The 72,089-nt window shown below is 41.2% G+C and overlaps 2 protein-coding genes across 7 annotated transcripts; one reads left to right on the top strand and one right to left on the bottom strand.

Moving 5' to 3' along the window:
• Positions 1-534: 534 nt before the first annotated feature.
• smpx (small muscle protein X-linked) lies at positions 535-6,319 on the bottom strand. 2 transcript variants are annotated; one of them, XM_080203991.1, is made up of 4 exons: positions 6,094-6,319; positions 4,900-4,961; positions 4,638-4,724; positions 535-1,188 (listed from the first exon to the last, which is right to left on the bottom strand). In XM_080203991.1, exons 2-4 carry the CDS (start codon positions 4,933-4,935, stop codon positions 1,060-1,062), a joined length of 252 nt encoding a protein of 83 aa, XP_080060117.1. In that variant the 5' UTR covers positions 4,936-4,961; positions 6,094-6,319; the 3' UTR covers positions 535-1,059. The 2 variants fall into 2 exon arrangements, with proteins under 2 accessions (XP_080060117.1, XP_080060118.1); XM_080203992.1 differs by lacking the exon at positions 6,094-6,319 and adding an exon at positions 5,507-5,530.
• Positions 6,320-19,473: 13,154 nt separating this feature from the next.
• gtpbp8 (GTP binding protein 8) lies at positions 19,474-53,203 on the top strand. 5 transcript variants are annotated; one of them, XM_080203295.1, is made up of 8 exons: positions 19,474-19,551; positions 25,468-25,628; positions 27,291-27,655; positions 29,278-29,376; positions 33,105-33,235; positions 38,269-38,368; positions 45,031-45,149; positions 52,249-53,203. In XM_080203295.1, the coding sequence occupies exons 2-8, from the start codon at positions 25,571-25,573 to the stop codon at positions 52,370-52,372; spliced, it is 996 nt and encodes a 331-aa protein (XP_080059421.1). In that variant the 5' UTR covers positions 19,474-19,551; positions 25,468-25,570; the 3' UTR covers positions 52,373-53,203. The 5 variants fall into 5 exon arrangements, with proteins under 5 accessions (XP_080059421.1, XP_080059422.1, XP_080059425.1 ...); XM_080203296.1 differs by having other exon boundaries at positions 19,491-19,588; XM_080203299.1 differs by having other exon boundaries at positions 19,491-19,588; positions 27,270-27,655.
• Positions 53,204-72,089: the final 18,886 nt, after the last annotated feature.

The raw sequence follows: 72,089 nt of genomic DNA, 5'->3' as shown, positions 1-72,089 counted from the left end.
GGCTTCACAGAAATATTTTTTCACTTACCTTTTATTGAGCCACTCTCTCTTAAGCTGGTACAATTCAGTAGAACATGCACAACCCACACTCTGCCTTGTTGTCCATCAAAGTTGCATCAGGATCCTATGTACTTCCAGGATTTGTATAGTTATGAGGGTCCTGACTGCTCCGAGCCAGCATTAGGATCATCTAGGGAAGGTCCCAGTAAATAGTGAGGCAGAGTGGAACAGGGAAGTATCACCTGTGCAATTCTAACTCAGCTTGTGCGTAGTTTCTGCATGGGAGGCCATGTTAAAATCAGCCTCTAATCTCTAACAGAGTTCGGAAAGCTCCTAGTTCTCTAACACTAATGACCTGTGGTGTGGGATGGTTATTTTATGATTACTAGAACAGTTCATGTCCTTAAATAGATGTCACAGTCATGATATGAAATAATCCCAATAATCACACTGGTGATGATGTGTTTAGGATGTCTCGTAACATGAACTGCGTCCACACTCACCACATTGAATAAATGGAAATGTAAGTAGGAGTTGGGCTTTGAGCACAGTGTTTATTGCTGTGCCATATTCATTAGGTTTGCTTCCAAGAAATAAATTTTGGATGAGAACTCAGTCCATAACTGACAACTTTTTCTGAAACTACATTTTATAACAGCATAGGAAGACAGTGCAATGTTTTAACATCCTTAATTAAAACATTCAGTTATTTAATGCCCACACATTTTAATAATATATGATTTATCAAACAGTAAAGTTTTCAGTTTAACAAGACTTCTAGTTTAATAAATTGTAATTATTTTATAATATAATATTTTATAATTACATTCTTAAGAAAACAGTATGAGTGGCAGGCAAAAACTGATATTACAGTACTGGAGATTAACAGTAGCAAAGGAAATGTTTTGTACAAATCATTGGTTCATCCTATCAAAGCTGGAAAATCTGTATAAAATGTTGGGCTATGTGAGTTGCCCATTGCCATTCTGCATAAGCCGTATTGGCTCAAACTGAAAGTCAATTGTAATAGACATTTCTGAAGCTGAGACCATATCTCTCTTACTCAACCTTGGGGACAAATTTAAGGTCACTCTTGGCATCCTGAAGTTGCTTGAGGTTGACTGCCGGTCCTGGTAACTTCACTGCTCCAGGCAATTCTTTCTTTTCCTCTGATTTACTGCAAGCCCCCTGTATCAAATGAAACCATTACCAAACTTCAAAAAAGAATACAGTGTTACCTTACCCCACATCCTGTTTCGTTCTGGTTTAAATGTCAATCCACAAACAATGCTTACATTCCAGCTTTGCTGCATTGATAGTGCCCTCATCACTGAAGATTGTGAATTCAAGGCTTTGCATCCTGGAATAGTGTGAGGCTCAGTGGAAGAATTCCCACCCTCTGTCCCAGCAAGTGCCACTCCAGATATAAAAAATCTGAACACAAAATCTAACCTGATAATCCGAAGCAGAAGTGAGAGAGTTGTGAACTACCAGAGATGCATTTTTTGGATGAGGTGAGTTCTTCTAGCACTGTTTCAAAGAAGAAATGGGGACTATTTCCCAGGGGGTAATATTCATCCCTCAACTCACATCACTAAAGATGGTTTAGCCCATTCACCACCAGATCTGGTTGATCCACATAAAGTATTATCAAGTCACACACTCACTTGCCAAAACTGCTCAGTATTGCGGACTATCCTGGAATGCAAAAATAAGCCTGGATTGCTTTGCCATACTGTTTTCTTAAACTTCTTTCGCCTGTTCCATTCTCACCTTGAACAATGAGTACTATGAGTTTGTGGATTTCTTGGTCACTAAAATTGAGACCAGCCAATCAGTTGTCTCTGCCACCTCCCTACCTTTCCACTGGGGTAAACATCTCCAAGGTTTCATCTTCTCCTAGCCCTGATCTTGCTCCTTTATCTAGTGTCACCTTTCATGACCTCTCTGAGACCATCTTGTTCATGAGATTGACATTCTTATCCTTTGACCATACACTCACTAAACTGACGACCATCCAATTTCTCATCCTGCTCCTGTCCTTCCAGGCTACTATGTTAGCATGTTAGACATTATTAACAATTTCTTCTCCTCAGGTACTGATTCCCTCTCATGAAAATCTGTAGTCATCAACTTAGGTTTTCCTGACAACCCCCTCTGGCACTGCAAACTTTGACTTCCCGTTCCTCTCCAAAGTCCTTCAACTTTCAAATCCACAGGCATCATTCCTGGAGTTAATTTCCTCCAATCAGATTCTTGCTGTGCCACAATGTCAAGATGGCTCTTATTAAAGGCACAAAAAATATTTTATGCGGCTGAGATAAAGATAACCTATCCTTCCTTATCTGTCTGCAGCTTTTGAAATGGTTGACCACTTCATCATCCTGCTTGAATGATTCCTCACTGTTGTTCAGCTAGATGGGACTACACTTGCCTGCTTCTAATCTTATCTGTCTAATCCTAGTCAGAGAATCACCCACTTTGGCTATTCTTCCCACTCCCACACAATTATATCTGATGACCACCAAGAATCATTCCTTATCCCTCTCTGATCTCCCATTCATGAACTGCTCCTTGGCAACATCATTCAAAAACACAATGTCAAGCATGTACACTGATGACACACAATTCTAGCTCACGACCACCTCGCTTGACCTTTCCACTGTCCACATAATCAGATTGCTTATCCTAAATCCAGTATTGGATGACCATAAATTTCCTCCAACTATCTATATTCTCACCACAAACTTTACTTCAGCCAATGGCTCTATCATTTCCCTGTCAACTGGCTGAAGATCGACCAGACTGTTCACAACCCCTTGGTGTCATAATTGACCCCAAGATGAGCATCCAACCACATAGCCACACCATCACTGACTACCTATTTTCATCTCTTTCACAGTGCTCAACTCTGTCCTGCCTCAGCCCATCTGCTGTTGAAACCCTCATCATGCCTTTGTTGCCTCTACAGTTTGATTGTCCCAGTGCACTCCTGGCTGACCACACCCTGCCATCACCGCCCCCCCCCCAACCTCAATGTTCTGCTCTCCATAAACACAAAGTCATTCAATATGTTGCTGCCCATGACTTAATTTGTATCAAGTCCTGTTATCCATCACTGGTGTTTGCTGACCTACATTGGCTCCCAGTTGAATAATGTCTCAACTTTAAAAGTCTCATACTTGTTTTCAAATCCCGCCATGGCTTTTCCCTGCCGCAATCTGTAATCTCCTCCAGCCCCACAACCCTCGAAGATATCTGCTCTCTTAGTTAAGTTTGACCTCTTGAACATTCCTAATTTTGATTGCTCCGCCATTGGTGGCCATTCCTTCAACGGCCAAGGTTCTACTGGAATCCCTGCCCTAAAGATTACTGCCTCTCTACCTCCCTTTCCTCGTTAAAAATGTTCCTGAAAACTTATATCATTAACCAAGCTATTGATAATCTGCTATAATATCTCTTCATGTGGCGTATTGTTAACTTTTATGATAGTCTTGTGAAACAAATTGGGACATTTTATTACATTAAAGATAATATATAATACAAGCTTTTGGTAAAACAGACTGTCTGATCGCTGTTTGTGAGAACTTGCAATCAGCAAATTGCCTGCCATGTTTCCTGTGTTATAGTAATGATAATTCTTTAAAAGTATCTCACAGGCTGGAAAGCAGTTTGAGCCATTCTAAGGCCATGAACTGCACTTTATAAATGCATGTCTTTCTTTCCTGTACTGGTGCACAAGTTCTCTGAAAGGATGTTTCATTCTGTAAACTGTAGCAACTTCTTTTCTGAACGTATACAGGACAGTATTTTGCAAAGGGATGAGGTTTTCCTGACAACAGCCCAGTGAGGTTACACACATTAAAATTGTTGATTAAAAAGAAGGCTTTGTTCAATCCAGGTGTGCATAGTTCCATGTTCTCTCACACTAGTGAATAATAGTGAGGTCAAATCTTCTATTATATTTTATTTCTTGGCATTGTTTTAGCAGTTCTGGGTAATTCTGAAACACACCATCTTTTACCACTTTTTAGCTATTGGTATAGTTCCACAGTAGTCATCAGTATTGCTCACTTATAGCATACTTACCTCTTAGTTGTGGGTTTTGAATTTTGAGCACAAAATGTAGGCTGACAAAATGGAGCTGCATTGAGGGTGTCCTGCACTGTCAGAGATTCTGTCATTTGGTTGGTATGGGGGTCCTGTCTCACCTCTCAGTTGGATGTTAAAGATCTCATAGACCCATAGGAGGAAGACTATGGAATTCTTCCCCAGTGTTCTAGCTCATTATTATCCATGAACCATTATCAATAAAAACAGATTATCTGATCATTGTCACATTGCTGCTTGTGGGACCTTGCTGCTTGCAAAATGGCTATAGTGTTTGCTACATTACAATAGTACAACACTTCAAAAAGGAATACTTATTTAGCTGTAAAGTGTGTTGGGGAGTCCTGAACTCATGGAAGGAGTTAAAGAAATATACAAGCTAACAAAGCTTTACAGTTTGCACTCATCAGGACATATTCAAAGAATACCAACTGTAAAGGGAACAACAGTTTATACTGCATAAGAAGGGAGTAATGATTAATTGGCAAGTAGACTTTTTGTTTTATTTTCTTCACTTTCTCACTCACCACATCAGGTTCTGAGACACACTCTTTTCTTTTACTGGGATGTCCAGCTCCAGGCAGAAAGGCTCCCATGGGGATGTTTATGTTAGCCTGCAATTGGATCAGATAAAACAACCTGTTAACATCCAGTGGCAATTGTGCCAGTCAATGATGACCCCGGATGAGACAGCAAAAGATAGGGTAGTCATAATGCCATCTCCCTCCTCTGGACACAGAACACCTAACAATATACCAACTTCCAAGTTCTAAGTAATATTCTTCTCACCTGAATAGATTTGACATTGGAGCTTCGTTTGGACATTGTGTAGAGGGAAGCTTGATTTCCCGCTAGAAACGAGAAAAGGCAATTAAATCCAAACATCCAGAATATGGAAGAAGTACAGTACAGAGCCGAAATGAACTCTTATCTATCGCTTTAGCATCGTTAATGGCCGCTCTCAGGATAATCTTTCAGTGTCCATTTCAATGTTGCCTAGATACCTCTTACAGGGACACAGAACATAAACATTTGAGCCTCTCTCCGTTTGCTCAGATCTGAGTGAATCTTTAATAGACACTAAAATGATATTCTTAGTACTGTCTGAAAACATTTGAAAAACATGTTTTCCCTTATATAAACCTGATATCCAACGAACTAAAGCTAGACATATTAGATATTCCTGCTGCAAGGATTACGTGTTATTTCAAAATATAACTTATAAGAGAGAGGGAACAAATTCTATGGCAGTTCACAACCAGCGAATATGGTGTACCACTAAAATCTCAACCAGATGAGGTGGGATAATATTATCCTTTGGATGGCATTTATTGAAATATAGGAATGTACAATGCAAAAGAAAACTGCTGTAGACATCCCCACAGTTAACTCTCACTGAATACTGAATCCCAGTATTCACGATCCTCGTGTTAACATCCTGGGACACTGTGCACAGGGCCAGGGGCTGCTTGATGCTCACGGTATTAACAACAGGGGAATCATCTCCTAAGAATAAGCATTGGAGGCTGGAGCGGATTGCATGTGGGTGAGTCACGACACCAATGTTTGTAAATTGCGGCAGCCTGGCAGGCTGTTCCAGAAAGAGAGAGAGGGTCAGTGCTGCTGAAAGGTCAATATGGCTTTCTTAGGACAGTCACGTCACAGTCACCGGACTGAACCTGGCTCTTTCACTATCTCCGAGCCCTTGTCCAACTCCGAGAAGTAAATCAGGCCAACAAAGCCAGAGCTACAAAGGGTCACCTTTCTAATTGCAGCTCTCCAAATGGAGTGGGCCTTTGGAACAGTGTCATATCACTTTCTCCTTGAGCTGTGTGAGACTCCTCATTTCACTCCCACCTCCACCACCAAACACACACATACCCAAGCGGGACAATAATCCGCTCGGTTTGTTCAACTCCTCAAACATGCCACTGGATTCCCGACCATAGCACTAGACAACAGCAAAACTTTTAAGATTCTTACCTGTAACTGGCGGATGCTCTTGTTTTTAAAGACTGCTGCAGGCTTTTATTTTCTGTTTATTATCCCAAGCCAACAGGTGGGATGTTGGATGTTATTTCTCGGCCTTGGCGGAGTTAGAGGTTGAAATGATTGAGGTGTTTTTTGGGGACAGGGCAGAAGTCGATCGAAGGAGATAGTTGGGACTGTGCATCAGTTTAGTTTGGAGACAGCTTGTGAAAAGATTCCTGACGTGGCTGACAGTTGTTCCAACTAAAAATAGCGCCTGATAGGCACAGGCTGATTTTTTCCATGTTAGCATTTGCCCTTTTAACTGGGAGGGTCAAATGTGCATGGGTCAAACACCAATAAGGTAGGTCACACCAGGAGGTCATCGTATCATCAAACCTTGCCTATTTAAAACGAGTTTTTCTATAAAGAGTTCCTAACATTGAAATCCAACTCGGTCCAAGATTGCCCTTTTTCATACCGGGAACTGCCAGGAATGCTTTGAACAATTATAGCTACCCACACAGAATACAGGATTTCTGCTTAATTATTTCTGTTGTTTCATTATAAATATATAGCTCTGTTTTCAGTCTGGGGTGAGATTGAAAAATAATAGAATTAGGATAACGACTTGTGAAAGTGATCCTGTCAGTAAGAAATATAGGCAATATATACTTGAATGTTTCAAATAGTCCTCAGCAGATATTGCAACACGCGATTGTTCTGACCTACTGTCAAGGTTATTGGCACCTGTGTTAGAGGGAAGCTTTAAAGAGACCATGGACGCTTGGTGTGCTGTGCCAGTCATATACTGTTCTCCCTTGACACATCCACTCACAAAGTTCATAACAGCTGTTACATTGTATTGTTTTACATTAGCAGAGAATTTCTTGTTGCTCCATAAGGAGTATGAATATTATAGCTTTGTCTTCTTATCGCACGCCTTATCAGCGACATGCCCATTCCTTGTTATTTCTTGTTCAGACTGGCCCCTGTGCTCATTAACTTAAAAGACTGGAAAGAATATGAAGAACATCAAAGGATGACAAAAAGATCGGTAGGAAGGGAAAAACTAAAGTATGGGGGAAAAGTACTAGCCAGTAATATAAAGACAAGACACCATGGGTATCTATGGATATTTAAATAAGAGTTAACAAAGTGCATATTGGTCCTATAAAAAGCATGTATAGGGAATAGGTAATGGAAAGTAGGAACAAAATAACACTGATGGCATTCTTGGACGCATGCATCTCTTTCAAGGACAGTCACCTCAGCATCTCACGGCCCACAGATAACCTCACGATGCTCCACTTCTCCAGCTTCCACCCTAAACACATTAAAGAAGCCATCCCCTACGGACAAACCCTGCATATACACAGGATCTGCTCAGATGAGGAGGATCGTGACAGACACCTCCAGGTGCTGAAAGATGCCCTCATAAGAACAGGATATGGCGCTCAACTCATTGATCAACAGTTCTGACGCACCACAGCGAAAAACCGCACCGACCTCCTCAGAAGACAAACACGGGACATGGTGGACAGAGTACCCTTCGTCATCCAGTACTTCCCCGGAGCGGACATCTTCTCCGGAGTCTTCGACACATCATTGATGAAGACGAATATCTCGCCAGGGCCATCCCCACACCCCCACTTCTTGCCTTCAAACAACCGCACAACCTCAAACAGACCGTTGTTCGCAGCAAACTACCCAGCCTTCAGGAGAATGGTGACCACAACACCACACAACCCTGCCACAGCAACCTCTGCAAGACATGCCGGATCATCGACATGGATGACATCATCTCACATGTGAACACCATCCACCAGGTACACAGCACATACTCTTGCAACTCGGCCAACATTGTCTACCTAATACACTGCAGGAAAGGATGTCCCAAAGCATGGTACATTGGGGAGACCATGTAGATGCTACGACAATGGATGAATGAACATCGCTCAACAATCACCAGACAAGACTGTTCCCTCCCTGTTGGCGAAGACTTCAGTGGTCACTGGCATTCGGTCTCTGATCTTTGGGTAAGCATTCTTCAAGGCAGCCTTCACGACACATGACAGCGCAGAGTCGCTGAGCAGAGACTGATAGCCAAGTTCCGCACACGTAAGGACGGCCTCAACCGGGATCTGGGGTTCATGTCGCACTATCTGTAACCCCCATGACTTGCCTGGGTTTGTAAAATCTCACTAACTGTCCTGTCTGGAGACAATACACATCTCTTTAACCTATGCTAATGCTATCTCCACTCACATTGTCTGCATCTTTAAGACTTGAATAGCAGGTTAGCTGCAAAGACTTGCATTCTAATCAGTATTCTGTAAACTATGTGTGTCTTTATATGTCTTTCTCTGATCAGAATCTTCCACACACGAAGAAACACCGTTTCTGAAAGCTTACGGGATTACTATCAAATAAACTGGTTGGACTTAAACCTGGTGTTGTGAGACTTCTTACTGTGTTTACGACCTTTCCAGAATCCAGGGAATTTTGGAATATCATAACTAATGCATCCGCTATCGCTGCTGCCAGCTCCTTTAATAGTCTAGAGTGCAGGCCATCAGGCCCCAGGGATTTATCTGTCTTTAATCCTATCAGTTTACTTAATATCGTTTCCTTAGTTACAGTAATTTCATCAAGTTTCTCTGTATTAACTGCAGTTTTGGGGAAAATTATTAACTTCCGCTATGAAACCAGAGACAAAACATTGGTTTAGTGCCTCTGCCATTTCTAAATTTCCCATTATTATCTCACCATTATTATCCTCTAAAGGGCCGATGTTTACTTTCACTATTCTTTTTCTTTTTATATACTTACAAAAGCTTTCAGTATCAGTGCTTATGTTTTCTGCTAGTTTTCTTTTGTAGTTCATCTTATCTCTTTAATTTTGCTTTTCGTAACCTTTGCTGATGTTTAAAGTTGTATCAATCCTCCAGAATGCCATTAACATTTGCAGTGTGATATGTCCTAATTTTTTGCATTTGTGTTGTCCTTGATTTCCTTGTTAAGCTATGGATGATTTTTCATCTTTTTACAAATTATCTTCCTCTCAGGAATATATATACTTTTTAATATGTTTATTGAAAATTTTCTTATATTTTACATAGCAAACAAACACGGATACAGATCCATCAGGAATATATTTTAATTGAGAATTATTTAGTATCTCTCTAAACATTTGCCACTGTTCTGTCCTTTAATATGTTTTGCCTAGTACACCAGGGCCAACTCCTTCCTCAGGCCAGTAAAATTATCTTTGGTTAACACTAAAACTCTAGTATGTGACTCTGAAACTCTAGCATGCTGTGATCATTTCTTCCTTAACTACAATTCTATTTATCAATCCTTCCTCATTACATAATATTAAATCTAAGGTAGCCAGTTGTCTGGTTGGTTCCATGATATGTTGCTCTAAGAAAAAATCCTCATACACTCTATGAACCTTCCTGTGAAGCTACCCTTACAAAGTTGGTTAATCCAGTCAATATGCATGTTCAAATCACCCATAATTACCATTGCACCCTACTCACAAATCCTCATTATATCCTGGTTTGTGCTATGCCCTGGTTCGGAAGTACTTCCAGTAAATTACTCCTACTAAGGGCTTTCTTTCCTTGCTTTTTATTTCCACCCAGACTGATTTAATATTTTGGTCCCAAGTGCTCATATCATTTCTTAATACAGCTTTGATATCATCCTTAACCAATAAAGCAACTCCACCTCCCACTACTTCTTATGTATCCTTTCAGAATACTGAGTACCCTTGGACAACTTTATAAGACCCTTGTCAGACCCCACTTGGAGTATTGTGCGCAGTTCTGGTCGCCTCACTACAGGAAGGACATGGAAGCTATTGAAAGGGTGCAGAGGAGATTTACAAGGATGTTGCCTGGATTGGGAGGCATGCCTTATGAAGATAGGTTGAGGGAGCTGGGACTCTTCTCCCTGGAGAGACGAAGGTTGAGAGGCGACCTGATAGAGGTTTATAAGATGTTGAGAGGAATAGATAGGGTGGATTCTCAGAGGCTATTTCCCTGGGCTGAAATGGTCGCTACGAGAGGACACAGATTTAAGGTGCAGGGAAGCAAGTACAGAGGAGATGTTAGGGGTAAGTTTTTCACCCAGAGGGTGGTGAGTGAATGGAATCGGCTGCTGTCGGTGGTGGTAGAGGCGAACTCGCTGGGGTCTTTTAAAAGACTTCTGGATGAGTATATGGGATCTAATGGGATTGGGGGTTATAGATAGGTCTATGGCTTAGTAGGTATAGATGTGATCGGCGCAACTTGTGGGCCAAAGGGGCTGTTTGTGCTGTAGTGTTCTATGTTCTATGACATTTAACTCCCAGTTCTGGTCCTCCTGTAACCACTTTTCAGTAATCCACACCAGGTCACATTCTATTTGTCTTTGTGCCGTCAACTCATCAACTTTATTCCAGATACTGCGCACATTTAGGTGTAAGGTTTTTAAATAAGACCTACTGAATTGTCTTTGTCTTCTAATATTTTCTTGTGCACAACACTTTCCACACTCTCCATCCTTATTTATTAATCCCTGTTAACATGGAGCCAGATCTCCGTCATTTATTCCAATTTTCAACTCACATTTTATCTTCTATGTTTCCTTAGCTCACCATAGCCATTGAACTGGCCCTCTCTGTTTATCCAATTAACTTCTAACTTCTGCTCATATGCTGACCTGTTGCTTTGGTTCCCACTGCCCTGCCTTATTAGTTTAAATCCACCAGCATTGCACTAGTAAACCTCCCCACCAGAATGTCGGTGCCCTCCAGTTGACATGCAACCCATTCTTTTTGTACAGGTCCCACCTGCCTTGGAAGAAATCCCAATGATCCAAAAATCTGAAATCCTCCACATCACACCAGCTCTTTAGCCATGCACTAAGCTGTACTATCTTCCTATTCCTTGCCTCACTACCACGTGGCATGGGGAGTAATCCCAAGATTACAACCCTGGAGATTCTGTTTTTCAACTTTTGGCCTAGCTCTCTAAACTCTCCATGCAAGACATCATGCTTCCTGTCTATGCCATTGGTGCCAAACTATGACCACAGGCTGTTTACCTTTGCCCTTCAGTATGTCCCAAGCATGCTCAGAGATATTCTTGATCCTGGCACCAGGGAGGCAACACACCATCGTGGGGTCTCATTTGTGGCCACAGAAGCACCTGTCTGTGCCTCCAACTATGGAGTCACTGATTACCATTGCTTGCCTGCTGTACAACAGAGACAGTTGTGGTACCAGTGTTCTAGTTACTGCTGTTGTCATCCCGTGATAGGCCTGAAAGTAAGGCAAAGCAAATTAATTAAACAGATATTTTGCATCTATCTTCATTAATAACATAAAATCATCGTAGTCCCAGCTGACTATAGGCTGCTCTCCCCTTTGAGGCGGAGAATCTTGGCACTGGCTTCCTGGCAGCCATCCATCCAAGCCGATCCGGAATGTTTGCAGGACAGTGCTGGGGAGGCATTTATATGGAGCGCTCCTTTGATTGCAAAGATTAAATCGCCCCAGAACAAGTGAATCAGCAGCAGGCTGCCATGAGTGTGGTGTGATTCACATCATAGAGTCATAGAGATTTATAGTATGGAAACAGGCCCTTCAGCCTAACTTGACCATGCCACCCTTTTTTAACCCCGAAGCTAGTCCCAATTGCTCGCATTTGGCCCATATCCCTCTATACCCACCTTACCCATGTAACTGACTAAAAGCTTTTTAAAAGACAAAATTGTACCTGCCTCTACTACTACCTGTGGTAGCTTTTTCCAGACACTGACCACCTTCTGTGTGAAAAAATCACCCTGTGAGATTTAACCTTATGTAACAACCTACCATGTAGTACCTTGTCAAAGGCCTCGCTGAAGTCCATGTAGGCAACATCAACTGCACTGCCCTCATCTACCTTTTTGGTTACCCTTTCAAAAAACTCAATCAAATTTATGAGATATGGATTCCCACTCACAAAGCCATGCTGACTATTCCTAATCAGTCCTTGTATCTCTAAATGCCTGTAGATCCTGTCTCTCAAAATACTTTCTAACAATTTATCCACAACAGATGTGAGGCTCACCAACCTGTAACTCCCAGGCTTTTCCCTGCAGCCCTTCTTAAATAAAGGCACAACATTTGGCACCCTCCAATCTGAAGGCACATCACCTGTGATTATCGATAATTCAAATATCTTTGCTGGGGGACCTGCAATTTCCTCTCTAGCCTCCCACACTGTCATGGATACACTTCATCAGGTCCTGGGAATTTATTTATTTTAATGCGCTTTAATACTTCTAACACCTTCATCACTGAATACTGATGAGGAATATTCATTTAGGATCTCACTATCTCTTATGGATCCACACATAGATGATCTTGTTGATCCTTAAGAGGCCCTACTTACTCTTTTGTCCTTTATATATTTGTAGAAGCTCTTTGGATTCTCCTTTGCCTTATCTGCCAAAACAATCTTGTGTCCCCTTTTTGATCTCCTGATGGGATAAAAAAATTCTTCAAGTGGGTCAAGATTCTGTGAAATTTCTCAGCACCAGCAGGATTTTCACTGGTTTTCTCACTGGAATGTGAGAATATGGTAAGATTCCACCCATTTAATGTAAATGAAATACTGTCTAATTGAAACCAGAACTAGAATCTCACCTACAATTTGAAAAATTATTTAATGTACCACATTATTTGAGGCAGGTATATTGGACCCTCAGTTATGCAGCTGTAACTTAGACATACTTAATAAAATCCAGCCCTGTCCTGCAACAAAGAACCAGCCCATCAGAATCAAAAGTGAAACGAATTTGTAAATATATCCATCTGCATTATTATTTCTAAAAATTACTATTTGCAGTTGACAAGTAATTACTTTTGATGAATAGAATTGGATTGTGAATCCACAAATTAAAGGATTGGAAACTTAAAGTTGAGAGTATCTATAATTCCCAATCAGTAAAAATGCAAATCTGTACTTTTGATTTATTCATTAAACATAAATATTTATCATCTCCAAACTGCTGTTTGAGAATTTGTAGAAATTAGATCAATTTAGTTAGTATTTTACTCAGATAATTGACAAGTTCCTGCCAGAATGCTTCCAAGTTAAAATGGTCCAACAATATACAATGTTGACCAGGATCAATGGTTAGTTACCTCCTCAAAGAATTCAATCAAATTTGTGAGGCAGGACTTACCCCTCATGAAACCATGCTGACTATCCCAGATTAAACTGCATCTTTCCAAATGGTCATAAATCCTATCTCTCAGGACCCTTTCCATTAACTTACCGACCACTGAAGTAAGACTTACTGGCCTATAATTACCAGGGTCATTCCTATTTCCTGTCTTGAAGAGAGGAACAATATTTGCCACTCTCCAGTCCTCTGGCACAATCCCCGTGATGTGGAGATGCTGGCGTTGGACTGGGGTAAACACAGTAAGAAGTCTGACAATGCCAGGTTTAAGTCCAATCGATTTATTTGATAGTAAACTCACAAGCTTTCGAGGTTTCCCTCTTCGTCAGGTGAATGAAGAGTTCTGGCCTCAGACAGAGCATATAACAGCACAGACAGTTTACGATTACTGATTACAATGTGAATCTTTACACCTAATCTGCTTTTCAAGTCTTAAAGTGGCTGACAATGTGAGTGGAAGGAGCACTGAGCACAGGTTAAAGAGATGTGTATTGTCTCCAGACAGTACAGTAAGTGAGGTTTTGCAAACCCAGGCAAGTCATGGGGGTTACAGATAGTGCGACATGAACCCAAGATCCCTGTTCAGACCGTCCTCATGTGTGCGGAACCCGCCCAAGGTCAATGAGCCTTTACATGGTCTGCCCCTCACCCGCTATGATTCCCACGGCAGACAGAACAGGAAAATTTCCCTCACAGTCTCTAGAGCTGGAATTCTGCCTTAGAAGTTCAAAGGGGTTTGATGTATTTCTCTGGAATTCAATTGCCAGCAGTCACAGAGAGCATTAGCACCTCCTTATAGGTATTGGTTCTCTGATGGTTTGAAATTCCTCTCCTATGAATCATAGTAAATCATGGAAAGACTTGTCCATTAAGAAAAATATATAATTTTTACAGGGTAGTCTGGATGACGTAGATATGTATTTATTCTCTGTCCTGTTTCAGCTTGGATGCCATGTTTTATCAAATATAAAATGGGCTGGTGTGAATTGACAAAAACAAATATGTGGTGCCCTTTAGCAATGCCAAGAGATCCATGCAAACTACACAAACCATTTGTTCCCAAGACAGTGGCGGAATTTTCTGGTCTGACCACATCAGAGCTCGCCATAGGGGATGCAGTGGCCCAGCTAGAAATCCATTGACTTTCAGCAGGGCTGGACGATCCTTTGGTAGGAAAATCCTGCCCAGTGTATCAGGAAGCTTTCTTCCTGATGTCAATTCCACAATGGAACAAGCTGCCAGAGGAAATAGTCACAGCCTCATCACTTGAAATCTTCAAGAACCAATTTTGGTAATTTCATTACCAGGACTACCATTTTAGCAGATCATGCCTAATTCAATTAGCACCACCAGTACAATTGTTGCTGGAATATGGATATTAAAGTAGAAACAGATGCAAATACAAATGATGTCAGATAATTTCCAAATCATGAGATAAAACATCCACCATACTTAATTAATTATTTAACTAAGCAAACTATTTTCAATTGGTGAACAAATGTTTTGTGTCACTGTATATAACTGAATGCATTGTTAAAGTAATACAAAGGTATGATATGTAATAGTGTTACTGGTGGAATTGAATATTCAAGGTTTGCTTAAATTTATTGCTTACACTTTTGAAAAAAAACCACTGAAACACTATGCTTTTAAGAAGTGGAAGGATGTTATGTATTGAAAATTTGAATTGGGCATTTTGTCCGTTTAAGGCCACCACCAGAGGGAGTCTGGAAGGACTCTTCTGAACAGAAACCAAACTCTCACAATCATCCTGCTTGGCTGTTAACACTAAACATTTCACCCTGCTGCTCCACAGCCAAAATTTATTTGTTTCGGTAGCTCAAATAGCAGTTGTTCCTTTTTGTGAGATACTGTGAAAACTGTTAAAGCTGTAACAACGTTCACCTACCCCCCCTCCCCCCACATGTCCTCACAATGGCCTTCTGTTTGAGTTCCTCGTCCCACCACAACTCATTCATACAGGCACATCTTTGAGCTAAGATATTTATCCAGAATTTCCTATTTTTATCTTGAATCAAAGGCACATTTTAAAACATAACTGTCTCGTAAAATTTAGTGTCTATGACATCAGAAACGTAAGCATGTCCATCAGCTTTAATGTTTTACTCTAACATTTATTTCTTTCTCCAGGCTTAATAATTTCACAATTTTCATCTTTCCTTTTATCCATTTTGCCTAAAACACCATTTTTGACTAACATTCCACTCTGTTGCCTTTTTCTTGTTTTGTTAAAATATTGAAATTGTTTGTAGTTGAACTATTCTTCACATTATTAATTATTATTAATAATTGTTACAGAAAATAATGAATGGGAAATTCCATGGAGGCAGTATACATAGACTTTAGGAAAGCCTTTAACAAAGTACCAAGTGGGAGATTATGAAAGAAAATTAGAGTGCATGGCATCAATGGGAGGATTCAAAACCCATATTAAAATTATTTAGAAGGAAAAAGTAGTGAGTAGGAATTTTAAGAGTAGTTTTTCCAGAGGTTTTGGAAGTGGATTATAGTAACAAAAAACAAAGATAATTACAATACAGGAACAGGCCCTTTGGTCCTCCAAACCTGCACCGACCAAGCTGTCAGACTTAACTAAAACCCCTTACCCTTCTGAGAACCATATCCCTCCATTCCCATTCTATTCATGTATTTATCAAGATGCCTCTTAAAAGTCACTATCGTATCCGCTTCTACTGCCTACCCCAGCAGCGAATTCCAGGAACCCACCATCCTCTCTGTAAAAAACTTGCCTTGTACATCTTCTTTAAACCTTGCCCCTCATACTTTAAACCTATGTCCCCTAATTCTTCCACCCTGGGAAAAAACTTCTGACTATCCACTCTGTCCATGCTTCTCATAATCTTATAGACTTCTGTCAGGTCGCCCCTCAACCTCTGTCGTTCCAGTGAGAACAAACCAAGTTTCTCCAACCTCTCCTCATAGCTAATACCCTCTTTACCAGGCAACATCCTGGTATATCTTTTCTGTACCCTCTCCAAAGCCTCCACATCCTTCTGGTAATGTGGTGACCAGAATTGAACACTATATTCAAAGCATGGCCTAACTAAGGTTCTAAAAAGCTGCATCATGACTTGCCAATTTTTAAACTCAATGCACCAGCTGATGAAGGTAAACATGCTGTATGTCTTCCTGACTATCTTCTCCACTTGCATTGCCACTTTCAGTGACCTGTGCACCTGTACACGCAGATCCCTCTGCCTGTCAATACTCTTAAGGGTTCTGCCATTTGCTGTATATTTCCTATCTTTATTAGATCTTCCAAAATGCATTACCTCACATTTGTCCGGATTAAACTCCATCTGCCATCTCTCCGCCCAAGTCTCCAACCGATTTCTATCTTGCTATATCATCTGATGATCCTCATCACTATTTGCAAATCCACACCTTTGTGTCATCCATGACTTACTAAGCAAACTAGTTACATTTTCCTCCAAATCATTTATATATATTACAAACAGCAAAGGTCCCAGCACTGACCCTTGAGGAGCATCAATTATCACAGCCCTCCATTCAGAAACATACCCTTCCGTGCTACCCTCTGTCTTCATAAACCAAGCCAGTTTTGTATCCATGTTTCCAGCTCATCTCTGATCCCATGCAACTTCACCTTCTGCACCAGTCTGCCATGAGGGACCTTGTCAAAGGCCTTACTGAAATCCATGTAGACAACATCCACTGCCCTACCCTCATCAATCATTTATGTCACTTCCTCGAAAAATTCGATCAAGTTAGTGAGAATCAACCTCCCCTTCACAAAACCATGTTGCCTCTCGCTAATATGTCCACTTATTTCCAATGGGAATAAATCCTGTCTCGAAGAATCCTCTCCAATAATTTGTTTTGAGCCACTCTATTCACTCTGTATCAATACACAGACCATGGTAGTGAAATTTCTTCTTCGGCCATGTTAGTTCTGCAAAATTTCTTGAATGGACATTCATGGTTGGTGCTCAAAAGCAACAAAATGTCAAGTGAAAGAGGCCCTGGAAATTTCAATCTATTCTTTTCCAAGGAATTTACATCTCAGAAACCAACTGTAACAATGACAAAGCAGCAATGTTAGCATGCTCATTAGTTTATGTTATTTCATGAATACTGACACAGTGAGCTGTATTCCTTTGTCTTTTTTTTAATTTACTAACCCTTTTTTAAAAAAATGTAAAGATACCAGATGCATAAATGTTTAAACATTCCAAGATGAAATCTAATTATTGGGAATTCACCACTCCATTCTGTTATCCATGCCAACATTTTCTCTGAATACAATGATTCTTTATTATGGCTCATTCAAGCATGAGGACACTTACAAATTGTCTTACAATTTAAAAGTTCTGGCCAAATCCACAATTATGTAGATGATTTTTGACATATCTATTCAACTGATGATCTTGTTGCTTATGCTATGCCTCAGTGGAAATTTGCTCTTGAATACTTTGGTGAAATATCTGACATTACCCTAGATTTTGTAAACTTTGGCAGGTTCCGGTTCAAGTTAGTCCTGGTAGGGTCGCCCATCTAATCTATCTTCATGGATAGGTTTTTGAAAATTACTTCTACTGTGCTGTAGTAATCAATAACATCTTTCACTTATCACCAAAACTAAGTCTTGTTTGTTGATAGTTCCATTCTATGTGCATTATCATCTTGCTAAATTGCACACTCGGGCTGCTCCCACCGTCTAGACTTTTTGCAGTGCCATGCATGATTAATGGCATTTTGAACTCCTCCATGCCCTTCAATGATGCAATGTGTTTTAAATTCACATTCAAAAACACAATAGGACAGACCTTAAAATTGTCTTTAATTTTAGATAGTTTTATGCCTCAACACATCCTTCTCATTAAAAGGATTCCCTGAAGATAATCTCATTTTTTGCATTTTGTAAATTACAATCTGGATTATTTTCATAATTGTAGGAGGTTTCCAAAATATAGTTTTGCTGAAAATGGTCAGGTGTAGTACACGACCCTGATGAACTTCTGCATGATGTCTGAGTGAGATGATTGATATCCATCAACCAAACTATCTTGCTTTGTGTTAGGTGTGACTCCAACCAGTTTCCCCACCACCCCCCCAACCTCGATTCCCATTGACTTCTGTTTTGCTAGGAATCCTTGATGCCACACTCAGTCAAATGCTACCTTGACATCAAAGGCAGTCACTCTCATCTCATGATATGGAAATGCCAGCATTGGACTGGGGTGGGCACGGTGAGAAGTTTCACAACACCAGGTTAAAGTCCAACAGGTTTATTTGGAATCACGAGCTTTTGGAGCACTACTCCTTCATCAGGTGAGTGGAATTCTCACCTCATGTTTGGAATTCAGCTCTTTTATTCATGTTTGGACCAAGGCTGTAATGAGGTCAGGAGCTGAGTGACCTTGACAGACCCCCAAACTGAGCATTAGTGAGCAGGTTATTGCTGAGGAACTGTTGCTTGATAGCACTGAGATGACATTTTCCATCACTTCACTGATGATCAAGAGTACACTGATGGGGAGTTAAATGGTCAGGCTGGTTTTGTACTGCTTTTTGTGGATAGGAGGCACCTGGGTAATTTTCCACACTGCTGGGTAGATGCCAGTGTTATAGTTATCGAACAGCTGGTGAAGCCTACACTACCACAACTCTGCCGTCTTCCTCAAAAGCCACCTCCGCTGTGTCACACCAAGCAATGTTAACACAGAGAAAACCACCAAGGCACAAACTACTATCTCACAATTAATTGGAAGACTGCTAGAGATTCATTCTCCTACTGGAGTTGGTGCATGTGTGAAAAAGGAAGAAGAAAATAAAGAACAATTTCGACCTTGCTCTAAGGATCAATGTGATTATTCTAACTTCAGCATATATTTTTTCAAACTTGCATTTAAGGTTTTACATATAAATTAGATGGAGAGTAAAACCAATTTTGTTGAAGACCATATTAAGAGTCTGACAGAGGAATTTACTGCAAATAAATTTGAAAACTGACAAAGTCCACCTCCTATTCTCACATATTTAGAGCGAGCAGCCGTTCCCTCCCTTCTTTTGGGTCGGAACCAAGAGCTCTTTGTGTTTCTCCGGCCCTTTTGCTCTCGCTCCTTGCTTCCTGGGGGGAGGACAGTGAGAGGCGGGACATTGAGGAGCAGTTACTCGGGGTAACGGGGGCTGTTCCGGCAGCGCTGCACCGCCCGCTACTCCTGCAGAGCCCGGGTCCGGGAGGAGGTCAGTGTGGCACTGAGGCGCGGGCGGCCCGAGGGAGGTAATGAGAGGCTGGGGACCCGGGCGGTGACTCCGCTGCTGCCCCTTCGGCTGGAACTGGGACTGGGACTGGGGCGGGGGGCTGGAAGTTGGGTTGCCAACTCTCCAGGATGGGCCTGGAGTCTCCAGGAATTGGAGAGCAATCCGTTGTGCTGCAACCCTGGAGAAAAATCATAGGGATATAAAATAGATTGGTAATTTTTCTTTGAACATTTCTCTTTACCAGTTTATAAACATCATCCAGTTGGGCATTGCGTCTAATTGCTTTCCAGTTGGTACTGGAAGGCAACTTATTTGGCCGAATAATGGCTGTGGGGGGTGGGCAATCATGAAACCAACGTTTACTCTCAGTTGGCAATCCTCCGGGGGGTGGTGGGGGACAGAACCAGTGCTGTGGGCATCATGTGGAGAGGTGCATAATGGGAGTCTGGAAAATTGCCAGTTCAGCCTGCACACATCTGGGGCAAAGTGCCTGCTAAGGTGAGACCTTACTTTTTATTAATACGTGGGACATGGGCATTGCTGGCTGGCAAGCATTTAGTGCCCATTGCTAGTTGCCTTTGAGAAGATGGTAGTGAGCTGCTGCCTTGAATCGCTGGAGTCCATGTTCTGTGGGTTGACCCCAATGCCGCTAGGAAGGGAATTCCAGGATTTTGACCCAGCGACTGTGATGTATTTCTAAGTCAGGACGGTGAGTGGCTTGGAGGGAATTTGCAGGTGCTGATGTTCCCATTTTTCTGCTGCCCTTCTCCTTATAGTTGGAAGTGGTCATGGATTTGGAAGGTGCTGTCTAAGGATCTTAAGTGAATTGCTGCAGTGCATCTTGTAGCTAGTACACACTGCTGCTACTGAGTGTCAGTGGTGGAGAGATTGGCACCACATCTACAAACATTCAATCAAGTGGGCTGCTTTGTCCTGGATGGTGTCAAGCTTCTTGAGTGTTGTTGGAGCTGCACCCATCCAGGCAACTGGGGAGTAACTCTGACTTGTGTCTTTTAGATGGTGGATGAGCTTTGGGGAATTCAGGAGGCGAGTTACTTGTCACAGTATTCCTAGCCTCTGACCTGCTCTTGTAGCCACTGTGTTTATGTGGGGAGTCCAGTTCAGTTTCTGGTCAATGCCCCAAAGATGTTGACAGTGGGAGATTCAGTGATGGTTACACCATTGAATGTCATGGGGCAGTGGTTAGAGTGTCTCTTATTGGTGATGGTCATTGCCTGCCATTTGTGTGGCATAAATGTTACTTGCCACTTGTCAGCCCAAGCCTGAATATTGTCCAGAGCTTATTGCATTTGAGCATGGACTTCAGTATCTGAGGAGTCGTAAATGGTGCTGAATATTCTGCAATCATTGGCTAACATCCCCATTTCTGACCTTATGACAGAGGGAAGGTCATGGATGAAGCGGCTGAAAATTTTTGGATCTACGACATTACTCGAAGGGACACCTGCAGAGATGTTCTGGAGCTGAGATGACTGACCCTCCATAACCACAACCATCTTCCTATGCACTAGGTATACCAACCAGTGGAGAGTTTGCCTCTGATACCCATTGATTCCAGTTTCGCTAGGGCCCCTTGATGCTATACTGGGTCGAATGCAGCCTTAATGTCAAGGGCTCTTACCTCACCTCTGGAATTCAGCTCTTTTGTCCATGTTTGAACTAAGACTGTAATGAGTTCAGGAACTGAGTGACCCTGGCAAAACTCAAACTGGGTGTCATTGAGCAGGTTATTGCTGAGCAGGGCTGCTTGATAGCACTGTTGATAACCCCATCCGTCATTTTACTGATGATCAAGAGTAGACTGGTGGTAATTGGCTGGATTGAATTTGTCCTAATTTTTGTATACAGGACATACCTGGGCAATTTTCCACGTTGTTGGGTAGATGCCAGTATTGTATCTGTATTGGAAGAGCTTGGCTAGGGGAGCGACAAGTTCTGGAGCACAAGTCTTCAGTACTATTGCCGGAATGCCTTTGCAGTATGGAGTGCCTCCGGCTGTTTCTTGCTATCGTGAGTAGTGAATTGAATTGACTAGAGACTGGCATCTGGGATGTTGGGGACCAGTGGAGGAGGCCGAGATTCATCGTCCGCTTGGCACTTCTAGCTGAAGGTGGCTGTGAATATTTCAGCCTTTTGCACTGATGTGCTGGGTTCCTCCATCATCGTCAAGGATGGGGATATTTATGGAGCCTCTTCTTCCAGTGAGTTGTTTAATTGTCCACCACCATTGTCGATTGGATGTGGAAGACTGTAGAGCTTAGACCTGATCTATTGGTTGTGGGATCGCTTAGCTGTGTCTATCACTTGCTGTTTTTGTCATTTGGCATGCAAATAGCCCTGTTTGGTAGCTTCACCAGGTTAACATCCCATTTTTAGGTATGTCTGACGCTACTCCTGGCATACCCTCCTGCACTCTCCGTTGAACCAGGATTGATCCCCTGACTTGATAGTAATGGTTGAGTGGGGGATACACTGGACTATGAGATTGCAGATTGTGCTGGAGTACAATTCTGCTGCTGTTGATGGCCCGCAGCGCCTCATGGGTGCCCAGTCCTGAGTTGCTAGATCTGTTTGAAGTCTGTCCCATTTTGTATGGTGATCATGCCACACAACACGATGGAGGTTATTCTCAATGTGAAGGCAGGACTTCATCTCCTCAAGGACGGTGTGGTTGCCACTTTACCGATTTATTGTCAGCTGGTAGATTGGTAGGGGTGAGATCAAGTATGTTATTTCCTCTTGTTGGTTCTTTCACCACCTGTTGCAGACCCAGTCTAGCAGTTATATCCTTTAGAACCCAACCAGTCCGATCAGTAATGCTTCTACCGAGCCACTCTTGGCGGTGGGCATTAAAATCGCCCATACATTTTGTGCCCTTGACACCCTCAGTGCTTCTTCCAAGTGTTGCTCAATATGGAGGAATACTGAGTCATCTGTCAAAGAGGGATGGTATGTGGTAACCAGCAAGAGATTTCCTTGCCCATGTTTAACCTGAAGCTATGAGCTTTCATGGGGTCTGGAATTGATGTTGAGGATCCCCAGGGTAACTCCCTTCTGACTGTATACCACTGTGCCGCCACCTCTGCTGGTGGGACAGGACATATCCAGGGATGGTAATGGTCGTATTTGGGGTGTTACCTGTCAGGTATGATTCTGTGAGAATGACTTTGTCAGGCTGTTGCTTGGCTACTCTGTGAGACAGCTCTCCTAATTTTGGCACTAGCCGCCATATATTAGTAAGGAGGACTTTGCAGGGCTGTTTGTTTTGCCGTTGTCTTTTCTGGTGTCTAGATCAATGCCAAGTGGTTGTCCAGTTTCATTTCTTCGTTGAGACTTTGTAGCGATTGTTAGAACTGAGTGGCTTGCTGGGCTATTTCAAAGGCGGCTGAAGGTCAACCATATTGCTGTGGCTCTGGACTCGCATATAGACCAGATCAGGTAAGGATACGAGTGAACCCAGATCGGTTTTTACAATAAATGACAATGGTTTCATCGTCATCAGTAGACTTTTAATTCCAGAATTTTTTTTTATTGAATTCAAATTCTACCATCTGCCTTGGCAAGATTCGAACCCAGATCCCCAGAACATTATCTGGGTTTCTGGATTAATAGTCGAGTGATAATACCACTAGGCCGTTGTAGGGAAAAGGGTGTGAGTGCAGCTGGGCCATCTGACCTGGGAGGAAGTGCAGAGGCAGCCACTGGGGCTGCTCGGTGCTGAGGTGGATGACTTAAGAGGTCCATCTCAATGTCGTGGGACTTCATTCCAGTGGCAAAAAATAACACACAGGCCCTCCAACCCCTACCCTTGTCACTCTCTGAATGTTTCCCATGCTCCATCCATCCCACTACATGCCCTCTGTGCCAATCTCTGCTCTCCCATCCACCCACTATGCTCCATGCCTGGCTCTGTCCTTCTAACCACCTCCTAAGTCCCTTTAAAAAGTTACCTTTTTAAAGTTCCCCTCATGCACACTATGATTCACGGATAAGCTCTATGACCCATGAATTTTCAGAGTCTTGGCTTGACTCCATGAAAATTGCAGAAGAGTGAATGGAGCCAACCAGGTTGGGAGTACAAGATGCAAGTTTCTGATAAGAAACAGTCTGCACACTTTAAAGGGACTCCCAAAAATCACACAACCTGGGAATCCCAGAATTTTTAAAGGGCTGCCAAGTCAAACTGGCATGGTGAAAATCCGGGCCAAAACCCTAGCGCTTGTAAACCTACTAGACAGAATCATCCTTTTGTATCTCTCTAAACTAACAAGGGAAACTCAGTTGAAAACTCACTAAGCTGAACAAAAAAGGATAATGTCCAGATAGAACTAAGGGAGTTTATCAGTGACAAGTCCCAGCATATGATTGTGTGATCATGATCAAAGGCAGGATTTCTAAGACTGCGCATGAGGCTACTATCATCAGAGAGGTGCCTGTCGGTACTGATAGCAATGTAAACATTATGCTCAAGAGACTAGTGAAGTAAATTGCCTCATAACATGCTCAGACGTAATCTTTGTTACCTTGTCTCCAAAGCAAGTCTTAAGGTTATTCATGCCCAAGAAATACTTCCAAGAGGTGTTGGGAATTGCGATGGTGTCTGCCTTTAGCATCTGCAGACACCACAGTCAGCAGGAACAAAAAGTCTAACGGGCGCAATTGCATTCCCCCTCCCTCACCAGTCTAGCAAAAGCAATGGAAATGCTCATGGCATCAGCTGAAATGTTGACCGTGGAAAGGAACTACCTCTGCCAGGTTAGAGAGGATTTGGCTAATGATATGGCCATATATCAAGCAAATTACACAATTTATGTCCCAATCCCAATGAAATCCAGAAGGATTTGTCAAATGTCACTGGTGTGCTTCTGAATGAGATCCAGAACCAATTCATGCACCATTTCACCTTTACCTTCTGTCTCAAAGGAGGACCTCAGGCACCATACAAACATTGGTAGACCTACTGGAAAACTAAGCATTCAGCTATCTGATGATATCTTATAATAGGCATGTAAAATTGTTAACGTGCTGGAAAAGGATTAGGAAACATAGAACATTACAGCACAGTATAGGCCCTTCGACCCTCAGTGTTGTGCCAAGCTATGTGCAATCCCAAGATCAAGCTATCCCCTCCCTATATATGTTCTTATGTTCTTATAATTCTGGAGTGCTCCATGTGCCTATCCAATAACCGCTTGAAAGTTCCTAAGGTGTCCAACTCCACAATCACAGCAGGCAGTCTATTCCACACCCCAACCACTCTGAGTGAAGAATCTACCTCGGACATCCCTCCTATGTCTCCTACCATGAACCTTATAGTTATGCCTTATAGGTAGGAGATGTATTGATTTGCTGGTGACAATGGGAGGGAGGTGAAGCAACTCATTCAACCCAACAACCTCGAACCACAAATGTGGAAACCAGCTAGGGTACCAAGCATCAGGAAAGATAAAATGGTGTCACTGGCTAGGGATGACTATTAAATATTATGTTAATATGGTATATTAAGTATTATCAGTTACTATCAGAAATCCGTATGGTTTGCTGGCCAAAGCAGGGATGTAGCTTCACCCCAGGATGGGATCTCTGTGTCTTCAAATTAAGATGTGGAGATGCAGGTGTTGGACTAGGGTAAACACAGTAAGAAGTCTCTCAACACCAGGCTGAAGTCCAACAGGTTTATTTGGTAGCAAAATCCACTAGTGCTCGGAAAGCTAGTGGATTTTGATACCAAATAAACTTGTTGGATTTTAACCTGATGTTATGAGGATTCTCACTGTCTTCAAGTTAACACATAATTCTCACCTTTGACCAGAAGGCTTCAACTATACCTTGAGTTCTAGGGCATGATTGTTTTGTTTGTTTCAATGTTTCATGCAGGAAACACAGCAACGAGGGCAAGGTGATACTTAAGCTTTGCAAGGTGTTTGGTATTGTCAAGAATTGCTGACCCCAACCATCCAGAGGATAATTGACCACACAGATGATTCAATCGTGTCCGTCATTGACAGATTGCACACCCTGTGTTACCAGCTGGAAAGGTAAAATATCAAAAAGCAGAGAGCTTGTTCTTGGCTTTGAAATGGTGCCAGTATGCCTGGGAGCCATTGTCCTGACTTTGTTTGAAATATGTTATTCATACGGTTTTGCAGAATCAAGGAAAAATTTGGAATTAAAACTTAGTTAATTTGAGTTTCTACCTGGGAACAAGCCATTTGTGTCACATTGCCTTGGTGATGGGTGGAGCTTAGTGAAATTCTTCATTTTGAGTTTATCTCTGTGGTTTTAGTTAGTGCTTAGCTAATGAAGTAGAAAATTAGAATCCTAGAATCACTACAGTGCAGAAGGAGACCACTCTGTGTCAACTGATATCTCACCAAGCTCAACCCCCACCCTATCCCTGTAACCCTGTGCATTTACCGTGGCTAATCCACCTAACCTACACATCTCTGGACACTTAAGGGGCAATTTAGCGTTGCTAATCCACCTAAGCTACACATCTTTGGATTGTGGAGGAAACCAGAGCACCCGGAGGAAACCCACGCAGACACCAGAGGGAGCGTGCAAACTCCATACAGATGGTCATTCAAGGCCGGAATCAAATCCGGGTCCCTGGAGCTGTGAGGCAGCAGGAAAACCAGTTGAAGTTTGGAGAGCAGCCTTCGAGACTGTCAGCTCTGGGTCTTTTGTAGTTTGTAGCTCTTTGGAAGGAAGTCAAGAGATAAAGCTTATACTTGAACTAGAGTAAATGTTAGACCTATCGTCCAAGACACATCCTGCCTCTGGGAGCTGGTATTCAGTATAAGGGAGAAGATGGCTGGAAGATTTGTTTAACTGGAATTTAAAGGAAAAATCCTACAATAATCCTCTCAGTGAAAGACAGTTAACCTTGTTGCAGTTAGGGTTCTAGATGTAATTAGCTTGGCTGCTGTTTGAAACCATAACAGCAGGCTATTGAAAACCAAGGGTATTTCCTGATGTTTTAAGCTACTGTAGTGGAGTTGCAGGGAGGCCTGTACTTGAGTTGTAGAATTCAGAGTCACGAAAGAAAAGTTGAAGGATCACTTAGCCAAAAGCTAATAAAAGGATTTCTGAAATCTGAGTGAATTCCAAAGAACTGTGATAGACCTTTTGAGTGGGTCCCAGAAAATGTGAATGAACCTTCAAGATTTTGATGAGGGAACTCTTGGAAAGTATAATGTTGAACTGCATTATAGCATATGTCTTGTAAGTCATAATGTTAAGGTAGTGCTGCTTGCTTTGTTTAATTTCATTTTACTTACAATTCTTTATTTAAAAATGTGAAATCTGACAGCAAATTGCTGAGTGTTTAAGTTCCTTATTTAAACTTTGACAGTTCCTATTTAGGTCGTAATACTTCAAAGGAAAGAGAACAGTTGAGCAGAATTTAATAACGACCGTAAGTTAAGAGAAAAGGGAGGAAGGAAATGCATAGATTTGCTATTATACACACACCAAGAGCACACATTTACCTGACTATTCTGTTTTTCATGAACTTGGAATTCTAAGTGATGAATCATAGATCTTAAAGAAAATGTAATATTTTCAGAATTAGCTTCTGATGAGCACTGAGTTTGAGGTAAAAAAGTTAAATAAATACACTGTGAATCTAGCCAGTAAATGTTTAATGCTGTCTTGTTTTATTGTCATTTACATTTCAGGTTTATTTTGCATTTAAATAGAGATTGGAAGAATGTTCACAATGCGAGCACGTTTACATGGCTTATCACAAGCATTAAAAGCAAACATGGTGCGAGAAAAAGTCATTTCAGTATGTTTGGTCTGTAGGAACAGTCACAAATTAGCTTCTATCCAGGCTATCTCCAAACTTAACGAGAAGAAGCAAAACAGTATTATTTTTCCATTCAAAGACTTGGAAAGATACTTGGTCAAAAATGTGAACAAAATGAACTTTCAAATGTTTGCTCCAAGCTATGAGGACATTGGAAATGCAGAACGATTCTTCACACCTTCAAATAAACACTTCATAGATTATTTCACCTCTGCTGTCAGGATTGATCACGCACCAGCAACAGCTCAACCAGAGGTTAGTGTCACTGTTTTCCATAGATAATCAGAAATCATAAATAAGTTAACAGTCATTTAGGCAGCAACAATTTCTATTTATATCACACTTTTAACACAATGAAAAGCCCTAACGCGTTTCGCAGGAGCATTATAAAAATAAAGTCCGACACTGAACCAAATAAGGAGGTATTGGGTGAGGTGACAAAAAGCTTGATTAAAGAATCATGCTCTAAGAAGTGTCTAGGAGGAAAGTGAGGTAGACAGACAGGGAGGGAATTCCAGAGCTTAGGATCTAGGCAACTGATGGCAGGGCCACCAGTGATGGATTGGTTATAGTTGGGAATGCACAAAGGGCCAGCATTAGAGGATTGCAGCTAACTTAGAGGGTTGTTTTTCAAATAACTGTTTTTCACTAATAGTCGAAAACAGCATTTAGGTTAGTAAGTACAGAGATTGACAAATCTAAGTATCAAGTTAATTTTGTGATATCAGAGGACTGGTGTGTGGAATGTGACTGCCTGCATAGATAGTTTCTTAAAAAGGTTGTACAGAATTCTGGCTGGAACTGATTATTGTGCACTAATTACAAGTGAGCAGCAGTTCAAATGTATGCAATACAAAAAGCAACTCACTGGTCATTAATATTAACAACTTTCATGTATATAGTACATTTTAATATGGTGAAATAACCTGTGGGGGTTGGGGGGCAAACAGGATGGAGAGCAGTGGGGTACGGGGAGAAGAATTGGACACAAGTAAGTTTCCCTAATTTGACTCCCAAATCTTAACTCGAGCATGGTTTAACTGGTAGATTTGAAGGAGGCTTTTGATGTTGGAATGGGAAGTGAAATGGACTAGAAAATAACTGAGGAGTGCAGTGTTGTGATTCGTGGAGGTTCTGCAGCCATTTGGCAGGAGAGGGGAAGGTGGACATACCAGACTCGTGGTAAGTGTGAGCTTCATCGGGGTTGGAAGAATTTTTAGGTAATCAAATCAAATAATGCTGGGGCATAAGTTCTAAAGGTAATGTGGATTTGAAATCAATATTCTGGATAACCAAAAATCAGTGGAAGGTGACTGGTGACAAAGACTTCTGAGATCTGGAGCAGAATCCAACAAATAATAAGAATCAACACTTATGGATCAGAGCTGGCTCAATGTAAGGTGAAAACTGATAGTGGAGGAGCAGAAGGCAGGTGCAGGAATAGAGACAATCCAGTAAAGAGCACACTGTTAGTTGAAAGCAAGTGACAAAAATGGGAGTTATAATCAAGCACAGAAGTCAGCAAGTGGAATTTATCCAGGAGAAAATAGAAGCATCCTGTTCCTGGTTGTGGCTGCTACTGGGAGTGCTGGTTCATCAAATTACTCCTTATAAACTGGTGTTGGAATGAGTGCCAACTGCATCAACTTTCAGAATAGCTTCATGTAACTGATTGTTGATGGGGGGGTGGGGGGGGGGGGGGGGGGGGGCACGGTGAGATTAATTTTGGCTCTAATCATGAAAGTGATTGTGTAGTGGATATAGTGAGCCCTGTGTAGGCAGATTGAAACCACAAGTTCTGATCTGCACTACCCTGTACCCTACCAAAATATCAGAAATTTGAAATGTTTGACATGAGCATTTTTTTCCCCTTCCAGGTGTGTTTTATAGGCAGAAGTAACGTGGGAAAGTCCTCATTGATAAAATCCTTGTTTTCCCTGGTTCCTGGTATTGAAGTTAGAGTTTCAAAAAATCCTGTGAGTATCTGTGTGTTTTGGAATTTGGGCATCATACATTTGTTTTATCTTGGATAATTACTGCATATATGTCATTATTTATTGCTATTATCTGTGAGGAGCTCTTTAAAATCCTGACTCCAAAATCAGAGGTGCTTCAGATACCTCCTCCTCCCCCCTCAATTCCTCTCCAAAGCTAAACTTACCTTACATTCTTGCTAAACTTACCTTGATCCCCAAGTCTGTACCTTTTCACTCATCTTCACTACCCTCATGTCTTTCAAAAGTTTCACCTCCTGTTAACATAATGCCCCCAAGGATAATTCTTTGCCAAGGATTATGACTTCCAAATGGCTTCTACATATTATTCTTTTTAATACTGCTGTCATGACTGCTCTTCAAAAAGTACTTTGTCAACCATGCTTTTCAGTAAATACTGTTACAAATGTGAGGTTTTATAAGATGATTATGTTTTGGACTATATATTATTTTGAGGTAACATGAACTAATAAAGAGAATCATGTGAGTTCTGTCCAACAACAAGCCTGTATAGCTAGATAATCATGGAGATGTAGGGCCCAGGTCAAATTATATTTAAATACATGTGCCAGGTTCAACATCTAGAAACATAGACAGAAGCGGGTGTTCTTGTGTTTTATATTCTTTCATCAATGTGGTTGTTACTGGCTAGGCCAATATTTATTGCCCATTCATTTTTGCCCTGGAACTCAGTAGCTTGCTAGGCCATTTCAGAAGGCAGTTTAGAATCAACCACAATGCTGTGGGTCTGGAGTGACATGTAGGCCAGATCAGGTAAGAAAGGCAGATTTCTTTCCCTGAAGGACATTAATGAACCATATGGGGTTTTACGACAATTGATAGTTTCATGCTCACAGTTACTCGCTTTTTAATTCTAGAGTTTATTAACAGCTACTGTGGTGTGGTTTGAACTCATGTCCTAAGAGCATTAGCCTGGGCCTTTGGGTGGCCTCTCTTTCATCATCTGGCCTGCTGCTCCTATAGTGACATTGCCATTATTGAATCATCTGTCTCAGAGTCTTTGAACAAAGAGAAAGATAGAGATAAAGAACAGCAGTTGTTGTGTCTGTAGGGAGAAAAGACTGTTTTTGCTGCCAGCTACTAGGCAGAATGCTGGGGGGAGCTGCTCCATTGGTCAAAAGAAAGGGATCTACAGTGATTTAAAGACACTGAAAGGATTGCCCCAGTGAAGTGAGGAGAAGAAATTACTGGATTGGGCTTTATTGTTGAAAGTTGATTTGGAAATTTTCAGGGGACTGAGGGGAAGGATCTTCGACAGTTGTCAGACATTATGATCAATGAAATGGGGAGAAGTGAACCCACTGAAAGCTGTGAGTTACTGCAGACTGTTTCCTGAAAAGAAAACTCTTCTGACAAAGCATGCTGCGAAGTATATACATGTTTTTATTACATGGGCATGGTGTTATTAGTCATATTAAGACATTAAATAAAGGCTGTCTTTTCTGTAGTTTAGGATATTAGTTGCCTACTATGTAATATTTAGTCAATGTTGCTTTTAGTTTGTTAGAGCAAAAGTCTTAACTTGAAATCTTGTCATGCAATTCCTTTTAAATCAATTGCTTTGATTTCAAATGACTTTTTAAAATATATTGATCTCCATGGGGATTGTAACAAATGGGGGCTTTGGCTGAATACAAATCAATAGTCTGGGATGAATACACTGGAATTTGTCAGAGTTTAAGCAAACAAGATTGCAAAGTTATGTTTGCTGTGTTCAGTAAAAAGCTATAATTAGCTACTTCAATTACTGAAGTGTTTCTTGAAAGGGAGGACCTGTCTGTGAGTGCCTAACTTTAGTTAACAAAGATTAATAATAAGAATTAGAAATACATTTAAAAGTAGGTGCTACATAGGCAGAGTTGGCACAATACCCTGAACCTTGGGAAAGAAAGAAGTAAGCCATAGAGCATTCAGGTTGAAGTGACTAAGATTCAGTTGCAAATAAAACAAATGAAATTGGGAGAAAATAAATTGTGAATTTGAAAAAGAAACCAAAACATGAAAACTTGAACCTGAATTCCAAAGAACAGGAACCGGAATGTTCAGTAGAGAGAAATAGAAAAATTAGGAAGAGAAATCTTGAATTTCAGAGAGAAAAAGTAGCAAAGATCTGAGCAAGTAAAACAAATGTTAAGGACATTTTATTTATTCAGTGGTGAACTGTTCAATGGTTTCCACACGTTAGTTCTAATTTTAGTGCACATAATTTTCTGGGAAAGTAATGGCTTCTGCCACAAACTTGACCTTATTAGAGCATACAAAATCAAATAATCTTTAGCGTGAGAGAATTGTATATCACCCTGAATTGTTGAATGATTTGTGGCACTCTGCCTTTAGCCTCAGAAAAATTGGAATTCACCATCAGTTTTCCTCATGAATTTCAAGAATTTGCTGAATTTGTCTTATAAAAGCACAAAGTTGGAGCTAACACTTAAAAAGTATAATCACCCTTTTAATTATGAGATTTACGTTCCTACAATGCCACTTAGTTTTGCAGGCTCAGGAAGATAACAATTGAAACTGAAGTTTCAATTTACGGATGGTAAATTGTTTCTTCTCGTGTTATTTGCCAAAAGGTAAATTTGACCCACAGTGCAGCGATCTTTACTACATGTAGGAAAAGGAGGCAGGTCCCAAATCTACCCCACTCTGGATGGGAATTGAATTCTCTGTTGTTGGCATCAATCTGGTTCACCCCAGCAGCCCAGAGTTTACTTACATGTTGTAGCCTGGAATAATGGACAGTAATGGTAGAAGCTCCAATTTCTTTCCATCACGTGGCTGAGTGAGATTCTCTCCCACTCTTGCCATCTGCCATTCACGGAAAGATTTGCAAATTGACACTCAACCTATTTGACCACATTATGAACAGACCTTCCTTGACCATCAAATCCCAGAGTCAGACTTGAACACGGAGCTCAAAGACAGGGAAGCTACCATTACCCCTCGAAATTACCTGTAATTTTTTTCTTAAAGTTTTTAAAAATTAAAATTGTTTCAAATTTTTAAAATTTTCCTCCTTGGTCTTTTTTTGTCTTTTGAGAAAATAGTTTTGCTCTTCTCATTCTGTTTATAACTTGACTCTAACAGACCCTGATTTTCTTCTCTATTTTCCTCTATTTCTTCCTCTATTCTTAAATGTAATTGGTTAAGGAGTTGGACTGTTAGTCCCATCACTCAGCAGGGTCCAAAGTACTCTGTTGACCTCTGCATTATTATCAACTTGTACTGCAAAATGCTAGAACTTTGACTGGAACAGTAGAGATAAATGTTCAAATCACAGAGCATGCTGCGGGATGCCCCACTCCATTAAATTCTGGCCTGATAACATTTTCATTTCCGCTGCTGATGGGCTTCGGATTCATTCCGGTGACAAATGCCTTCATATGCTTTGTGATCAATTATTGAAACATCCAATTTATTTGATAGGTAACTTACAATTTGGCACAACATTTATTTATGTTTTTTTTTATTGTTTGAAGGAACTAGAAATGATTTTTCTTTTTGCTAATTAGAACAACACCATGAAGCAGAATGATAATATTTAAAAACAAATAGAACTTGTTGCTGACTCTTGACTACATTTGTAATCTGTAAGAAAAACAATGAGCCCCAAATAATGCATCACTGCAGTAACGGAGCTTCCATCGATTCATGAATTAGCTTCTCTCCGTATTATCTTATTTTAGGGACACACAAAGAAGATGAATTTCTTTAAAGTAGGTAAAGCATTTACTGTCGTTGACATGCCTGGTTATGGATACAGAGCACCTTCTGATTTTGTGGAAATGGTAGAGAGCTATCTCCAGGCAAGGCAGAAGTAAGTGCCAAATAGTCTCAGTTTTACAAATTTTCTTTTCCTCTAAATTTTGTACAATTGTTCAATATTTCAGTAATTACAAATTGTAAGCCAGGTTCCAAATAATGTGTAGATAATGGGTCCCTCAGATGTGTTCATGTTGTCAGATGTAACAGATCCTTTATTTCTTGAAATAAAACAGTAAGTGTAGAAAACACTTAGCATGTCAGGGAGAATTTGTGAGGCTGGAATTTTCTGCCCCATTTCTGGGAGTTGAGAACAGCGAAGAGGGTGGAGAATCAAGTGGGAATCCTAAAAAGGATTTTACAGTGGTGAGATTTTCCCATTGGACTTTCCCAGCTTCCTCACCAGTGACATAATAGGAAAAGTTCGGATCGCTATTCACATCAATTTGAATCTCATTATCAGGCCTTTATGCCTGGTTGCCCCCCCGCCGCCAAACCATGTTGGAATGTCAATTCACGTCAGCGTGAGAACATGCTGACATGGCATCGTAACAGATTACCCCACCACCTCCCACCTGGCAAACAGAACCCGCTCGAGTCACACAGGTGTGTACCATCCCCAGTGGTGAGAGGGCCATACCTGGCACAGTCCCTGGAGTGACAAGGGGAGGTGTTTGGTGAGGGGGTTCCATGTCTGTGGGGTTGGGGGGGGCAGGGAGGAAGGAAGGGGGCTCCCATGATTGTGGTGTGGGGGATATTAATGTGGGAGAGTTTTAAAAAATCAAAGCCCCCTTCCTGATGGGGGCAGGCTCATCTGGCACCTTACTCTTTCATTTTTTTGAAGTGTTTGAAAATTAGGTGGGAAAACCCGACAGGGCAACCTGCGGTCTGTCCCTGTCCTGTTTTCCCCCCCCCCCTGCCGAGACAACACAATTCCAAATGGAATTTTTATATCAGAATAGAAATTGGTGATAAAAATTCTAACCAATTATAGAGCGAAGAGAAAGGTTGGGTGGGACAGGTGTCAGAATAGAGGAAAAAATTGAAAATATAAACCTACGATTGGGTAAAAGGCACAAGAGATTAAATGGTAAACAAGATGATGGTGGAGGCAAAGGAGGATGGGGTGATGGGACAAGTAAAAAACAAAGTTAGTCCAAAAGGGTGTAAATAGGAATTGCATTGCTGACAATTCCTGTCTGAACAAAATGGTAGTCATGATGTGGAGATGCCAGCGTTGGACTGGGGTAAACACAGTAAGAAATCTCACAACATCAGGTTAAAGTCCAACAGCTTTATTTGGTAGTACACGCCACTAGCTTTTGGAACACTGTTCCTTCATCAGGTGAGTGGGGAGTTCCGATCCCAAACAGGGCATATAAAGACACACGCAGTTTACAGAATACTGATTAGAATGCGAGTCTTTAAGACTTGAATAGCAGATTAGCTGTAAAGATTGCATTCTAATCAGTATTCTGTAAACTGTGTGTGTGCCTTTAAATGCCCTGTTTGGGATCAGAACTCTCCACACACCTGACGAAGAAACAATGTTCCGAAAGCTAGTGGTGTTTACTACCAAATAAACCTTTTGGACTGCAACCTGGTGTTGTGAGACTTCTTACTGAACAAAATGGGAACGGTGATTAACAGTGATCTAACATTTTTGAAGTTAGTGTTGAGTTCAGAAGGCAGTGAAGCACCAGATTGATGAATGAGGTGCTGTTCCACACGGTTATGCTGAACTTCATTAGAGTGCAAACAACAAAGAAAATTACAGCACAGGAACAGGCCCTTTGGCCCTCCAAGCCTGCACCGACCAAGCTGCCAGACTTAACTAAAACCTCCTACGCTTCCAGGGACCATATCCCTCTATTCCCATCTCATTCTTGTACTTGTCAAGACGTCCCTTAAAACTCACTACTGTATCCGCTTCCACTACCTCCCCCAGCAACGAGTTCCAGGCACCCACCACTCTCCATGTAAAAAATCTGCCTCGTATTTTTCTTTTAAAACTTGCCCCTCGCACCTTAAACCTATGCCTCCTAGTAATTGACTCTTCCACCCTGGGAAAAGCTTCTGACTATCCACTCAGTCCATGCTTCTCATAATCTTATAGACTTCTATCAGGTCTCCCATCAACCTCCGTCGCTCCAGTGAGAACAAACCAAGTTTCTCCAGCCTCTCCTCATAGCTAATGCCCTTCATACCAGGCAACATTCTGGTAAATCTTTTCTATACCTTCTCCAAGGCCTCCACATTCTTCTGGTAGTGTGGCATCCAGAATGGAACACTATATTCGAAGTGTGGCCTCACAAAGGTTCTATAAAGCGTCAACATGACTTGTCAATTTTTAAACTCAGTACCCTGGCTGATGAAGGCAAGCCTGCCCTATGCCTTCTTGACCATCTTCTCCACCTGCATTGCCACTTTCAGTGACCTGTGTACCTGTACACCCAGATCCCTTTGCCTATCAATACTCCTAAGGGTTCTGTCATTTACTGTATATTTCCTATCTGTATTAAACCTTCCAAAATGCATTACCTCACATTTGTCCGGATTAAACTCCATCTGCCATCTCTCTGCCCAAGTTCCCAACTGATCTATATCCGGCTGTGTCCTCTGATGGTCCTGATCGCTATCCGCAAATCCACCAACCTTTGTGTCATCTGCAAACTTACTAATCAATCCAGTTACATTTTCCTCCAATCGTTTATATATATTTCAAACAGCAAAGGTCCCAGCACTGATCCCTGTGGAGCACCACTTGTAAGAGGTCTCACAACACCTGGTTAAAGTCCAACCAATTTATTTGACAGTAAACTCACAAGCTTTTGGGGTTTGCCCCTTCGTCAGGTGAATGCAGAATTTACCCCAGTCCAACATCGGCATCTCCACATCATGAGCACCACTTGTCACAGCCCTCCTTTCAGAAACGCATCTTTCCACTGCTACCGTCTGTCTTCTTTGACAGAGCCAGTTTTGTATCCACCTTGCTAGTTCACCTCTGATCCCATGTGACTTCACTTTCTGACCAGTCTGCCATGAGGGACCTTGTCAAAGTCCATGTGGACAATATCCACTGCCCTACCCTCATCAATCATCTTCATCACTTCCTCGAAAAACTCTATCAAGTTTGTGAGATATGACCTCCTTCACAAAACCATGTTGCCTCTCACTAATATGTCCATTTCTTTCCAGGTGGGAATAAATGCTGTCTCAAAGAATCCTCTCCAATAATTTACCTACCACTGATGTAAGGCTCACCAGCCTGTAATTACCTGGAATATTCTTGCTATCCTTCTTAAACAAAGGAACAACATTGACTATTCTCCAATTCTCTGGGACCTCCCCTGTAGCCAGTGAGGATACAAAGATTTCTCTTGAGGCCCCAGCAATTTCCTCCTTTGCCTCTGTGTTCTGGGGTATATTCCATCAGGCCCTTGAGACTTGCCTACTTCGATGTTTCTCAAGACCCCCAGTACATTCTTTTTGATCTCAACATGACTCAAGCTATCTATACATCCTTTCCCAGACTCATCATCCACCAAGTCCTTCTCTGGTGAATACTGACGCAAAGTACTCATTTACTACCATGTCCATTTCCTCTGGCTCCACACATAGATTCCCTCCCTTGTTCTCGAGTGGGCCACCCCTCTCCCTGGCTACCCTCTTGCTTGTTATATATGTGTAAAAAGCCTTGGGATTTTCCTTAATCCTGCTGGCCAATGCTTTTTCATGACCTCTTTCAGCTCTTCTTACTACTTGCTTAAGTTTCTTTCTACTTTCCTTGTATTGCCCACTTGCTTTGTGTTTTCCCAGCCTCCTAGTTTTGACAAATGCTTCCTTTTTCTCTTTGACTTGGCTCATAATATGTCTTGTTATCCAATGTTCCCAAACCTTGCCATACATATCCTTCATCTTTACAGGAATGTGCCGGTTCTGAATCCCTATCAACTTGCACGTGAAAGCCTCCCGCATGCCAAATGTTGATTTGCCCTCAAGCATCTGCGTCCAATCTACATTCTTCAGTTCCTGCCTAATATTGTTGTAATTAGCCTTCCCCCAATTTAGCATCTTAATTTGAAGGCTACACTTATCTTTATCCATCAGTAGTGCAGGAGTGGGGCAGACAATTAAAATGACTATCAACTAGAATCTCTGGATTACACTTGATTATATGGAGGTATTCCACCAAGTGATCATTTAGTTTGCATTTCATCTCACTAACGTAAAGGCTACCACATTGTGAGCAGTCAATACATGATACCAAATTGAAAGGAGTAAATTGTTATTTCATCTGGAAGGAGTGTTTAAGACTATGGATGATGGGAAGGGAAGAGCTGAAAGGGCTGGCATTGCATCTCCTACCTTTGCATTGGACTGTCCCATAGGATAGGGAGGAAATATTAGTGGTGATTCAAGAGTGGATGAGAATTTTGCAATGGAAATGGTCCCTTTAGAAATCTGAAAGGGGAGGGGAAGATGTGTTTTGTGATCGCACTGCAATGGAGGTGACACCAATGAAGGTTAACCCTCTGAATGTGGAGGCTGGTGGTGTGGATGGTGAGGATAAGGGGAACCTTGTCATGGTTACAGGAGGGAGGGTAAGGGGTAACATGATAGGCTAGTCAATCGCAGTGAAGAAGAACAGATGTGATCAAAGAAGATGAACTGGGAGAATGGAATAGAATTTGAAGGGAGAATGCTCCCAATGAGTAAAGGCTGATACCCATGAGTAAGAAATTGGTTGGAAGGTAGGAAGTATTGAACTTTTTTAACCAAAGGGTGATCAATATCATTCATACCCATGCAATAAATAACTGCTTAGTGTTTTTGGAAGTAAACCCATGAATTGACTGAGAAACAATCAGTTGGTGCGGTGCAGAGCTAGTAAAATCTCTTTGGTTGGATGAATTAAATTAGGCTGGCGTTTCTTATCTTGTGTTCTTGTTAGTTTTACTCTTCAGCTACCTAAGATGAGGAAATGTTTGTTTTTAACAGAAGTGGAAAAGAATGTTCCATGTTCCAGCATCTAAAATAAATTATTGAAGTGTGAAAAATTGAATAGATTATTTGTTTCTTCCATAGTTTAAAGAGAACTTTTTTACTATTGGATGCTTCAGTAGGAATCCAAGAAGCAGATCAAATAGCAATTGAGATGTGTGAGGAGTTTGGCATTCCTTATGTTGTAAGTAACATATCCCTGTTGTCTAATTATACTGATTGTTTTTCTCACTTCTCTCCCCATTGAATTTCATCACATGGCATTTACTTAACGCAAGAACAGATCAGTTTGAAATGGCTACTAGTTGATTACAAGTGCTGCAAGTTGGCTTTCCCTCCGCAATTAAACCCTTCCTTTTATTGTTAAACCTCCATTCTTAATCTCCTGAAATGGATTTGGCATGCCTGACAATTATTGGGAAATGTTACTCAATTGGGTGTCTCAATAACTTAGTAGGTTGTCATGTCACCTTTGGAACTCAAATCCAACCTGGACTGATGTTTTATCAAGTGTCTGTCCCTTCCTTGGGAGGAGGGAGTGCAATGGAATCTCACTATGCAGGGCTGTTGAGATGCCAAAAACATTTATCTCAATTTAATGTGAAGTTCAACCCTACGTATTTACATGTGTTTGATACAAAATTCATTCATTTCATATTTTCAAACAGCCAGCCACAATGCTACAGCAGTGGATATGCACCACATCTATATGTCTTGGTTCATTAACATGATCCAAGGGTTATGCCATAAGCATTCTCATCCTGAGGGAGTTCCAGATGCAACCCAATGTCAGCTTTTTTGGGATACCTGTGTATCTTGACGTACCATGGCCATGCTACAATCATAATTTTAGAAAGCAGTATCAAGAGACAACTTCCCTGTGTTAGTTAAATCTGAGCGATGGGTTTGAGCCCATATTAGTTGCAAATTTGACTGTGTTTATTGTGGCAGCCTTGGAAAACCATGCCTACAATGCATGATACAATGGGTCTCCATTGCCTTATTTACAATTTGGAAACCAGTGCTCTCATATCATGTCACCATCACATCATAGAATCCCTACAGTGCAGAAGGAGTTCATTCAGCCCATTCTAGTCTGCACCAACTCTCTGACAGAGTATCATACCCAGGCCTTCTCCAGCACCCTATTCCCATAAGCCAACACATTTACCATGGATAATCCATCTAATCTAGACATCTTTGGAAACAAAAGGACAATTTAGCATGGCCAATCCACCTAACATGCGCATCTTTGAACTGTGGAGGAAATTGGAGCATCCGGTGGAAACCACACAAACATGAGACAATGTGCAAACTGCACACAAACAGTCACCCAAAGCTGAAATTGAACCCAGGTCCCTGGTACTGTGAGGCAGCAGTGTTAACCATTGTGCCACCATGCCGTTCAATGCAAAAAGCAGGAGAATAAAATTCTGTGGGTGAAACCTTACCAAAAATCGGCAGAGTGTTTCTGGCGGGAAAATTGCGTGTTTGTCTCCAGATCTTACGACACTCTGCCAAAAAAAAATCAAGGGGGCTTGTTCCATACCATCTTACAGGAGTGGGCCTCAACACACTGACAAAATTTTGCTGCTCCATTTTTAAAGGGTGCCCCAATCAGAACTTGAAAAAACCTCACCAGCACCCAAGCACACTATGGAGGACTCAGGGGCTTCCCTCCCCATCCCGCTGGGAGTCAGCATTTCTCTAGTCTCCCCTTCTCCACTCCCTCTCCATCAACAGTCCACCCCCCGACCATCACCACATCTAAATGAATCTTTCCCCCATGAGGCACCTATCCTAAGGAGACTCTCATGACAGGTTCACATCCGGGTGGACTGTTGTAAATGGACCTGGCGTGATGGCATGCCAGCACCTTCTGACTATCCCATGAAGAGAAAGTGCTGGAGAGAATGCTTGCTAATGTATTAAAATGAGCTTCCTGCGGTCTCGCAGCATGTTCATGTCACTCCACCAGTGAGGGGCGGTAACATTGGAATTCAAAAACTCGCTGACACAAATCGCGCTCTCTGGATTGTAAGCATGTGCTGCCATTCCCACAGACGGAGAGTGTTGGGTCAAAATCATCCCTTACATTTTTTTTGGTTATAAAAGATTTCATTACAAACAAACATTATTGCAATAAAATTTTCAGTGATCCAAAAAGTATTTTAAAATTACAAAAATACTCATTCAATCAGGAGCAAAACAAATGTTTTTAAATTAAAATAGTGCTGAAAATAGCTTAATAAGTGAATTAGTCATTGCCTGTTCAGATGCCAACTATGTTTAAATAATTGATTCCTAGCAAGGTCTCTACGAATTGGTTAAAGGCAAATGGTTTTTGACTGACTAGATTGAGTTTTTTGATAAGGTAATGGAGAGGGTTGATATGAATTTCGAGAAGGTGTTTGTTGAAGTGGAACATGGGAGAATTGCCAACACAGTTCAAGGCCATGGAAGAAAAAGGATAGTGGCAATATGGATACAAAGTTGTCTGACTGACAGAAAAAGAAGTGGCTAATTGTTTTTTTTGGACTGGAAGGAGGTATATATTGGTGTTCCCCAGGTGCTGGTACTAGGACCAGTGCTTTTCTTGATGTATATGATCACCTCGATTCACACGGATCAATGTCAAAATTTACAAATAACACAAAACTTGGAAACATTGTGAACCTTAAGGAAGATAGTGATAGACTTCAAGAGGATGTTGACAGGCTTGTGGAATGGGCACACATGTGGAAGATAAAATTCAATGTAAACAATTGTGGAATAATACATTTGATAGGAAGAACAAAAGCAATATGAAAGGTACAATTCAAGGGGTTTCAGAACAGCGAGACCTGGGGATATTTGCAAAAACCATTGAAAGTGATAGGGCAGGTTGCGAGAAGTGGTTAAAAAAGCTGAGGGGTCCGGGCTTTATAGAAGGGACATAGAGGCCTATTTTCCCAATCTGCTCACCATGGGAATTGTAGAGGGCAAAGGGCGGACCATGGAAAGGTCGGATGACCTTGGGCAGAATTTTCTGGTTTCGTGGCTGGAAAATCCCACCCAGAAAGTACAAAAACACAGGTTTTGTAAGACCATAAGAATTAGGACACTCAGCCCAACGAGTCTGCTCTGCCATTCAATTATGGCAGCAGGGTATTTCATTGTCATCCTCCAACAATCCAATTACTTCAGATTCTTCCTTGAAGAAATTAGGACAAAAGGTTTCATAGCAATTTTGGCATCAGTAGCATTAACTTATCTCAATGTCACAACCACCTACATTTATAAGACCATAAGATATAGGAGCAGAATTAGGCCATCCAGTCCATTGAGTCTGCTCCACCACTCAATCATGACTGATACTTTTCTCATCCCCATTCTCCTGCCTTTTCCCCAGAACTCCAGATTCCCTCATTAATCAAGAACCTATCTATCTCTGTCTTAAAGACACTCAATGACCTGGCCTCCACAGTCTTCTACAGCCAAGATTCATCACACTCTGGCTGAAGAAATTCCTCCTCATTACTGTTTTAAAGGATTGTGCTCTCTCGTTGTAGTTTTTTCTACCAGTAGAAACATCCTCTCCACGTTCACTGTGTCCAGGCCTCACAGTATCCTGTGAGGTTCAATAAGATCCCCCTCATCCTTCTAAACTCCAGCAAGTACCAATCTAGAGTCCTCAATTATCCCTCATACAACAAGCTCTTCATTCCAGGGATCATTCTTATGAACCTCCTGTGGACCCTTTCCAAGGCCAGCACATCCTTCCTTAGATATGGGGTCCAAAACTGCTCACAGTACTCCAAATGGGATCTGACCAGAGCCTTATACAACCTCAGAAATACATCCGTACTCTTGTATTCTAGTCCTCTCAACATGAATGCTCATGCTGCATTTGCCTTCCTAACTGCTGACTGAACCTGCATGTTAACCTGAAGAGAATCTTGAACAATGACTTCCAAGTCCCTTTGTGTTTCTGATTTCCTGAACATTTTCCCATGTAGAAAATAGTCTATGTCTCAATTCCTTCTTCTAAAGTGCAAAACCTCACACTTTTCCACATTGTATTCCATTTGCCACTTCTTTGCCCACTCTCCTAACCTGTACAAGTCCTTCTGCAGCCCCTCTGCTTCCTCAATACCACCTGTCCCTCTACATATCTTTGTATCATCTGCAAACTTGGCAATAGTATCTTCCTCCAAATCGTTAACGTATATTGTGAAAAGTTGTGATCCGAGCACTGACCCCTGAGGTACACGACTAGTCACTGGCTGCCATCCTGAGAGACCCTTTTTTCCCCACTCCGTATCTTCTGCCAGTCAACCAATCCTCTATCCATGCCAGAATCTTACCTTTAACACTATGGGCACTTAAGTTATTTAACAGTCTCCTATGCAGCACCTTGTCACAGGCCTCTAGAAATTTAAATAAATCATGTCCGCTGCTTCTCCTTTATCTGACTTCCTTGTTATCTCCTCAAAGAACTCTAACAGGTTTGCCAGACATGACCTTCCCTTGACAAAGCCGTGCTGACTCAGTCCTATTTTATCATGCACTTGCAAGTATTCTGTGATCTGATTTTTTTAAATAATGGACTCTAAAATCTTGCCAATGACCGAAGTCAGGCTAACCGGCCTATAATTTCCCGTCTGCTGCCTCCCTCCCATCTCAAATAGCAGAGTTACATTTGCTATTTTCCAGTCCTCTGGTACCCTCCCTGCCGTAAAAAGTCTGACAACACCAGGTTTTAGTCCAACCTATTTATTTGATAATATACTCACATATAATATATTGGTGAGTATATTATCAAATAAATAGGTTGGACTAAAACCTGGTGTTGTCAGACTTTTTACTGTGTTTACGCCAGTCCAACGCCGGCATACCCACATCATGACCCTCCCTGCCTCCAGTGATTCCTGAAAGATCACTGCCAATGCCTCCACAATTTCCTCAGCTATCTCTTTTAGAACCTGGGATGTAGTTCATCCAGTCCAGGTGATTTATCCACTTTCAGACCTTTTCAGTTTCTCCAGAACCTTCTCCTTAGTGATAGCCACTACACTTGCCTGTGCCCCCTGACTATCCTAGAGCTCTGGCATCCTATTGGTGTCTTCCACTGTAAGACTGATGCACAGTAACTATTCAGTTCCTCAGCCATTGCTTTGTTTCCTATTATTACTTCCCCAGTCTCATTTTCCTCTGGTTCAATGGCTAGTTTTGCCCCTCTCTTATCGTTTATATATTGAAATAAACTCTTCGTATCTTCTTTTATATTACTAGCTAGCTTAGACTCATACTTCATCTTCTTCCCTGCCCCGCCCATTGCTTTTTTAGTTGTCTCTGCTTGCTTTTAAAGGCTTCCCAATCCTCTGGTTCCCACTAATCCTTGCCACTTTGTATGCTTTTTCTTTTGCTTTTATGCTGTCCTTAACTTCCTTTGTCAGCCATGGATGCCTTGCCCTCCTCTTAGCATCTTACCTCCTTCTTGGGATGAGTTTCTGTTGTGCCTCCTGAATAACTCTCAAAAACTCCTGCCATTGCTGTTCCACTGTCTTCCCTGCTAGGCTCCCTTTCCAATCAACCCTGGCCAGCTCTCCCCTCATGTCTTTATAGTTACCTTTATTTAATTGTAATACCATTACATCTGACTCTCAAACTGAGGTTTTGCCTGAACTTCAGTATTATGTCCAAATCAGAGCACTGGACTTTGGGAAGGTTGTAAAGGCTTTACAGAGGTTGCAAAAAAGATTTACAAGATGATGCAAGATATGGGGGATTTGCAGTTACGTGGATAGTTTGGTGAAGATGGGACCTAGAGATGAGAAGGTTCAGACAAGATCTGAAATTTTTTGTTCAACGTCATGAGGTGTCTAGACAAAGTAGATAGAAATAAATTGTTCCCGCTGATAGAATGGTCTAGAACCCGATGACACAGATTTAAGATGAATGGCAAAAGAGCCAAAGCTGACATGAGGAAAAACATTTTGATGCAACAAGTAGTTAGGATCTGGAGTGCAATGCCTGAGTGTGGTGGAGACAACTGAAGAGGAAAAAAATTGCAGTGCTATTGAGAAAGGGCAAGAGAGTGAGATTAGCTAAATTGCTCTTGAAAGCCAGCATGGATGCTAGAGGCTTAGCAGCTTCCTCTGTGCTGTAACCATGCTGTGATTCTAGTTAGGCCCTTTTAGATGTTCTGATGTTGCTAACAAATATTTATACTGTCATCACACCTATGCATAGGGTTAAATTTTAATCAATAGCCATAATCCTTGCTCTGAGCTTTTGTTAAGATCTCTGGTTATGAAGACCACTGTTGATTTGCATAATCTATTGAAACCAAATAGATTCTAAACTTTGAAACTCAATTTAGTTTTGAATCATTGTCTGAATTCTTTACACATAAGTCAAATCATGTATAAAGACATACAAGTGAATGAATTGTTTAAAAAGAAAAGCTAATTAAAAATGAATAAAATTTAAGTACAGCTTCTTATTGCTCTGCAGTTCAATTAAGAGTTCCATTGTCACTGTTAAGGGCCATTGAAGATAGGAAATTGAACAGTCAATATGTCTCAATGACATTGTTTGTGGATGAAGTCTGAACATGTAAACACCAGCTGTCAATATGCTTTCTGAATTTGACAAGCAACATAAAAATGCAGATTTGTTTTTACTTGTGCTATAAAATTGCAGACTTGTTTTGCAGGAAGTCATTAAAATAGACAAATTGGCAGACTGATGGGCACTTCAAGAAATCATTTTGCACATCATGTGAAATAATAATGATAGAGCTGGTAAAATTGCATCCTCAGAGTAATCAGTAATTGCCTACCTCTATTATGTTATCTACAGCTTGTATTAACAAAGATTGACAGATCTCAGCAGGGCAATCTGCTGAAGATAATTCTTGAGGTTCAAGAAGTGATAGAAAAACAGACTTCAGGCTGCTTTCCTCAGCCCTTCCTTGTGAGGTAAGTTATCTTTTCAAACTCCATGGGAAAGTTGCTAAGATCTTTTGGAGGGAAGAAATTGGGGTACAGAAATAAACAAAAAGTCTTACAACACCAGATTAAAGTCCAACAGGTTTATTTGGAATCCTGAGCATTTGGAGTGCTGTTCCTTCATCAGGTGAGTGGAGAAGTGGGTTCACAAGCAAGGCATTTATAGCTAGAGACTCAACCACTCAGCGACATCTCAAAGTTTCTATAACAAGTTTCTATATTGTGTGCTGTACCTTATTACTGTCTTCCTCAACCCTTCCATTGTCTCTAACTTGTCAGACTGCTTATCTCATCACTGAGGAGCAAAAATTTCCTCCAACTCAATATTAAGAAGACTGAAGGCATTGTCTTCAGTTGTGACCACAGCATCTGTTCCTTAACCAGTGACTCCATCCCTCTCCCTGACAAACTAAAGCTGAAACAGACTATTTGCAACCTTCGCTGTTATATTTGACCCCACACACATTCAAGCCACCGTGACAAATGTCTATTTCCATCTCCATGGCATTTCCCAACTCTACTCCTGGCCTGGCTTTTCTACTCATTTTTGCCATTGTTACCTCTGGGCTGAATTATTCTGATTTATCCCTGTCCGACTTATGTTTTACCTGCTGTAAACATAAATCATCTAAATCTCTGCTGCTCATGATTTATTGTGCACTCAGTCCTGTTCACCTATCACCCTGTGCTTGCTGACCTACATTGGCTCCAGCTTAAGCAATGTCTCAACTTTAAAATTTCCATCTTACTTTCAAATCTAACCTTATCATTTTGCTTCCTATCTCTGCAATCTATTCCAATTTCTAGATGCTTCCAGTATACTTGCGCTCCTTCAATTCTGGTCCCTTGGGCATCCTTTATATTAATTAGTTCAATGCTGATGGCCTTTTCTTCAGCTACTATGACTTGAGGTTCTGGAATTTTCCCTCCCTATCCTTCTCCACTTCTTCTTCCAAAGGATGATCCTTAAAATCAAAATCATTGGCCAAGCTTTTGGTCATCTGCCATTATATTGCCTTACATGGCTGTGTATCAGATTTTGTTTGATGTCCCTGTGAAGCACTTTGGAACGTTCTACTTTGTTAAAGGAGCTAAATAACTACAAGTTGTTGCTGAGGCTGAGATGAGGGATTGAGCTCTGTGGCTTATAGGAGAAATGTATTCGTATGAATAAAATACCAAGAATCACCATTCTTTGCTCATTGAAACCAACTTGGATCAATTGGATAGAGACCACTGGGGCTGTTAAATTTAGTGAAAGTCTAAACTTTGACTTGTTTGCCTCTGAGAAGTGCACTTTATTCTGTTAAACTTCCGAACGTAAAATTCAAAACATTGATTACGTGAATTTTCTATGCTGTTGACCAGGGATAGATCAAACAGATGTGTTTATAATATTCTTTAATTGATAAATTATGAGAACTAGCATGTAATTTTGGACTAAATATTTAATTTACAGATGGTTTCATTACACTCATTGACAGTTGGGGAGGAAGTATAGAATTTGGCTTAAAAAGATAATTAAGCTCTTCAGTTATTCATTCTTTAAAATAAACTTATCAAGGTCTCTGGAATCTTAAATATAGGTGTTAAAGTTGGAGAATGATGAACCATTTCTCTTCTGCCATTTTCAAAAGCAATACAGGGTCAAAAGTGGGGCATCTCATGGTGTACACTGCAGTTAGACTTTTCCTGAATCTTCCTACTTGAATATAATTTTCACCAGAACTTGCTGGAAGTGCAAGCTGAAATGACATGGAGGACAAGAGAGCACCTCAGGCCTTGACAAATAATTGAACCAACAGTGTGTCCCCTTATTCAATCATAAGAACATAAGAAATAGGAGCAGGAGTAGGCCATCTAGCCCTTCGAGCCTGCCCCGCCATTCAATAAGATCATGGCTGATCTGTTGTGGCTCAGTTCCACTTTCCCGCCCTCTCCCAATAACCCTTAATCCCCTCTCTTATCAAGAACCCATCAACCTGCTTCTTAAAAATATTTAGCGAGGCAGCCTCCACCACTTCAACGGGCAGAGAATTCCAGAGATTCACCACCCTTTGAGTGAAGAAGTTCCTCCTCAACTCCGTTCTAAACCGCCTCCCCTTTATCTTGAGGCTGTGCCCCCTAGTCCTACTGTCTTTTTTGAGCGGGAAGAGTCTCTCCACCTCTATCCTATCCATCCCATTCATCATCTTATACGTCTCAATGAGATCTCCCCTCATTCTTCTAAACTCTAACGAGTACAAGCCTAGTTTATTCAGCCTCTCCTCATAGCTCAATCCCCTCAACTCCGGTATCAGCCTAGTAAACCTCCTCTGCACTCCCTCCAGGGCCAAAATATCCTTGCGCAGGTGCGGCGCCCAAAACTGCACACAGTACTCCAGCTGCGGCCTCACCAATGCCCTATACAGCTGCAGCAAGACCTCCCTACTTTTATATTCAATCCCCCTCGCTATGAAGGCCAGCATCCCATTCGCCTTCCTGACCACCTGCTGCACCTGCAAGCTGGGTTTTTGCGACTCATGCACAAGGACCCCGAGGTCCCTCTGCACCGTCGCCTGCTGCAGTTTTTCGCCACGTAAGTAATAGTCCTTCCTACCATTCTTCCTACCAAAGTGGACCACCTCACACTTGCCAACATTAAATTCCATTTGCCATTTCCTGGCCCATTCGCCCAGCCTATCTAGATCCTTCTGCAGACTCTCCACACCCTCCGCACAATTTGCCTTTCCCCCAATCTTGGTGTCATCAGCAAATTTCGACACCCTGCACTCGGTTCCCTCCTCCAGATCATCTATATAAATGGTAAATAGCTGAGGCCCCAGCACCGACCCCTGGGGCACCCCACTAGTCACCAACCGCCAATCCGAATAGCACCCATTGACCCCCACTCTCTGCCTCCTATTTGACAACCAATCCTCTATCCACGCTAACACCCTACCCCCAACTCCATGTCCCCTGACCTTCTGCAATAACCTCTTGTGAGGTACCTTGTCAAACGCCTTCTGAAAATCCAGAAAGACCACATCCACCGGCTCTCCTCTATCCACTGCCCTAGACACATCCTCATAGAACTCCAGTAAATTTGTCAGACACGACTTCCCTTTAATGAAACCGTGTTGCGTCCGCCCTATCAAGCAATTCCCTTCAAGATGCCTCGCAATTTCCTCCTTAATGACGGATTCTAACATTTTACCTACCACAGACGTTAAACTAACCGGCCTATAATTCCCCGCCTTTTGCCTGGCACCCTTCTTAAACAACGGCGTAACATTAGCCGTTTTCCAATCTTCCGGCACTTTCCCGGAATCCAGCGACGTCTGGAAAATAACCACCAAGGCATCCACTATAACCTCCGCCATTTCTTTCAGAACCCTCGGATGCATTCCATCCGGTCCTGGGGACTTGTCCACAATCAGCCCCTCCAGTCTGTCGAGCACCACCTCTCTAGTGACAGTAATGTCATTAAGACCCTCCATTCCTACCACCTTTCCATCGCTAACACCCGGCAAATTATTCACGTCCTCCTCCGTGAAGACAGAAACAAAAAAGTTATTCAAGACCTTAGCCATATCCCCATCCCCTACCACTAGCTCCCCTTTCTCATCCTCTAAAGGACCAACGTTCACCCTAGCCAGCCTCTTCCTTTTTATATATTTATAAAAACTCTTGCTATCCTTTTTTATATTAAGTGCTAGCCCAGCCTCATAGCTTCTCCTACCCTCCTTTATCAACTTCTTTGTCAATCTTTGTTGACATTTAAACCTTTCCCAATCCTCTTCTCGCCCACTGCTCTTAGCTACTCTAAATTCCTCCGCTTTTAATTTAACACTTTCCTTCACCTCCTTCGTTATCCACGGCTTATTACCTCTCTTCCTACTGTCCTTTTTAACCATCGGAATAAATTTCTGCTGAGCACCAAGAAAGATCTCCTTAAAGATCCTCCACTGTTCCTCAGCAGACCTACCTTCCAATGCACTCCCCCAGTCCACATTTGCCAATTCTTCTCTCATCCTACCATACTCCCCTCTATTCAAACAAAGGACGCGTGTCCGGGAACCCACTTTCTCGTCCTCCATCTGCACCTGAAACTCCACCATACAATGATCACTCTCTCCAAGAGGATCCTTCACCGCAAGGTCCCTAATTCTACCCGCCTCATTACATAGCACCAGATCCAAGATAGCTCGCTCCCTTGTCGGCTCCAACACACACTGTTCAAGGAAATTATCCCGGCAGCATTCCAAGAACTCCTCCTCGAGCCCACCTCGTCCAACATGGGTCGACCAATCAATATGCAGATTGAAATCTCCCATAACTACTGCCGTCCCATTCCTGCACGCCGCACTTATTTGCGTGTTAACAGCCCGCCCCACCTCCAGATCATTATTCGGGGGCCTATAGACGACACCCACCAGCGTCTTCCTCCCTTTGCTGTTCCTAATCTCCACCCACAACGATTCCACGTTCTGCTCTTTGGCTCCGATATCATCCCTTGCTACCACCTTGATACTATCCTTAATCAGCAGAGCTACGCCACCCCCTCTTTCCTCCTGCCTATCAGATTTAAGAATTGGGGAAGAACCAGATGAACAGAAAGGCAGGTAAATTATAGTTGGTGAATAAGAAACAAATCAGGTTTAAAAGAATGAAGGAAAGATTGGATTAAGTGAGAGAAAAAATATCAAAGGAAAAGTAGGAAAACATAAGAACATAAGAAATAGGAGCAGGAGTGGGCCAACTAGCCCTTCGAGCCTGCCCCGCCATTCAATAAGATCATGGCTGATCTGTCGTGGCTCAGTTCCACATTCCCGCCCTCTCCCAATAACCCTTAATCCCCTCTCTCATCAAAAACCCATCAACCCGCGTCTTAAAAATATTTAGCGAGGCAGCCTCTACCACTTCAACGGGCAGAGAATTCCAGAGATTCACCACCCTTTGAGTGAAGAAGTTCCTCCTCAACTCTGTTCTAAACCGCCGCCCCTTTATCTTGATGCTATGCCCCCTAGTCCTACTATCCTTTCTGAGCGGGAAGAGTCTCTCCACCTCTATCCTATCCATCCCATTCATCATCTTATACGTCTCAATGAGATCTCCCCTCATTCTTCTAAACTCCAACGAGTACAAGCCCAATCTATTCAGCCTCTCCTCATAGCTCAACCCCCTCAACTCCGGCATCAGCCTAGTAAACCTCCTCTGCACTCCCTCCAAGGCTAAAATATCCTTGCGTAAGTACAGCGCCCAAAACTGCACACAGTACTCCAGCTGCGGCCTCACCAACGCCCTATACAGCCGCAGCAAGACCTCCCTACTTTTATATTCAATCTCCCTCGCGATGAAGGCCAGCATCCCAAACCAAACATCCCAAAACAAACTGAACTTAAGTATTTAAAACCTCAAGTTATTAAATTCAGAAATAAATTCCAACAACTTAAAATGTTTCCTTTTTGTGCTGGACAGTTGATTGGAATTATAATAACAGTTATATTATTAACTATGTGCCATAACTACCTGTGGTAAGTTTAAAGCATAATTAATATGTAAATCCAGCAATTTCTTATAATACAGAAGCTCGAGTGAGACCTATTTGTATTACCCAAATGGCATAAATCAATCAGCATGTTCTGGATATACACAATTCACAGCATATCTCTTCATTAAGGAACTTAACTTTGCTGATTTATAAATTAATAATGGTGTACAGTGTTAGTGCACCATTATTTTTATAGAAAGATTTGCCACAATGTCTTCACTATTCATATGAGTTAGATTCCTTTAAAAGATCAGGATAATATTCACATACAGATTACGTAAGAACACAAATTCTTTGGAGTGACAAACTACTTTGGTTATCATATATCTGCACTGCTGCAGGTTTTCTAGGTTTTGTTATGACTATTAGACAGCAGATCTTGCTCCAAACATGAATTAAAAAACGGAGGTGAAATGAAAGTGCCTGCCGTTGACCTTGGGAGTTCTATCAAAATTAAGGTCAATGGGAATTGGGAGGAAAACTCTCCCCTGGCCAAGTCACACCTAACACAAAGGGAAATACTTCTTTTTGTTCAAGATTAGCCTCAGCCTCGAGATGTCATCGAGAAACCAATTCAACCTGAATAGTTGGTATCAGGATCAAAGCCGTGGTGAAGAGGCACAGAAACCCAGATGATAACATCCAGTCAGCCACTGCTGTGTGTAGTGTCCTGTTCCTTCCACATCGACACTATAGTTAAGTGAGCCCACCAACGCCTGTACTTTCTTAGGGGGCTAAGAAAATTCACATGTCCATTACGACTCACACGAGTTTTTACAGATGCATCATAGAAAGCATCCTTTCAGATGTGACACAGCTTCATGTGGCTTCTGCTCTGACCAAGACCACAAGAAACTACAAAGGGCTGTGAATGTAGCCCAGTCCATCAAGCAAACCAGCCTTCCACCCATTTATTCAGTCTACATTTCCCGCTGGCTTGGAAAAAGTCAGCATAATCAATGTCCCCGGACATACTGTCTCTCACCTTCTTTTGTCGGGACAAAGACAACAAAAGTCTGAGAACGTGTACCAGCTGACTCAAGAACAGCTTCTTCCCTGCTGCCATCAGACTTTTGAATGGACCTATCGTCATATATTAAACTAATCTTTCTCTACCCTATCTGTAACTGCAAGACTATATTCTCCTTTCTGTCCTAACCTCCTTTCTGTCTCTTCAATGTACTCTATGAATGGTATGTTTTGTCTGTAACAGCTAGCAAGAAAAAATACTTTAATAAATCAAATCATATCAGTGGGAAATTATCTGGTCATTAATCAGTTCCTCCCCACGGAGAGTGGTTTGGATTTGGGAGTTTGGTATGTGGCTAAAAACATACCAAAGATCATTGGAGCATTAGTGATTTGGCTGGTTAGTGTGTCATCCATATATAGCTAATGTAAACTGCAGGTTTGAAACCCATAATATCAAGCTTCAGTCTAAAACCTTCAGAACTTGTCTTATGCAGATTTCTCTGGCAGCTTACAAAATTTAAGGAAATAATATTTAAAATAATGCTGTGTTATTTGTCCCTACAGTTCTTTGAACTATTCTGGGATTCACCTTCTGAGATGCTTCATAGCTCACACAACTGGGAGTCTTCAGATTAATGAGCATAATTCCAGTTCTTTAAGATCAATGGGAAATTCTACAAAGACATGAAAATCAATTTCAGGACAGCACTTTGAGTCTACAATATCAAATGCTGATTTTTATTGTACTGATTCATGGATGGAGACTACATGGAAATTAAAAGGCCATATGAAGTTTGACCTAATTATTGCTTATTCATGAGATATAATAGAATCTCTTTTTGTGTAATATCTGTGCAGACTGAATACATTCTGTTTAGAAAATAGGTCTAGTTTTGATTGATATTTAGGTAACATCAGTTGGTATTGTCCCTAAATTGACTTACAAGAACCTCATTCTGTTATAATTATTCAAACTCCTTTGTGGCATATTTTTGTAAAATACTTTTAAAGAATTCAAACAGCTGAAATGTTGAAAGCTTTTTTCCCAACAAATTGCCTTTTAATATGCATCAAGTAAGTGTGTTCACACAGAGAAAGACATGTACTTCCAGTGGCAGAATTTTTTTTAATGCACTCAATACATTCAAATGTAAAATAAGGTTATTCAAATGCTGAATATGGTAAAGCATCTTTGCAACTAATAGTTTTTTTTATGGTTATCATGTTATTTTAACTGACATTTTTCAGAATTATCCTGGTTTGTCTCTCCTTGCATACATGAGGATAACCTGAAAGTGACAGCAGCAAAAGAGGTTGCATTCGTTATCTTTTGAATATTCTGTTTTCCTTAGCTGATCAGCCAAACATTTACTTCAACTTTACAGCTGCAGTATATTCCATCTCATGTTTTTGTTTCTTATAGGAGTTGGTAAAAACATTATTGTTTTATATATTAATCAAGATAAATATGGTTACAATCCAACAATGAGTGCTAGTTTCAATTGAAACTTAATAAAAACAGGAGTGAAAATTGCTCATGGTGTTTCCTCATCTTTGCAGTGGGCATGAGATAGCAAACTGACAAGACATTGTCCACGACTAGATAACAGTCTTAATTTACTAAGATTTATGATGAAACCCATTGAAAACTTGACCAGATCTAACAAGATTCCAAGTACAGAACCCCAAGCAGGTTACATTAACTGACGATCTGCTTTTATTAAGTTGATTCACCACTGTGTTTATAAGACGAATCGGATTGATCTTGACTTTGTGCAGTAATGAATTGAAAACATCAATGAAAACAAAAAAGCAGCCCCACCCAAAGTAAAACACTGCACACATTACAGAAAGTGGCTCTCTGCCACTTTCTCGAGGGCAATTAGAGAGAAGCAAAAATTCTGTCCTTGGTCGTGATGCCCACATCCCGTAAACATATATAAAAAAAAAAGTGAACAACTGTAGGAAGCTCAACAGTGAGCAGTTTGTGCTGTCACCTATAATGGCTTAGCGTGTGTGTTGCCTCCTGACAGATGTAACAAAATTTGAATGGTACTTTTGGCTTTATGCTAGGGATCATAACGTCAGGTTATGGTTTTAATGAAACGAATGCTGAAAGCCTGTGAATGCATCAAAAAACTGTGGTTTATTTATGGATTAGTAATTATTTCATCCCCAAAACGGACCTGCTGCTGTTGACTGCATTCAACCATTCATCAGTTAAAATGGCAATGATGTTCATAATCGGACAGCATGAGATATTTCAAAATGTTGGATTTGTACACAGAACTGGATCTTCTAAGCAACAAAACAATGCATGGGACAGTGGTAACCTGTTACTTAAATGACTAGCAAACTCTTTTGTCAAAGTGTGGTACTAGCGCTGGTCACCCAAACAATGATGCTTAACATAAAGAAATGAAAGGAGACAGGTCCAATCACCCAGAATCAGATAATGGTCAAGTTTCAGTGTTACAGACAGGAGAGAAAAAAACTTAGCTTTTTTAGTCTCTCCCTGTCTGAACATAAACAGAGGAGTTTTTAAAAGTTGGTTTAAAAAAGGCTGTGTAGTGTCTCCCCAAACCCTCAGTTTGTGTGATCCAATTTAATAACTTGCATCAAACTCTCATTATGCCTAACACAGAATTAGTTTATTTACATTCAAATTCAAATAAATATATTTATTAGAGGAGGATAGAAAAGAAGGTTTACAACCTCTGCCAACAACAGTAAAAGAACCTCAGAAATGAATAGCTGTTCATGTGATTTCCAGTATCACCAAATACTAAAGTGTGGAAGAGGCCCTTCGACCCATCGAGTCTGCACCAACGCATGAAAGGTCATGACCTGAAACCTAATCCCACCTGCCAGCACTTGGCCAAAGCCTTTATTGTTATGGCATGCCAAGTACTTATTCAGGTACTTCTTAAAGGATGTGACACACCCTGCCTCCACCACCCTCCCAGGAAGTGCATTTCAGACCGCCACCACTCTCTGGTTAAAAGTTTTTCCTCAAATCCCCCCTAAACATCCCACTCCTCCTCACTTTTAACTTGTGTCCCCTCAAAAACTGACCTTTCAACTAAGGGGAACATCTGTTCTCTATCCATTCTGTCTATGCCCCTCATAATCTTGAACACCTCAATCAGGTCTCCCCTCAGTCTTCTCTGCTCCAGAGAAAACAACCCAAACCTATTCAACCTCTTTTTATAACTTAAATGTTACTTCCAGGCAACATTCTGGTGAATCTCCTCTGCACCTCTCACAGTGCTATCACATCCTCCCTATAATGTGGCGATCTGAACTGCACACAGTACTCCAGCTGTGGTCTCACCAAACGTCTATGCAACTCCATCACAAACTCTCTGCTTTTGTGATCTATGCTCCAATTGATAAAGCCAAGTGTGTCATGTGCCTTTTTCAACGCCCTATTAACCTGCCTTACTGCCTCAGAGCTCTATGGAAAACATGCCAAGGTCCCCTTGTTTTTCAGAACCTCCCAGTGTTAGACAGTTCACACTATCTGAATAGAATCCAAAGAGTCAAAGTTTAGAGGGTGTTTCCTTTGTGGCGGAGTTCAGTCAAGATGAATTTTTGGTTGGAGACAAAACAAAAATCATTGAAACAAATGATGCTGCAGCAGTTTTCTGTGTTTAGAATGCAAGAAAGAATAGTTTTGATTTCTTATTATAACAGAAATAACATGATAGGTTTTCTGTGTTTAGATCACTTGGAAGGCATTGATCAAAGACGTTTAAAATAAGGCTTTCACGAGTTGAGAGATGGTGGCCAGCTGCTTTGTTACTCAGGTTGCTAGAGTTCTTTCCATTTTTGTTAAAACAGCAGCTTTAGCTGTGAGGTTGGAAACGTATTATTAAAATGATCCAAAAGGCTAGAAACATGGAGCCATGTGCCATTGCCCATTAATGTGTTCATTGCCCTGCCCACCACATCCCCCCCTCCTCCCCCAGCTCACAAGCTGTTTCTGGGTTGGCAGAGGTCGATGTTAATGCTTCTTCAGGCATAAAAGTTTAAATGTTATTGTCTTTGTTATCATCCCAGCTGAGAGAATCAGTTTGTCTGACAGTTGTCCAGTTCTGTGACAGTTAATGTGGTCTTACGATGGGGTGTAAGATTCCACAAGGATGGAGTGGAACTCTTGTTCTTGTAGTCTCTGTGGGAACCTTCCTGATGGCCAATCTCGTGAGCCATGTGACCTGTGACAGTTATTTGTGGATCAGCAGAAGTCAATTATGAAGATAGCAACAAAGAATAGTTTTGATTTCTTATTTTCATATCAGAAATAACATGGTGGGTTAAACAGAAAGAAAAACTCACATTTTTATATTGCTTTTTGCAACCACATGCTGTCCCAAAATTCTATAAAAGCAATTAAATACATTTGAAATGTAGTTAAGTATGATGAAGGAAATTCTGCAATGAGATCCCACAATAAGATAATTACAAGAAAATCTATTTTTCAAATGTGGTCATGATTGTAATGTAGGCATTTGGTAATATGTGGCATAAGAGACACCTAATGCTGGTCAAAACGTTTCTCTGCAGGACATCCTTTGTCACATTCTTCCGGAGCCATCATGTGGAAATGATGTCCTGTACACATGCCTTGACCAAGAGTTTCTTATGTGACATATTATCAAATGCTACATTACAATGGTGACTACATTCCAAAAATAGACTTTCTTGTCATTATCATATTGTGGCTTGTGGGATCTTGCTGATGGAGGCCACCTGGCCTATCTAGTCTGCACTGACTCCCTGAGAAAGCATTCTACCCAATCCCACTCCCCTGTCTTATTCCCGTGACCCTGCACATTCTTTCTGATAGCAATCCAATTGTCTTTTGAATACCTTGATCGAACCTCTTAGGTGGTGGACGCAGGTTCGTTCCAGACTTTAATCACCTTCTGGGTGAAAAAAAATCCTGACATCACCTTTACTACTTTTGCCCATTATTTTGAATCTGTAGCCTCTAATTTTTGATGCTGTTGAGTGGGAATAGTTTCTCACTCTTTATTGTCCATACCGCTCAGGATCTTGAAAGCTTAGTTGAGTCTCCTTTCACCTTCTCTTCAAGGAAAACAGACCTAACCTTTCAGTTGATCCTCATAATTCCTGTTGCTTATCCTTGGAATCATTGTACTCTACTCTCTCCAAAGGCTTCACAACCTTCCTCAAGTATGGTGCCCAGAACTGGGCACAATGTCCAGATGAGGCCTAAATAGTCTTATACAAGACTATATAATCTTGATCTCTTTACTCTTGTATTCAATGTCCCTATTAATAAGACCTAAGATACTATATGTTAACTGTTCTCTCAACATTCCCTGCCACCTTCTATGACTTATTTACATATACATGGAGGTCCTTTTGTTCCTGCATCTCCTTTAGAGTTTCTCCCTTTTTTATACATTGCCCCTCCATATTTTTCCTGCCATAATGAACCACCTCACACTTTTCTGCATTGAAATTCATCTACCACTTGTCTACCCTATCTACCAATACGTTTATGTCCTTTTGAAGTTCAAGTCTATCCTCATCACAGTTGACATTCTTTGTGTCATTCGCTGATTTAGAAACCATGTGGCGCACACCACAGGTCAGGTCATTGATACTGAGATCTATTTTCAGAAATGCAGAATACAAAAGCAGGGATGTGATGTTAAATTTATACAGACCTTTGGTTAGGCTAAACTTACTACTGTGAATAATGCTAGTCTCCATTCTGTAAGGATGATATTTAAGTATTGGAATCTGTGCAAGAAAGAATTCTAAAGATATAAGCAGGGTTGAGTGGATGCAAGTATCTGAGACTCTTTGGAAAAGAAACTGAGGAGATCTTCTAGAAATCTTTAAAATGATGAAGGGTTCAATAGAGTGCATGTGGATAAATTGTGTATCGATATGTCAAGAAAACGAGATAGCTGCTAAGATCAAATAAAGAATTTAGGGAGAATTTCTTTATGCAGAAAGTAATGAGATGTGGAAGCCGATGCCAGATGAATGATTGAAGCAGATAGCTCATGGATCTAAGAAAAGGTTTAATGCGTACATGAGGGAGGAAGGGAAAGATTAATTCATGGGGCAGGGAGAGGGTGAAAGTGAGAAGCAGTAATTAGACTGGGAGGATGTTTATATATAAACCCTGACATAGATCAATTGGACCGAATGTTGTGCATTTATGTTGTTGATTCAACATAGTTTGAATCACAGAAAAAATAAGGTCTCTTGTATCTCTGATTTGCTTGATCTTTTTATACGTATTATTTTAATATATAGTACCATAAAAATCAAATTTGCCTACAAATCTTGAGACTCTGTAAACTGCAGTACATTTATGTGTAGCTGAAACTGTATCACACATTTTTGTATTAGCATTTCTATGTAGGGTGACATAACATTTTCCAATAAGATACATGTGAAGCATTGAAATATTTGCCAGCTAAACAGGAGAAGTTAATATACTAGTTACAAATGTACTGCTAAACCTGCATTGATGCCAGTCATCATATTTTGGCTCTGAATAAAAGAAAAATGTGTTAATGAAATTCATTTTTTTTTCACTTTATACCATTGGTTCATAGGACTTAAAAAAACAATGATGTGGAAATGCCGGCGTTGGACTGGGGTAGGCACAGTAAGAAGTCTCACAACAGGTTAAAATCCAACAGGTTTATTTGGTAGCACGAGTTTTCAGAGAATTGCTCCTTCACTCACCTGATGAAATACAATAAAGGAGACTTGTTGGCCTATTACACCAGTGCTTTTTCTCTAAAGATCAATATGCTAAAAAAAAATCAGCCACTTCCCTCTGTTTAAAAAGACTGGGGGCAATTCTTCCAGCACGCTGTGCTGCTTTTGCCAGAAATTGGTGCAGAGCAGAATAAATTATATTAGTACTCCTTTTAATGTAATTTACATTCATTAGCGGGCCCGGGCCTGCTATCCTCTCCCCCACCCCTCCTCCAGTAGTGTTTCACTCCAGCAGGATTTACAATAGTTCCCACTAGTGCAGACCTGATGGCCTGACCCCACTGGAGTGAAAGGGGGGCAATGGAAGCCCCCAGAGGGTCAGGGATAAGGCAGCTGCCCTGGCAATTTCCAGCTTGGCAGTGCCAGCCTGACTTCCTGGCACTGCCCAAGGGACAAAGTGGCAATGCTTGGGGGTACCTTAGTACCGCCCACCACACACTGAGCAGTGCCAAGGGGACAGGGCCTAATGGGAGGGGAGGTGAAGCCTCTGTAGATGTTCGGTGGGGGTTGGGAGTCCCACTGCCACTCTGCACTTGGGCTTGTTGACAGAAGGAGGGAAGTCAGTGATCCGGGTGGGAGGAGTGGGGGCTGCTGGGGTGGGGGGAGGGTGGGGGGGATGTTGGTGGGGGTGGAGATTGGTGGGAAGGGGAGAGGTTGAGGCTGGCCTGGACATGTCCAGAAGTTAGACAGTGTGCTACCAAAGAAACCTGTTGAACTTTAACCTGGTGTTATGAGACTTCTTACTGTGGTTATCCCAATCCAATGCCAGCATCTCCACACCATGTCCAGAAGACCAGTGATCGGGCCATGGGTGTATCTGTGGGGCAGTGTTGCAGGGTCGCAGGACTGGCCAGCTATCAGAAGTGATGTGGAGATGCTGGCATTGGACTGGGGTAAACACAGTAAGAAGTCTCACAGCACCAGGTTAAAGTTCAACAGGTTTATTTGGTAGCAAAAGCCACTAGCTTTTGGAGTGCTGCTTCTTCATCAGGCAATCGCCAGGCAGCTATCAGAGGGCCGGCAGTATTCGGTTACTGTGTATGCGCCAATCTCGGCGCTGACAGATAGGCACGTGTCGTGGCCCATTCAGCACTATGCTGCCGACCTCTCTAGCTGAATTAAGATCTGCACCCTGATTTTTCACGTTATTCACACTCAGGCTCTCTGCAGTGCACAGAGTGTGCGAGATTCACTTTGAAAATCTTGCTGAAAAAAAACCAGCATGATTACTCCAGTTTTTAAGTGAATTCAACTCATTGAATTTTTTTGGGAGAATCCCACTTATTTTCTGGGTCTACTTCACTGCTGTTTCTGGTAGGGAACCCCATGTTTGAAAAAAAACTCTTCATTAAAAAAATCAGAATTCTCTTAACCTCTTTTTTTGTACTGCTCTTAAATTTTTGCCCTCTGCTTATCAGCTCACAGGCTAGCAGAAATATTTTTGTCTATTTACAAACATTTCTCAGAATTTTGAATACAGCTGTGAGCTCCCTATTTGAACCTCTTGTTGTCATTAAAAAAGAGACAGCATGGTAAAGATTTGAGTCACTCCAGGAGAAGTCACAGAAAAGGTTGATGAAGAGAAAGCAATGGATGTTGTCTGTATGAATTTTAAATTGCATTTCATAAAGTACATGGAAGACTGATTAATAAGATTGAAACTCTTGAAATAAAGGAGTCAATGACAGCTGGAATCAAGAATTGGTTTATGGATTGAAAATGGTACATCATGGTAAATAGTTGTTTTCATACTGGTGGATGATAAATGGTGGTGTGCTGCAAGCTTGTTGGTGATACCTTGAAGATGTGGCAGACACCAAGAGTGACAACAATTGACTACATGACATAGATAAGCTAGCAGAATGGGAAGACAAGTGGCAGATGGAATTTAAAACAGAGCTGTGAGATGATGCATTTTGGAAGACTGAATGGGGAAAGACAATGCAAACTAAATGGCACAGCTTTAAAAGTGGGGGGGGCGGGGGCAGGAACAGGAGCCATAAGGATCATGTGCATTAAGATGGCATGAAATATTGAGAGCGTAGTTAGCAAAGCATATGGAAATTTGAGCTTCACAAATAGAGGTACTGAGTACAAAGCAGGTAAGTTATGTTCAACCTTTATAAAGCTCTGGTTAGGCCACATCTAGAATATTGCATCTAGTTTGGGTCACCATGTTTCAGGAAGGATGAGAGGGCCCTTACAAGGATGCTGGGAAGATTGATTAGAATGATGTCAAGGATGAGTCTATAAGATTAGATTGGAGAAGTACGATGTTCTTCCTGGAGCAGGGGCGATTGACAGGAGATTGATGGGGGTGCACAAGATTCTGACGGGTTTAGATAAGGTAGATAAAGGAAAGCTGTCTCATTAGCTGATGGAACTAGGCCCAGAGGGGACAGATCCAAGGTTTTGTGTAGGAGATGCAGGGGACGTGAGGAATAATTTGTTTATGCAGTGAGCGCTAATGACCTGGAACTTGTTTCCAATGAGAATGGTGGAATTGGAGATGTTGCATGTTTTTCAAGAAAATTGTGTGGACACCTGAGGGAAATAAACTTGCAAAGTTAAGGGGATAGAGTGGGGAATGGGAGGGTTGGATGGTGCGGTGTATAGGTTTTTGTGCCTTTATCACTTCATTACTGATGGCTCCTGTAAGGAACCTAACCCGTAGCCCAGAGATAGGGTACAATGTGAGCCATATCACCAAAAGGGCAGTAATGGAGCAAGTATTGGGTTACTTCAGGTGCCTCAACAGACCTTGAAGCTCTCTTCAGCCTGGCCCATAGGGTCTCTAGAATGATTGTGGACTGATGTGCCATTCAGAATATCATGCTGCAGAAAGAAGTTAGCTGCAGCAAGGAATTCAGAGCGACCTACATCTTTCTCTGAGATGTGTAGGAGGAGGAACTAGTTGTGGCCATGGTGCCTGCAGCCATATACCTGGCTGCCAAGAGCCTTGTGACAGACTCATTCAGGCACACTTTGCTTAATCAGAAACCTTGTAGCACTTCACAAGCATGATTAATTGCAGTTAACTATCTATTAGCCAACCATTCCATTCAAACCCCTTCATCCTCTTAAATGCTATTTATACCAATCACCTGATGGCTAACATCCAGAGTGATTGGAGGATGCAATATATTTGAGTGCAAAAGGATGAAGAGTACAAAATAAAGTGCCCTGCTACTGACCATTGTGTGCAGATTCAATTCATCAAGATTCCAACCACAGCTTCTCCTCAGTTTTCCCAATGAAAACCTTACATTATACTTTGGGGACTGTAGCTTCAAATATTAGGTAAATAGAAGGGGACCTAGTGACCAGTTTTGAAGTCTGGCAGTAAGCCTGGGAAGTTTGATTATTAGAAATCAAAGGAAGGCTTAAATTATTTTACTGGGAAAAGGGTGTAAAGTATTTGGGTTTGGTGCCAATGGCAGAAGCCTGTGGATTAAAAGTGAAGACTGTGAGCCTCCAATGTCCCAGAAAAGGGTTGAAAATGTCACTTATAAACAGTTGTGTTTTAAACTGTTAATTTAGCTCCAAGATGAAAGATAATTAGTCTCTTAAGAATAGCTAATTAATGTATCCAGGTAGAAACATGGCTCTACTGACTCATGTTGCCATGGAGAAGGATGCAGGTGAAAAATTGTAGAGATCAGATTATAGGTTTTTTGGGAATATTGACAAGTGTGTTTAAGTTTACCTGAGTGTGAGAGAGAGAACAGATGGAGACCACAAAAGTCTCTACTGTTTGCCATGCTACAATGTAGATGTAAACTTGTGCTTGAATTATGGCTGAAAGAGTTGGGCTAAAGGGATAGTCTCCAGCAACAAAAACCTTGCTGTAAAGTTCTAAGATTGTAAGTTACAAGGCTGAGCAAAGAAAATAAGATGGATAAACCTTCATGAGGTAAGAATCACTTTGGATTGATTCTGGGAAAATTGGACATCACTGTAAAGGAACCCATGAAATGTATGTAGTTGGGTTAATAAGGATTCCTTGTGATATTAAAATATGGGTTGCCTGCAAAAAGTGTTTTTATTTATTTGTTAACCTTAAAATGTGAAACCTTGTATCATACTTCTTTGTGATACTAAAGTGAGGTTAAAATCTCTAAAACATTTCTTCGTGGCATCATCATAGCATCATCAATCAATGTACATAGTCTTAAGATTTAAGTTCTTATTACGTGAGGCAGTTATTGGCTACTTTATCTCTATTTCATTATTTTCCTTTGGTTTCTATGCCTACTGCTGGAAAAAGCAAATTGAAATTCATTGGTCTGGTGTTTTTCTTTAACTTACGGAGGGATTTGTGTTTTGCTTTGTTAAAACAAGCATGGCTTTCCTTTTGACAATCACAATATAAACTTCTTGACTTTTTTGAAAGAAGCAAAAGCATGGTTCTTTAGATTTCTTAAACATGGAGCCTGTTTTTCCTGTACTCATGTTATGGTTTTCCTATATTTAAACTAACTACTATAGACATTGCAACATCCCCACCTGGTGGCAGAAGACCTATACAGGATCTCCTCAAAGCAATCACAATTTGTGATTGGGAAAATCCAAAGATATGTAATCTAAGAAACCTTTATCCTGTTCATGAAGTGAAAACTGTTCAGCCACAAAATATTACACTATTCAAAATTTATTTAGGAAAGGATTTTCTTCAAATTAAACTCCCCATCCTCTTTCTCATGTTGATGTAACATCTTAGATAGAATTTTTAGCATCCAGTCCAAGAGGGGAAGGGTCTCTGAACCTGAAGGGGCCTGCAGATTGAGGCAGCCCGCTCCCCCCGTTCCTGCCTGGAAAACAGCCTGCCCGCCTACTCGTCTTGCCTGTGTGACAACCTAAAAATTGCACGGGAAATGTAGTATTCCAGGCAAGAGGGCAGATCATTCTCTAAATTGGCCCATTAATTGTCGGTGCTCATACTGCAGATCCATGCCTGTACCTGCCGACCAAACTGTTGCATGAGTGTGGAATGGTGTCGGGATACACACTTGATGTCATCACATGCTACTTTACATGCTGCCGGGTCAGGCATATGTAAACCTGGGACTCGTTAAATTGTGCCCCTTGAAAACAAAGTCCTATCAACAAAAGAAAAGCTTGCATTTATATAGCCCTTTCACAGGATGCCCCAGAGTCCTTCAGAGCAATGTAGCACTTTCAATGTGTAGTCACTATTGTAATGCGTGGAACATAGTAACCAGGTTGCACACAAGGCCCTGGGGATGTTGGTTGAGGGACAAATATTAGCAAGGACACCGGGAAGGTCTCTGATTTTCAGTAACTGTTTCATTGACTAGTGAGGGGAAACAGGGCCTTGGTCTAATGGCTGAGCTGATGGAACCTTGAATATTGCAGCGCTTCTTCAGAGCTTTACAGGAATGTCAACCTATGTTTTGTTTAGGTATTTAGAATGGAACTTGAACCCACAACCTTCTGACTTAGAGGTGACAGTATTACACAACTGAGCTGTGGCCAGCACTCGAGTTAATGTACATCATTAACTCTCACTGATGTTTTTTTCATAGGATATTTAATGACAGTCCTGCCTTCCCAGAATAGCATTGCAAAGAATGCTTCCATTGCGGTTAATTAGCAATTTGGTGAAAGCAGAGATGTTCTACTGATGCCATACCATACTAACATGGTGAAGCAATCCCAGAAGATATGTTTGCCAAACTGACTGACATTTGATATTAAGTTGGGCCCTTATAGAATTGCAGGGAATTATTTGATGCTATATATAAGGATTTTCAGAAGGCATTTGATAGGATGTCACATCTAGGGTTTGTTAAGAAAATGAAGATATGTGGTAATAAAGGAAAAATGGCCACATAGAAATTTAGCTGTCAGAATCTAAAGAAGTAATAAAACTGTTTCATAAGAAATAGGAGCAGGAGTAGGGCATCTAGCCCTTTGAGCCTGCCTTGCCATTCAATAAGATCGTGGCTGATCTGAAGCGGATCAGTTCCACTTTCCCGCTTTCTCCCCATAACCCTTAATTCCCTTGTCTGTCAAAAACCTATCTACCTGTGACTTAAATATATTAAGCGAGGTAGCATCCACCACTTCAACGGGCAGAGAATTCCAGAGATTCGCCACCATTTGAGTGAAGAAGTTCCTCCTCAACTCTGATCTAAACTGCCCCCCCTTATCTTGAGGCTGTGCCCTCTAGTCCCGCTATCCTTTCTGAGCGGGAAGAATCTCTCTACCTCTACTCTATCCATCCCTTTCATTATCTTATACGTCTCTATAAGATCCCCCCTCATCTCCGGTATCAGCCTAGTGAACTTCCTCTGCACTCCCTCCAAGGCCAAAATATCCTTGCGCAAGTGCGGCGAACAAAACTGCACGCAGTAATCCAGCTGCGGCCTCACCAGTACCCTGTACAGTTGCAGCAAGACCTCCCTGCTTTTATATTCTATCCCCCTCGCTATAAAGGCCAGCATACCATTTGCCTTCTTGATCACCTGCTGCACCTGCAGACTGGGTTTTTGCGAATCGTGCACAAGGACCCCCAGGTCCCTCTGCACCACAGCATGCTGTAGTTTTTCGCCCTTTAAATAGTAATCCCTCCTACTATTATTTCTGCCAAAGTTTTGATAATCGGTTTTTATCGGTTTCAATTAAAACCGAACTATTGTGGATGCTAAAAATTTGAAATAAAAACAGAAAATGCTGGAAAACCTCAGCAGGTCTGGCAGCATCTCTGGACAGAGAGAGTTAACATTTTGAGTCTATTGTGACTCTTCATCATAGCCCTGTTATAAACCATTTCCACTGGTTGATGAGGACACAGACACAAGGTTATCATTGTGCAAGATAACATAGCAAGTGAATGCACTTTATTTTCCCCCATAACTACTATTGAAAAGGAAATTGGTTACGTATTCAAAAAGAAGGGTATAAAAGCATACATGGAAAGAGAAAAGCAAAATCATGTGGATGCTGGAATCTGTAACAAAACCAGAAAATGCTGGAAAATCTCAGCATCTGTGGAGAAAGAATAGAGCTAACATTTCAGGTCAGGATGACCCTTCGTCAGAGCTGAAAAGAGAAATTTGGTTTCGGTGGATGGCTCCAAAACATTTGAATGGTGAGCCAAACAGTCTTCAATTATATCTGTGATAACAGGAGTTAGAGATCTTTGTGGAAGTGATGTGGTTTTGTAAGCATCAAAGTAAGTTTATTTATTAGTGTCACAAGCAGGCTTACATTAATACTGCAACAAAGTTATTGTGAAAATGCCCTAGTCGCCACACTCCAACACCTGTTTGGATATTCGAGAATTTAGCACAGCTACTGCATCTAACCAGCACTTCTTTTGGACTGTGGGAGGAAACTGGAACACCCAGAGGAAACCCATACAGACAAAGTGAGAACATGCAGAATCCACACAGATGGTGACTCAAGCTGGGAATCGAACCTGGGCCCCTGACACTGTGAGGCAGCAGTGCCAACCACTGTGCCACCTCTAGTCACCTGTGCTTGTGGACTGAGATGCCCATTGAAGCCATCATTCTAACATACTTTGTACTAGGAATAAGAGATAAATCTGCCATCTGTATTTTTGTGTCTCAAAAATAGAGAACGACGAAATAACCCAACATCTTCACTGGTCCTTTAGTTTGTGTCTACAGTGTACAATGAAACACACTGCTATTGTTGAATGGGTAGTCGCTTCTGTCAAATCCAAAGTTTCTGCTTTAAGCATATTTGTTGAAACAAAATTTTTCTTCTCCATTTGAAAGCATTGCATGTAACAGAATTCTACTGTGTTCACAGGCTGGAAACAATAAATGTTCCTCATTTCTAATTCTTTCAAATGCAACAGTTGAGCTAGTGCAAACAACCATTTCTGATTCCCTAAGCCTCTGGTGAGATGTACAATTCATGTCTCAGAATTTTTCAGAGCCTTTGTACTCTGACAGACACCCAATTTCACCCAGGCTTCAACGATTACTGCATTGTATTGTTTTGCTCCTAGCAAATTTTTGTGAACCGTGGTGATGTTATTCAACAACCAGAGCACCAGTATTTTCACAAGAAGAGATAAAAGAAAAATACCACAGTTGCTGGAAATCTGAAAGATAAGTTGCGGGAAAATATTCAGGCAATATCTGTGGAGAGAACCAAGAGTTTATGATTTAGATGGATGACCTTTCATCAATTCTGATTTGAGTGCTTTCCACCATTTTCTGTGTTCATGAGGTGAGCTATTTGTTGATAACTTTGCAACAACATTTCATTAATATTTATATCCCAAGAGTTTTGTCAAACATGAGCTGCAAATTGACAGCACTTCTTATTGTCTATTTAGATTGGAGGAGTATTATTATATATCAATGCTCATCAGAATTTTTCTTACCGTTTCAGCTGTCCTAAATGTCTGCATTAACAGAAAAAAAATGTTCCAAGTAATTTCTTATGACACCTTTCTATGCAAGCACTGAAAAAGCAATAGTATTTTGCCTTCTCCCTTTTCATCATCCAAGGCCTCAAACGTTTCTTCGAAAGCCCGAAACATTGCTTCTAAGTGAAACAGTGATTTACTTGTGCTTCTTTCAATTTACAAACTGCTCATGATGTGATCTACTCCACATTGGGAAGACCATGAACAGTCCAGATTACCACTTTGCAGAAAACTCCCATTCAGTCCATAAGTAGATAAAAGTTCACACTGAATCTCACTACTGTACCACGGATTGATTACATACTCTGTGAGCTTGAAGCTTTTTATACAAACAGAACACCATCATCCACATCTGTTTTCTGTGACTCCTGATGCAGGTGTCCCATCTGCAATTGCCACTGTGATGGGAAATGTATGATAAGATGGTGGAAATGGCATCACATGTACAAAGAATATCAGAAAAAGGGAGAAGAATGGAAAACTCCCACATCCAGATGATCACATATCTTTATTTAATTCATTCATGGGATGGGAGCATTGCTGCTAGACTAGCATTTATTGCTTATCCCTAATTGCCCCGGCAAAGGCAATGATGAGCCACAGCATCTTGCATAGACCATTCTCTTAGTCCTAGCAGTGCAAACACCTCCGTTCCCAAACAGCATTATCCTTCACTGGTGATGGTATCATAGCACAAATACAGAATTTACATCTGTCTAAGGCCTCAGAGAGGGAAATAAGTCTAATGGTGAATACCTTTTATGATTTGCTGCCATCCCACTGTTGCTAAGAGCTAGAAAACTCAGGGCAGGTGCCTTCAAATTGAGAGTAACAAATTTTGGGTGCATAATAATTCTTTGGAGTGCAGCATAAGCAACTACCGAAGTGCCAGAGTGGGGTGGATATGATCAAGATGTATACGAATATAGGACAACCTTGGAGCAGTGATTCTCCCAGAGACATATTCCACAATGGATCCTCAGTGTTTGAGAACATAGATAAAGCATATATATATGCTTAGGAACTGCTTGGGTGCTTTGGCTATCAGAATGCAGGAACCAATCAAAGACAATTGTCACCCTTAAACATATAAACATATTAAAACAGAGAAGCATCAATCAAATTTCACTTTGAGATGGAGGAGGATGTGATGTCTACCCCAACTCTCACATCTCCTGGTGGACACTTGAAGAACTGGCAGAGGTATTCTACAATGTAACTGACCCTTGATTGTAAAATGATAGGCAAGGACGTGGAGTTAATTATGAAGAGAAACTTTTTTTAATGAAGATATTTAAATTTGAGCACTGACAAATCTCATTCATTTTAAATATTGAACCTTGCTGAAATATCATTAATTGTAGTAAGCAGTGAGATTTAACTTTACTGATATCATTGCAAGCTGTACAGGCCTCATTAAAATATCACAAGAGTACTGTAGTGACTGAATTACATTCAGAAACAAACAATAAATGCAAAATACTCAATCTTAAAGCTGCTTTCTCCAACTAAATAAATCCTTCTGAACTTCTTTTAGTTTCTGAAACTTCTTTGATCAAAATATGCCTTGATGCATTTTAGCATTAACTTTGGCTGCTACAGCCTTCCCCATTCCTTGATATTTTTCCAAGAGTTTGTATCCTGGTAGCATGCTACTCCTCTGCAGCATCTGCTTCATATGGTATGCCATCTGCTTTTCAGTCACACTGTAATGTTCTTAAATACTACTTGTTCCTTGGCAGATCCCTAGGATACTAAAAATGGCATGTCAGAAGGTGCTGTGGTGTAAATGAGTGACTGCTGAATCTCATGCTGTGACTATCCACCTAATCAACTTATTGATCTGATCTCAGTTTCTGCATTTTGAGTGGGAGTTAAGTGGCTTACATGCGATTTGAGGAAAGCCAAGTACAACAGTGGACTCCTGGTAAGAAGAGCACTGGAATCAATGAAGCTGGTGAGTGTAGGTTAGCCATTATCTCAAGATATCAGGAAAAGAACAGCTAACAGTTATGTTATCATTCTATAATACTGCGGACCGAATTTAGAGTACCCCTTTCAGTTCTGGACATCGGACTTCAGGAAAGATATATTAGCTTTGGAGGGGTGCAGTGCAGATTCAACAAAGTGATCAGAGCAAAAAGGATAAAATTATGAGTAAAGGTTGCACAGACTAGGCTTGTATTTGCTGAATTTGGAAGGGTGGCCCAGTTGCTAACATTCTCATCTGCGTCAGAAGATTTTCGGTTCAAGTCCTACACCCAGACTTGAACTATAAAACTCAAGGTTGACATCCCTGTGTAGTGCTGTGGTGTTTGAGTTGCTGTCAAAATTGAGGGTGAAAAGTGAAACTGAAGTCCTGCCACATTCTCAGGTGAATGTAAATGATCCTGTTATTTCAAAGACAATTAGGAGATTTATCCCTGGTGTCTATTATTTATTTCTCCATCGACATTCACCAATACAGATGATGATCACAATACTGTTTGTGAGACCTTGCTGTGTACAAATTGTCTGCCGTGTATCTTACACTACAACAGTGACTGCATTTCAATGTATTTAATTGGCTGTAAAGTACTAGGGGCTTCCTGTGATTGTGAAAACTACAAGTCCTTCTTTACCTCTTAAGCTTAAAGGATGATCTAGTTGCAGTGTCCAAAATGATCTTAAGCATCTGATAAAGTAGAAAGAGAGTAATTATTTCCTCTGCTGATGGAGCCCAGATCAAAATTAAAATTAGAATTTGGCAATTAAGGGATGATGTCTAGAAACATTTCTGCACACAAATGGTATTGGAATTCTGGAAATCTACCCCTCAAAAAGCTGTGGGAGTCAATTAGAAAGTTGAAGACCAAAGTGGATAAAATATAATTAGGATCAGTATCAAGAGACAATGAGTTATGGTGAGCAAATAATGTTAAGATACAGATCAGCCTTGATATGATCGAATGATGAACAGGTCTGAAGGGTTGAATGATCTTCTGATCTTTGGCTTTGGGAGTGAGCATGAGATGGGCACTGGGTGCTTTGCCTTTCTGATTGGTGATAAGTGTTACAAATTACAAGTGTTGTAAGAGGATTACACTTTAACTAAGATAAGATGTGGTAAAGAAGTTGGTCATATGATCTTCTATTAGTGCTGTCCAATAATACATTTGTTTCACTTGGTTACCATGGCATTTAGAGGCCCAAATTATGTGTTATTGAAATGCATGTACCTGGTTTTAACAACTGAAAAGAAAGTCAGAAACAAATGTCCTTGTTACTGTAGACTTTCTGTCTTGGGGACTTTGAAGACTAAGAGAATGGGGACAGCAATTGTTGCAGTTAGCAGAGAGAAGAAGCTCTAAACTGTGTTAGCTACCAGTCAGAATGCTGGGGAAAGCTCATCTATTAGTTAAACAGAAGAAACCTACAGCAATTTAAGGACAATGGAAGATTCTCCCTGGTGAAGCCAGGGAAGGAATTGCAAGAGTGAGTCTTGCTGCTGAAAGTCGATTTTGGGATTCTCAGGTGACTGAGGGAAGAGAACATCAATAGTCACTGGACATTATGACTCAGGGAAACAGAGTTGTGAACCTGTTGGAAGCTGGAAGTGACTGTGTATAAAATGGATGCAGTTTGCTTTTTGAATGCACTTTTTGTGAAACTTTAGCCAACAGCAAGATGCAGCAGTGTTTGATGAGATGAGTTAGCAGATGTAGTCTGCGTTCCAAGGGACAACAGTTTTACTGAATGCGGCTACTTTATCAACAGTTGTCAAGAACAAGATTGTTAGCAATGCCAGTTTGATGAATAAAACTATACAGCTTAAAACTGATAACACAGATGCAAGGCAGACAAAGATTTTCTCAGGGTCAGACAAATGTCACATTGGTTTGAGTCTGTGGTAATCATTCTCCCATTTCACTGATCCCATGAGGCCAGGATATAATTTTTATTGGATGGTGTTAGTGACATGGATGATTATTGACTGATTTGTATTAATGCTTATTGACTAATATATACTGGAAATGTAGGAAGTATGATTTTGAAAATGTATAATTGCCCTCATCAGGCCTTGTTTTTCAGACTGATATTGGGCTGCTTGCATTCTCTATGTGGAGTGTTGGGCTACTTTATATCATTCGCTTATTCAATCGTTTGAGTAATAAAGTTGCATCTTAAAATCAGTACACTGAGTTTCATGAGTCTCTGTATTTGGCTTAAGTTTAGCAATAAATAGCCTCAAAAGGAAACCCCTATCACACATGGTTAAAGGAGGGGCAGGACTGGCAACTTAACATTCTGGGATTTTATTGTTTTAGACGGGACAGAAGAGGAGACAAAACGGTTGGGGGAATTGCATAGCCGATTTGGGAGCACATCACAGCTGTGTTGAGGGAGGAGATATTGGAGGAGTCTTGTAGTGAAGCATTCTGGGTGGAGCTCAGGAATAAGAAGGGCAAAATCACAATGCTGGGAGTATAGACCTCCCAACAGCCCATAGGAGACAGAGGAGCAGTTGTGTACTCAGATACTGAAAAGGTGTGGAAAAAGCAGGGTAGTTATGGTAGTTGAGGCGTTCAGTCATAATCCCACAGATAGTAGCTTCCCCCATATTGACTGGGGCTCCCTTACAGCCAGGGGCTCAGGTGCAGAGCAATTTGTTAGATGTGTCTGGGAGGCCTTTTTGATACAGCATGTTGACAACCCAATCGGGGAGGGCCATACTAAACTTGGTCTTGGGGAATGAGACGGGACAGGTGATTAGTGTTTCAGTGAGGAGCATTTTGAGCTTTGCGACCATAGTTCCATAAGATTTTGGGAAGCTATTGCTAAGGACAAGATTGGTGTTCAGGTGAAGGTGCTTAATTGGGCGAGGACTAATTGCATCCAAATTAGACATGAACGGGGGAATGTGGATTGGGAGCGGCCATTTGAGGCCAAATCCACATCTGGCATGTAAGAGGCTTTTAAAGGCCAGTCGATTGAAGTGCAGGACAGGTATGTCCCCGCAAAAATGAAGGATAGAAATGGCAGGATTCGGGAACTGTGGATGACAAGGGAAATTGTAAGCTTAATCAAAATGAAAAAGAAGCATAGGATAGGTCTAGGCATCTAAAAACTGATGAAGCCCTTGAGGAGTATACTGAAAATAGGAAGGAACTTAAATGTGGAATTAGGAGGGCAAAAAGGGTCATGAAATGTCTTTAATAAA

The sequence above is a fragment of the Carcharhinus amblyrhynchos genome, chromosome 15 (assembly GCF_965287045.1).
Source record: "Carcharhinus amblyrhynchos chromosome 15, sCarAmb.v2.hapA, whole genome shotgun sequence".
Classification (NCBI taxonomy): Eukaryota; Metazoa; Chordata; class Chondrichthyes; order Carcharhiniformes; family Carcharhinidae; genus Carcharhinus; species Carcharhinus amblyrhynchos.
The sequence above is the reverse complement of the archived record's forward strand: the minus strand, read 5'-3'. Positions and strand labels throughout refer to the sequence as shown.

Coding starts and splice junctions, on each gene's coding strand:
- smpx (XM_080203991.1), bottom strand. CDS start 4,935: ATGTCCAAACGAAGCTCCAATGTCAAATCTATTCAG. Junction 4,725..4,899: donor CCAATGTCAAATCTATTCAG/GTGAGAAGAATA, acceptor ATCCAATTGCAG/GCTAACATAAACATCCCCAT. Junction 1,189..4,637: donor GTGTCTCAGAACCTGATGTG/GTGAGTGAGAAA, acceptor CATTTGATACAG/GGGGCTTGCAGTAAATCAGA.
- gtpbp8 (XM_080203295.1), top strand. CDS start 25,571: ATGATTCAATCGTGTCCGTCATTGACAGATTGCACACCCTGTGTTACC. Junction 29,377..33,104: donor TTAGAGTTTCAAAAAATCCT/GTGAGTATCTGT, acceptor ATCTTATTTTAG/GGACACACAAAGAAGATGAA. Junction 45,150..52,248: donor CCTCAGCCCTTCCTTGTGAG/GTAAGTTATCTT, acceptor TTGTCCCTACAG/TTCTTTGAACTATTCTGGGA.